Here is a 72,089-nt window from a genome sequence, read left to right on the forward strand (position 1 = left end):
TCCTTCAGGAACAGACTGCTCCAGCGTGGGTCCCCCACAGGGTCACAAGTCCTGCCAGCAAACCTGCTCCAGCGTGGGCTCCTCTCTCTCCATGGATGCACAGGTCCTACCAGGATCCTGCTCCAGCGCAGGCTTCCCACAGGGTAACAGCCTCCTTCGAGCATCCACCTGCTATGGCATGGGGTCCTCCACGGGCTGCACGTGGAAATCTGCTCCACCATGGACCTCCATGGGCTGCAGGGGGACAGCCTGCCTCACCATGGTCTTCACCATGGGCTGCAGGGGAATCTCTGCTCCGGTGCCTGGAGCACCTCCTCCCCCTTCTTCTTCACTGACCTCGGTGTCTGCAAAGTTGTTTCTCTCACATATTCTCACTCCTCTCTCTGGCTGCAGTTTGTTACACACCTTTTTTCCCCTTCTTAAATATGTTATCACAGAGGCACTACCACCGTCGCTGATTGGCTCAGCCTTGGCCGGTGGCAGGTCCAACTTGGAACCGGCTGGCACTGGCTCTATTGGACATGGGGGAAGCTTGTGGCACCTTCTCACAGAAGCCACCCCTGTAGCCCCCCTGCTACCATAACCTTACCATGCAAACCCAATACAAAGAGATTTGCCTTTTTAGAGGAGACCACAATAAGACAGTAAGAGCCAGTAAGGAGAAAATTAGATTTCTACAGTGGTGGTGAAGACTCTCAGAACACTATATGGCTGTAAAAAACTAGTGACAAGACGCATACAGGTTATAGAGCTTTTGAAGCAAAACAACAACAACAACAATGTGAATTCATTACGTGCAAACAGAAAAGAAAGCTCTTGCCTTCCCTGAAGTTTTGCACATAATTTTGAAGTTTTACTTCTGGGAGACAAACATTAAACAAAAGCTACCTCTTTTTGCCACTGCCAGTACAGACAAACCTGACATGGCAGCCTTATAATGCAACACTAGCCAGCACTTTCAGCAGTTTTCACTGCTGTAGAAATTGAAAAATCTCATGGTAAATTCCGCTACTGTGAACACTATGAGTTGCCTTTTGAGAAAAAGGGCTTGAGATATGGACTCTGGTCAAGATTTTGCATCAGCAAATTACAGGCTAGCATTAGGAAGCCACTGAAGTCACCTGGCAATGACTTTGTCAGAGAGCTGTAAGCAAAAATCTAATACCAGACCAGATGTCCAAGATAAATGAAGATACATAATGAGGTGCAAAGGTAAATCAGAAATGTCACTATGAGACAAGATCTCAGGAGCTACTAGTGTTTCTTAAAAATTATCTGTCTACCTGACAGGAACGTTTCACCACAGACATCAGTGATGTTACAAAAGATTGCTTTACCAATAATGGAGTCACTGTGGAAAAAGAAAAGAGGTCACACTCCCTACCTGACTCACTTTCCCACATTGTGGCATGGTTCTGCATAAGAAGTGTGTTTTCCAGTCCATAAGGTATGGAGGGATTCCCTTCATACCAAACAACACTCACAGGTTGATGCAACGGTGTTGTGGTTCAACCCCAGTCAGCAGCCAAGCACCACGCAGCTGCTCCCTCGCTCCCCCCTCCCCCGCCACCACTCCCAGTGGGATGGGGAGGAGAACCGGGAAAGAAGATAGAACTCGTGGGTTGAGATAAGAACAGTTTAATAACTAAAGTAAAATATAATACTAACAATAGTAATAATGAAATATAATAATAATAATAATAATAGTAATGAAAAAGAATGTAACAAAAAAAAAAGAGGAGGGAAGGAAAAAAAAAAGAAAAAAAACCCAGTGATGCACAATGCAATTGCTCACCACCCGCTGACCAATGCCAGAGCCGCAATCTGCGCCTCCTGGCCAACTCCCCCCTGTTTATATACTGGGCATGATTTGAGGAGGCCTTCCTCTCTGGAGCCTGGAATGGAGCCAATGGCCTGCGCATGTCTGCACACTCCTGTAGCACAAAAGACGTCTCTCTCCTGATATTGGCAGGTTCACGCCCCAATGCCAGAAGCTTCCTGCTAAAAAAGTAATTTTTAATTACAAACTATGCCATAAAGCATTCACACAAGGGTTTTTTTTTAAGGTTATGGGGATTCTTTTTCAGGAAGTACTCAGCTTGTGAGTGGTTGACCTTGAAATCTTAATATTTTTGTATGTAATCCATTTTGGATGTTATGTATACACAACAGAGAAACAGAGAAAGATGTAATTATTTGACTCCGTCAAAATGCAAATACTCCTGTGATGAACTTGACTTTAACCTTCGTATCACATTTGCCAGATGCATTCTATAGTTATTCATCATTTTCACACGTCAAGTGCACCTTAGTTCCTTTGTTTTAACACTCTAAAATGTAGTGCAGAGCAGCTGGCCAGATTGTTCATTCTGTTTATCCAGAGGTCAGAGGAAATGTGAACATTTGAAATCTTGTTAATATGCTTAAAAGGTAAGACAATCTCAGCCCTACTTCAGTGTACAGTCTGCTTTTTTAATAAAACATTTTTCATCTTGCTATAAGAGGATTTTTTTTTTAATTGTGACTAGGGAATCAGAATGGATAAAGTTTCATCTCATTTAAAAGTTCATCTGATTCACGCTCAGCATTCATGCTTGCCTTTCTGAAGGCAATAGATGGTGCTTTGTACCTTTTCTCTACCCACACTAGGAAGACTTGATCAACCTCTGTAAATAATACATTGGCACTAATTTCTGTGCTCATGGCCAGAGGCAAGATTGCATGGTGTCTGCTAATGAAAATAATTGTGAGGAGACAGAGGACAAAATAAAGAGACAGTGAGAAATAATATCAAACTTTTAAAAAACCTTTAAATTACAAATCACTGTCTACTGTTCTCTCTTCATTTGTATAGAAAAAGCCAGCTGACTCTAAATTAGAACTCGGTGAATTATTCATAACAAATAATTTATTAATCAAATTTCACTTTTTCTATTTGTGAACTAAGAACAAATTTCTTAAGTATATTTGATATTCAAAACTATTCATGTATTTCTTCATTTAACTTTTTTTTCTTCTACACAGCAATCACAGGCAATATGGTACAAATACCAAGATAGAAAACATTGTGTAAATTGAGCTTGATGTTGGGGCTGGACCAATGACTTCACTGGGTCCAGAATTCCACCTCTTTAAGTGTCACATGCTATTTTGCAAGTCCACAACAGGGTGATGTCTGTCACATAACATAAATTCAGTGTGGAATCTGAATTTTTATTACCTCATTTAAACATATCATTGAGACTGATACTGTGTCAAGAAGACAAACATCTTTTTACTTAAAAACTTCTAGTCAACTCTGGTCACAATGAAAGAATACTGAAAAGCATAGTCATGCCTGAATCAAAGGGGGTTTTGTTTTTTCACTGGCAGTGTATACTTGTGGAAAACCTGGTTTCTGGCTCATCTTATAAATGTTTTTGCAGCTAAACTGTATGTATAACTTAGTATTTATTATGCCTGTCTGGACTGCTTTTTCTTCATATTCTTTCCTCTTTTCAGATTTTCATTCTAACCAAATTGCTTTCACATGTTAATGAGCTCCTAACTAAATCACATTGAATTTCATTGGCCTGGGGCAAGGCTGACAAAAGTTAGGACCCTGTGGAGTGTTTTCACTTCTTTCCTATCTTGTTTTCTCCCCAAAGGTGGAAGAGACAATGCCTTGTGGTTTCACTCCCTGTTGTCATCTCTTCCTGCTTTTTCTAGTGTGCCTTATCTCTTCCATGCTTGACATCGCAGCACAGGGAGTGGAGAAGAGCTGCTGAATAGTAAAGGGCCAGCAGGCTAAAAAGATCCTTCTTCTCTCTCATGCCTCCTCCCCATGCTGCCCCCATTATTTCCAAATTGCTCTAGATGCTTGCAGCTGGAACTGCCAGCTATTTTCTGTTTCCATGATAAGTATGAGGAACCAGGAATAAAAAGGAGTGGCAGGGCATTAGCAAGGACAAGGAGGCAGTGCTGTGAACATAAAAATTCTGTTTGCCCAAGGGCCAAAGAGAGCTCCCAGCCCTATTGCCATCTGATATGAGCAGCCATAGAGGTGGCCTGGTTAGAAGGGGAAAATTGGTGAACAGAAGAAAATGTCTACTGAAAAATACTGACAGAGAAATTGTCTCCCAGCCTGTGACCTGTGAGCTTGGGAACTAGGCTTTGGAATCAGAAACATCCTTGAAAAGTGCAGCTGGCCTCTTTGAAGTACAGCTGCCATACTTAGAAAGCAGAGACATCCTGAGCTACCATGAATAAGCGCAAAACCAAGAAACAGTAACAGCAACTTACCATGCGGAAAAGTGGAAACAGTCTGGAAAAATAAAATGGGTCTGAAAGAACAGAAAACATTATCATCATTGGGTGTTACAGGTGAAAAATAGAAATTAACAGCACCTATTGCCAGTTCGAAGTCGTGGTGTCCTATGCCCTCTTATCTCTATGATATAAAATGGACTTAATATTTATCCAAAATGGAGCCTCTTTCTCTGAGAACTTCCCATGCTGCATGTACTTTTCTTTTCCTGAGTAGGTTGAATCCCACACAAACTTTCTACAAGATCTTGGACTCCTCCCAGGGATGCCTGGCTGGCACTAGACTACTTGACATGACCATTTTTGAGGTGAGAGTCTGTTATCTTATTGGTCTCCCTTTGGATCTACTTTTTGTAAGTCTGTCTTCCCACCTCTGGGATGGCTGGGTCCCCCTCTGGGATCAGGTTGTCCTCCCCTTTGGTATACTTTGTCCCCTTCTGAAATCTATATAATTCACTTGATACTAGTATTACGTATATCCATATAAGTAATTTATCATAAGTTGTGCTGGTTTTGGCTGGGATAGAGTTAATCTTCTTCACAGTAGTTAGTATGGGTCTATGTTTTGGATTTGTGCTGAAAACAGTGTTGATAACACGGAGATGTTTTTATTGTTGCTGAGCAGTGCTTACACAGAGTCAAGGCCTTTTCTGCTTCTCACACCACCCCACCAGCGAGTAGGCTGGGGGTGCACAAGAAGCTGGGAGGGGACACAGCTGGGACAGCTGACCCCAACTGACCAAAGGGATATTCCATACTATATGACGTCCTGCTCAGCATAAAAAGCTGGGGGAAGAAGAATGAAGTGGCGGACCTTTGGAGTGATGGCGTTTGTCTTCCCAAGTAACTATTACGCGTGATGGAGCCCTGCTTTCCTGGAGATGGCTGAACACCTGCCTGCCGATGGGAAGTAGTGAATAAATTCCTTGTTTTGCTTTGCTTGTGTGCACAGCTTTTTCTTTACCTATTAAACTGTCTTTATCTCAATCAATGAATTTTCTCACTTTTACTCTTCTGATTCTCTCCCCCATCCCACTGGGGGAGAGTGAGCGAGCAGCTGTGTGGGGCTTAGTTGCTGGCTGGGGTTAAACGATGACATAAGTATATCTGGTGTCATATCGTTGATAAGTTTGTTCACTGATGATAAATTTGTAGTAACCTGTAATAGTATACACCTACTTGGCTGTTGCTGTTATATTGATTGTTGCTATATGACTGGTTGCTATTATTTACTGCTGCCATACTACTGATTGGTGCTGTATTTATTGATTGCTGATAGTAATTTATAACAACTTTATATATATATGTATACACATTATCAATCATAGGTATACCTGCCAGTGGTGATGTTTGTGGCAGTTTACTTGCTAGTGGTAATTTTTGTGGTATTTGCGGTAATCTGTAATAAAGTAGAGAAATGTAGAGTAAAGCCTCTGTGTCCTTGTGTATTATGGAATCCTACAAACCTACGGTCACGATCTCTACACACCTGCAGGCCAGATAGCCCTTTAGGTCATGACACCATCATTCCACCATCTATCCAACTGACTGTCAGTAACTTGGAGATCCAACAACTCAAGAGTCCTCCTCTCTTTTATTCTACCTTCTCCTTCCCGTCAATGCCTCTTTCTCCTTCCTTTAGTTAATTTGCCAGCAATTCATGCTCTCTCTTCTCCCAGGCTTACCAATCAATTTTCTGGCACATGAACAATTTTCTCCCTCAATCCATCTTCTGTATCTCTGGCCTCCAAATAAATTCTATTACAGGACCCCTAATCACTACTTTAGTCTGTCACCTATTCAGAGCTCCACAGTCAAATATCTCCTCTATTAATTAAATGTTCAAACTATAATTCCTACTATTTTTATTATCATTACTACCAATAATAGAGACAAAAACATTTGGCAAAAATCTTCAAAGTCTTACATAAAATCACTTCATTAGAGCTAGAAAAAATTCTCTGCAGTACAACACTATTTTAAATTCATTTGGCACTTATCACAGGAATGGATTACATGCCCCGGGACTAAATGAATACGTAAGGCATTCAATATATTTTCACATACTTTGGCATTTGGGCATTACATCAACTGGCCTCAGGTATCTGTAGACAGAGACTTGTGTATCCTGCAGCCACAGGAATCATTTGATGAGCCATAGGCCAATAAACCAAGAATTATCTGATGCCATGGACAGTGACAAGAAGTCACTTTCTGTTATCAATTTTTGGCTAAGGAATTATCATCTATTTAGCAGCCCTGTTTATTCTTTTATAATCCTCTGTCAAGGACTGAAAAGAAGCCTGAATAACAGCAATAGAAGATAGTCCTTTTAAGGGTATCTTCCTCAAAAGAAATGTGTGTCGTTGAATTAATAATTTGAGTGTTTGTGTGTGGTTCAGCAAAAACAGCTTTGTACAAATCACAGAGAAAACTTACAGAGGTCACCATTAAAAGCTGCAAATTTTTTTCCTGCAACCAAGTTCCCACTAGAGCAGCATGTGCCTTATTCTTTCAGTTCTATATATTGAGTTTATGAAGAACTGAGGTGGCAGTTCTCAAGCAATCAAACCAATGGGAGACTGGCTGATGAAATATCACTGGGTCTTCTCTTTGCTTCCACTTTTAAAAGACTTATAAAATGGAATTCATGGTATAATTTTTTGTATGACCAATTGCTGCAAACCCCGCAGAGGGATTAATCAGAAAGAGAGTGGTCTACACAATTGTGAATAGGATGAAAGGTGATCTAATATGCAACCTCTCTACTACACTAGCTTTTTTAAGTGTTTGAGAGTTTCTGACATTGGAATTTGGCAAGTACTATATAACATTAGCTAGCTACAAAGGAGAAGGAGGTAATGTTAAGATCAAGTGAAGCAGCCATATATACCCACTTTCTATTTTTGTAGTTTATTACTATATTCTTAGAACTATAAATGGAACCATACAGGCTAAGGTTGAGAAGGATTAAAAATATAAATAAATAGAGCTGAACACATATACTTGACTAAATAAGACTTAAATAAGTATTTTACTGCTTCTCTTATCCACATTTAACAACCTTTTAGGCTTGGGAAAGTAACCTGAATACTTAATCATGTTTCCCCTGAAAACCTTCTTGTCACAGTCCTTTTGCCAACACTCTTGAGTTTATTCCAGCTATATACTTCAGAGCTGGCTGACAGTAGCCATCTTCAGCTTTAACTTATTCTGAAACAACAGCACTCAATATTTTAGAGTCTGATAAATGAATGGCAAGCACCACTAATTTGCTGGATATTCAGGATACTGCAAATGATCTTCAAATGTAATGAGATCTGGGAGCTGTCAATCCAGAGGAAAATTGCTCCTGCATTAAAGAAAATGTCAAAGGTAAGAAACATCTTAGCTGGAAGAAATTTATACATCTTATGATAAATTCAGATACAGACAACAGTATTCCAGTTTACTCCTCAGTTTCAAGTATTCACACCAGCCACTGAAAGAATTGCTAGTTTTATTGAACAGATTGCACATTGTATTATTACTTTATCAATAAGTATATGTTCTTGTGTAAAACACAGGGTAATTTTTTAGGTAGAGAAGTAAAGGAGTAAAGGAGTCTAATTCGAGTTCAGTGGAGGTAAAGGAGTTTAGCTGGAGGCCATAACTAGTGGTGTACCCCACGGCTCAATATTGGGTTGAGTCCTGTTTTAACATCTTCATTAAAGAGGTGGATGATGGGGCAGTCTTCCCTCAGTCTGTCAGCTGATGACACCAAACTAGGAGGAGTGGCTGATAGGCCAGAGGGTCATGCTGCCATCCAGAGGGACCTGGACAGGCTGGAGAAATGGGCTGACAGGAACCTCATGAAGTTCAAAAAGGGGAAGTGCAAAGTCCTGCACCTGGGGAGGAACAACCCCAGCCACCAGTACATGCTGGGGGCCACCCAGCTGGAAAGCAGTTTGGCAGCAAAGGACCTGGGGGTTCTGGTGGACAACAAACTGACCATGAGCCAGCAGTGTGCCCTTGCTGCTAAGAAGGCTAACAGTGTCCTGGGCTGCATTAGGAGACAAGTTACCTGCAGGTCAAGGGAGGTGATCATTCCCTTTTACTCAGCACTGGTGAGGCCACACCTGGAGTACTGTGTCCAGTTCTGGGCTCCCCAGTGTGAGAGACATGGGCATACTAGATACAGTCCAACAAAGGGCCACCAAGATGATGAAGGGACTGGAGCACCTCTCCTATGAGGAAAGGCTGAGAGAGCTGGGACTGTGCAGCCTGGAGAAGAGAAGGCTCAGGGGGATCTCATCAATGTATATAAGTACCTGAAGGGAGGGTGCAAATAGAACAGAGCCAGGCTCTTTTCAGTGGTGCTGAGTGACAGGACAAGAGGCAATGGGCACAAACTGAAACACAGGAGGCTCTGTCTGAACATCAGGAAACACTGTAAGGAAACATTGAACATAAGAAATCAGTGTGAGAGTGATTCTGCTCATCCAGCCTATACTTCAATAGCTTGCCTATGAAGATCTTATGGAAGACAGCGTTGAAAGCCTTCCTGAAGTCAAGATAGACAATGTCTGCTGTTGTCCCCTTGTCATTCCATTGTACAAGGTTATCAGGTTGGTCAAGCGTGACTGCCATACAAAGGTGTTACAGAGGTTTAAACAGTCAAAACAGATGACTAACTGCAAGCTAAAAATTTAGCCTCTCTTCACATCTTCAAGAACATTTGGGGAAAAAAAAGGATGTGTCTTCCCTGAAACTATTTTTCCAGTAAACCAAGCCCTTAATGACTTTTGCATTAATCTGCAGTTTAAACAGAGCCAGACAATCAAGAGTTCCAGAAGAAAAGGGGGTTTTTTTAATTATGTTTAGAACAATTGACAGACAAAATTGTACACACTAGACTACAGTTTCCTGGTTTGTGCTTCATGTAGACACCAACGCTTCTTAAACAAACATGCTTATGCAAGTATTTGTAAAATAAGGATAAATTGTATGATGTCCATCATTTTGAATGCTATTTAGCTACAGAAGCCCCAAGACAGAAGTAAAGGTCAATTATGAAACCTTATTTGGAAGCCATATAAGTTTTAAATTCAGTTTTGGTAGTCAAGTTTTTAATTGCCACCAATATTAAAGCATGAAAATGTGCTCTTTTTTTCCCCAGAAGCTGGAAATTTATGCTAGTCAAAAGTAAAACTGTTAAATCTCTAGTTGTGCTCTATGTGTACATTCAAAGCTTAATTCTCCAAGCCTACTAAATTCTTCTCTTCAGCAAAAAATTTTCATAACCCAAAATCAATTTGGGAGACAGTATTAATTCTCAGCGTATCATAACACCAGAATAAGACATGTGAGGCTGCTCACATTTTTTTCTCAAACTCTTTTCTACAGGCACTCTCCAGTATTTCTAGCTTCTCTTGTGTAGTAGAAATCCTGATGAACAAATCTCTGAAATCAGAGAATGTGAAAAGTCAAAGGCAAATTATATCACTGTCATTTTACATTTTTTACTCTTTCAGTAAGTATCTCTATGTATTTCCTGTTTTCTTAACCAGAAGGAAACCTGCAGGTGTTATTTCATCTTGATTACTGGTCATAATTCTCATGTTACATGCAAATATAGCAGGACCTTATTCTATTATGAAACCAGAATTAAACACATCATGTTCCCATGTGTAATAGTCTAATTGTAATACAAGTGCCTCTTCGGTTTCACTACCTAGAATCCTTAACAGGAAGTAGCATGATTAGTAGCAGCTCACCTCAAGGTCTCCGTCTTCTCTTACAAAAAATTATTCCCTCGTGTGTGTGATACAGCGCACTTGCTGCAATCCTCCTCTGCATCCCAATTTGCTCTTTTTCAATGCATCAAACCTGCTGCTGTCAAAAGCATATTATTTTCTTGCCACACTTACTGAGTTAGTTCCTCTTTTACAGCCAGTACCTGGTTTCTCTTAGCAGGAAAGTTCTAACTTTTCGTCCTCGCTTTTAAGGCTTGTCACAACACTGCTTCTTCCCACCTACAGTTCAGTTCTCGTGTCCTCCTACACACCTAATGAGAAGACAATAGTTATTACAATTTTCCTGGTTTATTGTGCCCCTTCCTTTTTCTCCCTTCCCACCTTGTAAGAACATAAAACTGAATCAGAAAAGGGTCTAACTAGCCCAATATCTGATTTCTGCACTGACAATAGATGTCTGCCTCAGAAAGAGTGAAAACAGTGCACGTGTATATAATTCCCCTCTCAAGTACTCTACCCATTTTGAGCTATTCTCACTCTGGGATTTCCCAACACAGAGAGAGTTTCTGTATTTCATATGCCATACATATTTCTCTTCCAAATAGTTGCCCAGTCTCCCTGGAGAGTCATGTAAAAGTCTAGTATGCACAATCATTTTTTGTCTGTGGCATAGAGGTGCTGTCTCCTTCACAAGGAACTGTCTTCTCTTTTTTTTTTTACACCTGGTTCCTATTGCCTACATTGGGTGCATGCACTTGTACTGGAAGAAAAAGTGAACAAGTAATTTTTGGCCACTCTGTTCGTGTTATTCATAATTTTGTAGACATTTATAGTATCTCCCTTAAGCCATGTTATGCCCAGGCTGAAGTATCAGTTCCTCTTACAAAAGCTATTCCTTACTTTTGATCATCCTTTCTGTCCTTCTCAGAAGCTTTTCCATTTTTGCTGTAGTTACTTTTGGGTGAGAGAACCAGAACTGTGTACAGGTATTCACTGTTCACAACCTTTTCTTTACGTCAACAAAGAGTAAGACACACAATTTGGTGCAGGGCCAGAATCTTGGAGCCAAAGCTTCTTGGAAGTGGCAAAATACACCGTTAATGTGCCCCATGACACCTTGGTTTTCTTCAGCTGCTTCTAAGCTCCTACATCTCAGTTCTAGTCTCAGACAAAGTAAAAGCAAACTGCACTAACCTTAAAGGACTGCCAGTGCTTGTTCTGCATATTCTTCACTGCTATCTGTGTTCTTAGAAACTAGAGACTCCTCCATCTCCATTTTCATTAACTCCTCAGATTCTCCTGAAATCATACGTCTTCCTGCATGTTCTTCTGGGTAGGAATGTGCTGTCAGCATTCCTTCCAACATTGTGCACTCTGGCAGAATTCAATGACCACCAATAATATGGATGTGTAGAGTATTTGGTGTATACTGCACACAGCACACCTTTGGGGATATTAACTGTACATTCAGTTGTTAGAGCCATTTCACTGATTGTATTCCACACTGAGCATTGCAACTCTGAGGAAACCTGCAGAAGAGTTCATTAATAGTTCAGATCAACAGTCAGTGTAACACATGAAAATGTTTTACTCATTGGGAATACTGATCTTTTTTGCTCTGATGATTAAAGCTTAATTTACAGTTTTTAAAGTATTTAGAAGACTTATATTTTAAAACCCTTTTTAGAGTGGCCCCATTTAAGTTGATTGTCCTGCTCTGATATGTTAGCTTTTGTAAGAATGAATTTTTCTGCTGGGTTGCAAATGATTATGTAGACAAAGGAATCTGTGATAAAAATGACCAAGAAAGTATAGAGCTTTCAAGTCCTCAATTAAGACCTGCAACTGTTTCCTCACTTTTTCTGAAATGAAAGGGAATTCCCATGAAAGGAACAAACTTGTCACTTGGTCAAAAAAATGAACAAGAGTGAGAAAGTATGAAGGTAAAAAAAGTAAAAGAAATAAGAGATGAAGAGACAAGGGTTTTCTTAGTTTTGGTGGGCTGAACTAATAGTCACCTTCCTTTTAGTTTATAATTGTCATAATTTGTTTGTAACTTGTACCCAATAATTTAAAAAAAAAAGTGATATAAAACAAAGACATGGAAAAACACTAATATAGGAATTAGTTATGTTAGCATTTGTATACATGATTTTGGATTAAAGCTGAGGAATATTCTTTCACATAAAGCGTGTTCAGAGATGCAGATTTTTCTTTTCCTGAAGTGAAAAAATGTAGATTCAGAATTCACCCAATTATATCCCACAAAACCTACTGAAATGTTTCTGCAAAAAGTGTCTTTCTCTTTCCAATCAGGCATGCTAAAATTAAAATGTTGGCAAAAAGAAGAAAGTTGAAAATGTTTCTTCAGGGAAGTGTAAAGAGTTTTGCCTTCTGCATAACAATTTAGTGTAGTACTACCATTTATTTTCCATTAGCTAGATGTTTATGAAGTAATATAAATATCATTTGAGCCCAAGTAACCATATTTTCTCTTGTGTTCTTGTATATTTAGGGAAATTTGCAGTTTACAGGGGAATACCAAAGTAGTTTTTAATGGCTTAGTTCTCAAGGACAGTACTAGATGCAGTCTTAGAGAATGTATACTATTAACACAATATATTCATATGTTTGACTGATAAAGACAAAGGCTGCAGTCGATTCATATGTTGCACTGATAATCGTAGAGGCTACCATACTGCCATGAGCAGTGACAAATTTTCACTGTTTCAGTACTTAGAGTAAAAAATTATCTAGAACCTTCGATCATCCTGGTAATATGTCTGATGCTGTGGAAGTAGCAATAGTAAGATTCAGAAGAATCTTCTCCAGTTCCATCATAATCTTCAAAATTCCACATACACTTTGCCCATTTTTCCAAATTAAATAAGTATTTTAAAATACTCTGATTTATTATATTTGGCTGCACTTAAAGTGACATGGGCAAGATTTCTGTGGATAAATCTGAGTTGGAGAAATTAGCACATTTTACAGGTCAATGCATTTTACTCCAGCAATAAGCTGCATCCCAATGCAAAAATTAAAAATGGAGGGAAAGAGAATGGGTTCCTTTCATAATAAATTTATTCTATTGAACTAGTTGGTCTAAGGCTGACAAAAGTTGCTTCTGTATAGAAATACAGTATTTCTGCATCCTTGAATCCTCCATGCACAAAGATCTCTGTAAGGTCTTATACACACACATTGTAAAGACACAAAAATCTCTGTTCTACAAACACTCTCAGCATAAAACTGCTTTTTCATAATATTTGTGTTTTCATCTTACTGCTGTTTTCCTCTCTTCCTTTCCCAAACTTGTTCTGATGTGCCCATCTTTTTGTAGGACGAGATAGCTGTAAGACACTAACCCTTTCAAACTCAAAAAACAGGTGTTTAAAAGTAAAGAACTTACTCATGGGTGTTGAAATAGCAGTGCATGGTGGGAAAAAGGAAGCAAATAATAGCAGCTGTGTCCCACAAGCAGAACAGCTGTTAAATGTTTGTGCCTTAACACCTGTTGGAGGCTGGCAAACTCATGTCTACTGTGCTCACTTTATTATGTACTAGTCAGAAGGAAAAACAACTGATGGTGGAATAGAAGGAAAAAGAACATGATTCCTCCGTGAAGTAAAGCTCCTACATTGAACTTACACTTTCTTTACGTTCTTAGTTTTCCATTAAACTCTACTTTGTTTCAGTTTAAAAAAACAGTATTCAGTTCATTATAGCACTATATCAACTAACACATATATGCTTTGATTTTCACTTTGAATTAGATAAAGCAGCAAAGCAGCAGGTCTTTTATCCTCTTTATCCTCCATAAAGAGACTTGTGATACAAGACGCAATGGTTGTCAGTGAGTTTCATCTTTCGTGAATACTTGGATTTAATATGTATTTATGATGTTCAGTCTCTCAGCTCGTAATGTATCTGTGCAGGTCCCCTGCTGATAATTAACAGCTTTGACATAATTTTATGGTAAATTTTGGAATTTCATTAATTTTCCCAAAGAATGAAGTTAGATGGAGGGGGGAGGGTGTGGTAGCAGCTGTGCAGGTGCATTTTTTAAAGGAATGCGTAAGAATTAAATCATGAAACAAAGGAAGTTGCTTACTATAAATGCAACGCTTTTCAGCTTTTTAAGAATAACTTCAGCTCCATCCCTCATATTTTTTTGGTGTTGGTTAATGATTTAGACACCAGGTGCTTTTCGGTAACACCTCCACTAGAATCTGATAGCTGTTTAGCAAGAATATAGCTTTATTCTTGGTGTAGTTTCGTAGAAACGAAAAGTACTATTAATGAATTAAAGAACGGAAGGAAGACCTCTTACAGTATTCTGTAAAAAGAACAGTGATGATAGTGGTAAGGAAGGAAAAAAAGTGATGGAAGGAACTTTTCCAGGCCAATCCAAACATTCCTCATGAAGCACATCCTTCAACAATTTCTCCTAAGCACCATTTGTACCTCAGGATATAACTTTTACTCCTGCCATTTCTAGGTATTGTACGCATTGAATCAGCAAATACAGTATTTAGTCATCATGTATTTCAGTAACCCCCTAATAAACCATAGCTAAGATATTTATTAGAGCATCACAATTGTCACAGGATAGTAGATCAAATGATAAAATAATGAAATGCTTAACAGCTAGAAAGGGCCTGGGTTTTATTGTTATGCCTGTGCTTACATATTTTAGACACGGTTCTGTTTTTAGTAAAGATAGATGGTGAAAAATAGAGATTAGCCTTTTTCTTGTTTATGAAGTTGGTCATAAACAAGCTGTTAATGTATTTCATAACACATAAAATTAACATATGCTGTAAGGACTATGCACAAATGTTAATGACACTAAGCAGGATTATTATTATGTCGTTAATCACAAAACTGTTACTACTACAACAGTAACTAACCCTCTTTTGCTTCATACTGTGAGAAAGCACTCAAATGTCCCTTCCTAACAAGTAGTACATTCTAATACGATGAAGTAAAATTTAAGATTTTAAATACCTTTTTTCGTCTTGCCTCCATGATCATATTCTTTACTATGAGGGGTTTCTGCTCACAGATCAAAGATAGCTATTGCCGAATTAAGGTATAATCAAATATCCCAAATCCTCCCACTTTGCCTTGTCCATGCATGTAGATAGAAACACAACTACAGTTAAGCTTTCCCAGCTTAACAGATGAAGATTACCTTCTTGCCTGTGGCAGTCAGTTCTATGTGCATTTCAAGTGTTCCCTCAGAGTATTAATGTACATAGCTAGTTTACACAGATCAGCTAAAACAGATGCCCTAATCAGACACACAAGGACACTGGAACTGAAATAAGAAAGCAAGTGGCCTCTTGGGAATACAGTCTCAGGATAACTCTCCATTATTATTATCAGTCTTACAATCTGAAAGTCACATTCAGAATATTATTTCTTACACCTTCCTGTGGATTTTAACAGAGTATGCAAAAGGTGAACTGAAAGGCTTGTAACCGACCAAATCCTTGGTTCAAAGTCTTTTTGCCCTTTAACAGCTGAAAATAATTTCTGAAACAGAAACTTCCAAAATTTGGAAGTTTGAATAAAAATTATATATCACTAAGAAGAGCTCTCTATAACCTCTGTTTGCATTTCAAAGGAGTTCCATTGCTATTTTGGGGCAAACTTCTCTCCTTCTCTTTCTCTCTGTTTCTCACACACATGCAGAACTGTGCAGAGAGGGAAGGAGAGAGCCAGAAAGAATGGTGTCTTTTGGATAGCATAATCACCTGATAGATGTCAACCATTATAACAGTTGTTTAAAATTAATTTTCCTGCTAAAGTTGATGGACTAATACAATACCCCACAGAGAAACCAAGTTCCATTCTGCTGTGCTTTCTATAATAACATTGAAAATAACCTGCAGCCAGATCATAAAGACTCAGATGCTTACAGTGGGAACTGAAATACCTGCAAATCAATGATCCTCCTGGCTAACTATAAAGGCCTTGTAAACACCATAGGCAGCTGCATTTTTTTACTTATCTTTCCCAAATGCCTACAGTATCACCTCTTCACATACTCAGAAGTGCCTCTGTCTGGGCAAGATAGTTCCCTCCTGTTGAGGCTCTTCTACCGGGCAGATTTGTCTGCTTCACACTTCAAGGAAGCAGAATTGGCACCCGTCTTCAAGGGTGGATTACTTAGAATGGATGCAGATAGTGGCAGTCATTAACATATACTCAGTATTTCTTATTTGCAATGTCGAGACAGCTCCCTGCTCTGAATGCTAAGTTGTTTTAGAACAGCACGTTAAAGCTTCTAACCATGCATTGGCTAAGAAAGGCATTTAACTTGGCTATTTCACTCTGGGTTGTGGATTCTACTATGAACAGGAAGCATTTAAAAAGTTAAGCATAGAAGTCATCTATGCCATAGTGTCTAAGACATTTTTTGAACTTTGTTCCTATCACCATGTCTTCTGCTAACTAAACCAATTTCACCAGTTAAGGAGATTTGGATTATGGGAATGTTTTTTGCAAGCACTTTCAGCAGCTCTTTATTTTACACTTGCATTTACTACTTTCAGGCCAAAACTGTATTTCAGTGGGGCTGCTGTACTACATATCCTTCCACTATGAAATGTAGTTCCTACTGTTTACACACTCTTAAAATTAACCCTTAGTGTCTATTGCCAGGTTTGGCTGCTCTTCCTATCTCAGGGATACCTTGTTTTCCACTCACAAGAAACCGAAAATATAACATATTTTCAATTTAGCAGCCATCAGATTTGTGTTTTATCTTAAAACCTGAGGTGAGAGCGGGAAAAAAAAGCCTAGACTGGCCTGTAAGGGCAGGCTGGCCATTGCAGGCAAAAGCAGTTCATAATGCCTCTTTGTTGTCACCATCATAATGTCTTCCACTTCAGATTATCATAGAACAAGTCATAGGTCCTTTGGGTTTCTCTAATGATTCATTTTTAACAAAAGACTTGAACTTTGAATAACAACCTTTAATTGAACATTTAAAAAAAAAAAGTCACCCAACTCTTAAAAAAAAGAACATACTTTGTAGTATGCTTAGGTAGTATGTTAAAATAATACGTAGCACAACTGGTATTACTAGAAATTTTAATTTTAATTACATAAGCAATCTCTGATTCCCATTCCCCTCCTTGAAATTAACTGAGAGTGAGCAAATCTAGATTCTATCATCTATTGTCTCAAACAACAGATGGTTCAATATTTCTACATATTTCAAGTTTCCCACTTTGCTTCCAGTGGAGATAATTTACTGAAGAAAAGCAAAGTGCAATCTAAATTAGAAGTCTTGAAGTACTCTGCTTAATTACATACAGATGGATTAAATGTAACCTTAATCTAGCAGATGATGTGGTTTTCAGGTACAGTATGGCCAGCTTTTATATATTTATGGGGTTTTTATTCCCATAAATTCATAATAATTCATAATGTGGAAGTCTAAAGGACAAAATACAAGTCTTAGACATATTATATATTTAGGAACACTTAGCTTTGAAGAATTAATTTTAAGATCAGATTTTTCTGTCATTTTGGCAAAATATGGCTTGTATTCATTAGAACATAGTTCCAAAACTATCTGTTTTACACCCTTGTCAGAAGACATTCATGCAAGACTTCTTTCTGTATATAATGCTTTCCTTACTTACAGTTGAAACTGACCCCAAAAAAACCCTTATATTTACTTTTCCTCTGATCTGAAATTGCTTAAATGGTAGCTTATCTTGCTTTTGGGGCATTTAAATTCATATTAAATACTCTTCTAGAATATGTGTGACAAAAGCAGAGGGAGCTGAATTAATCAGGAATGAGGTTTGTTTTTAAATTACCTCTTTTTCATTTACAAATCATTTTGATTTCTGCATATGTTTCATAATTAGTAAATATATAGTTCATGTAATTAAATTGATAGAACAACTGTAAATAAATTATTTCTGCTACATTCAGATAGTTGTTTGTGATGCTGTAGTCTCAGCTTCTGACAAGTAAAGCTGAAACTTTTTAAGAAGAAGAACTACAAAATAAATAGCTGATGCCAAATATGAAATCTAAAAAGAATAAAAATTTGTGCTGAAAGTTATAAATCTTCAGGCATAAGTAACTACTTTTGCAAATATCCGGTAACTGTCCAAGAGCTTTTGAAAAAAAAAATTAACATAAACTGACAAGCTGGAGTGAATTAAACTCATTGCTTTTCTTCTGAATTTTGTTTTCATTCCAGAAAAAAAAAAAAAGTGGGATTTAGTAAAAGTAAACAGACATAGGCATTCTGTACTAAATAGAAGATTCATTCATGACATTGAGTTAACTATTCTCTGGACATAAATAGATTTTGTAATGTATTTTATTTTAAAATACAATTCAGAAGAAGCAATAAAAAATGCAAGGGAACAAATACACAGAAGTACTCTGAAGAAATAACATGAACAGAGTTAAGCAACAAGTCCATATTGCCAAAACATTTTGCACTCAAACTGTTTAAACAAGCACTGCATGATACATCATGAAACTAGTTTAATCACTGAGTAAATAAATGTTCACTTACAGTAAGTATGATCCCACTATGCTCAGCAAGACTACAATCCAGTTTTAATTCATTTTAGGCCTACTCTTTAAATATTATACTCTTTCTTAACTGTTGAGTCTGCCTTGACATTAAACAGCCTTCCTTAGAAATATGTTAGTCATTTTACACAAAGGAAAGACATCAGATGTCTGACATGGACAGGAAATCTTCCTGAATATTCTGCAGAGCACTCTCTAGTGTTTATTGATTACCTTGTATTCAATGTCTCTTACTTAGTTGTTTCTTCCTTGGCATTCTTACAGATTTAGATTTGTATGTGTATATTAACTGATATTGAGCAAGACAAATATTGATATGGCTGGTGACAAACTGGATGTACACAACCCTAAGTACAGCAACATAAGAATGATTCACCAAAATGACGGGGTAGGTCATCACCAAAAGAGAAAAAAGAAATTGCTTAGAAAAACTGCAAAGAAAAGTTTACATTGATCAATAATCCTGGAAAGGGAGGCAAAAGTTCTCAAAAGCCATATTAACTTCCATCACAGCTCTAGTAGAAATGGAAGACAAACATGGAAATAGTTTCACCATGTCCTGAAGAACAAATGGAAAGCCAAGTACTTTTGATCTTAAACTGAACACAGTACTTATACACAAAAAGATGAAAGCTTGGTCTGGGAAACTTAAAACCACTGTCAGAAAACCAAACAATAAGGCTGGGAAGTAATGGCTGCAAATCTATCCAGAGTAAATAGTCAAGACATCTATGAAATATGAAAGATGCAATTAAGTGCAGGAGAGTGAAGCAGAAAAGAGTTATCTATGCATTGCCTGGAAATGGAATTTAAACATAATGAGTGGAGTAGCCATATTATTCCCTTTTGCCTTCCATCCTGCCATCCTAGGAAATTCCTTTACAGTGTTATCTGAACCAAAATCCCAGTGCCAACAAGAGCAGCTCTTGAGGAGATAGTTTCAGTCTCCGTGTTTATGAGCTACCTTCATATAACATGTCATCACTAAACAAAACAAGTTACCACTCCTCCTGCATTTCATCAGTTTTCAGAAAGCCCTTGATAGCAACAGATACTGGTAATCCTCATTCCTTCATGAAAAAAACCTATATTTTGTAGAACCTTCAAGAAAATATCAAATGTACTGTGAATTCATCAGTTCTGTTTAGTAGGCACTACCGCAGTTAAACGAAGATGTGTCTTCACATCATTGTCCTTATTGTCACTTTTCATTTTCCTATGAAACTTGTGGCCTAGAAATACAAATTGTAAGGATAAGAGGCTGGTTGGAATGCCTGAAGATATTGACTTTGCTGATGGTACCTGCACCTTGTAGTTAATGATAAATGAAACGCAATAAAAGACCTACAGCTTAGTCAGAATTGCTCATGAATTCTGACTTTATGACCAATAAGTCAAAAGTAAAAGTTTAACTACATAAAATGACATCAGATAACCCCCTCTCTAAAAGGCAAAGCACTGCAGAACTATTGCATTTACTTGCCAAGGCAACATAAATCTGGTGGCTACATCTGTAAGTGCTTAAGGCAAGCTCCATTTTTAGAAGCTCACAGTAACAGACAAGTATCAATATTAAGCAATGTTCTCAGCACGCATCTATCTGAATAAATCCGAATCATAGAAAGTCAACAAATCCATCCAACACTTAAATTGTTTTCATTACAGATGCTGGCAACATACATTCAGAGTAAAGTGGCCAGACAGAGTAAGTGTTATTGGAAGAATTACTTAAAATTGCACAAATGGCAGACAGACTTGGATATTTAGCAAAATAAGTTCTGTTTGGGAAAACAAAAGTAAGTTGACTCACGGAGACTTTTTGAGCCACTTAAACTTTCTGAACCAACTTTATAGATTAACAATTTGTGGAAATTAAAGGGATTGACCCAAGATAGCCTTGGTTAGTAAAGACAGAAATTTGCCTCCTACTCCTAGTGACTTATCTTATGAAAATTGCCATGATGGTACCGTATAGCTCTCTCACTCCGCTGAACCACTGAATTAGAACAGGCAAAACATTTGCATTTCATTCTTATGCATACTAAATAATCACACCTATTGGAGAACCGATATTTTTCTATGTAGAAAATTTAAAATATCTACAATACATGGGGTTGTGTTCTCAGCTCTGTAACTGATGATTGCTTCTTGTGTTTCTTAGTACTGAGCAGAACGTACTATTTACTTGTAACCAGACAACCAATACCTTTAACTGTAGTTCTAGTGCAGAGATGACAAGCCATTCTGGTGTAAAAAATGTATGTACGTACATACACCATCACTTGTTTAGGGTTTTTATTCCAAGTAGAGCTGTGCTATACCTCTCCACTGTGAAATGGATAAAATTCTAATGTAACTGTCCATGACCCAGGCAATGAATTTGCAACTTTAGTTCAACCAAACACAGCAAAGTAACGTGGGTCAGCAAGAACTAATTTAAGGTAAGCTGCTTGACCTAACACTGAAAGCCATAATAGAAATCCCAAGGCTAGAACAAAGACAGATAAATATGAATTGGAATTAGAGCACAATCATTTATTTAAACAGTGTAATTAACTGCTGGTAAATGGTAGATTTTCTATCTTCTGTTGTTCAACTGTCATTTTTTCCATCTTTGTTGTTACATGAAGATTGTTTGTTTGTCTGTTTTCATATAAGCTAGATTGTAAGCAATCTAGTTGGAAAAGTATGATATTCAAGGCCTAGGATATACAGCAATCATGATAAATTTCCATGAGTCTTGTCTGAAATTTAGGTTTAAATCATACCTATAAATTTATATTTTCCTATATAGCCACTATGTTGGCCCTGTAGGCAAACTCTATTTGTGCTTTCATATTTTGATTGTTTCTTCCCCAGGATATATGTTATTTTCAATCAGCCAAGTCACTCTGTGCTGCTTGGTTTATGCCTTTCAATGTGATGTTTAGATTTCCTGTTGATCATACTCTCGTCTGTGCTGTGGAATAGCTGGTGTCCCTGTGGTTTATGAAACATGGTCAGGGAAAATAAGAGATTTTTACCATGTTGGTAAAACTAAGCCACCCTGCGTATGAAGAAAACTACTTACAGAAGGACAGAAGTTTGGGTTATTGTTCAATATATGTGTAAAGAAACCAACTATGGTTCTTTCCTCCCACAACATGTGCACAAGCTGAGGATCTAGCCTGATTTTTTTTTTTGTTTTTTCCTCCAGGTACCAATAAAATTTTAGTTTGCTTGCAGGGAAAGCTATCAAATTCTATTTCAAAAAAGCTAGGTCATACATAAAATTCTGAAAGACCTAATGCTATTTCCTTCTTAATGTAACCAACAGGTACGGTATTTGGAAAACAGCTTTAGCCTCATGGCTTTAGCAAATAAAATATATTATCTGCAGTTATGAAATAGAAATTTTGTTCAAATAATTTGCAACATTTCAGTATCAACAACAGTGGTCACAATTAAAAAAAAATGGCTGATTCAGAAACAATACAATCCAATAAATTATCTTCCAAATATCCTTCTTTCCCATGTCTTTTCTTCACTTAACACAAAAAAATATAATGTTAAATTGCATCAGTCTTCCAAATGTGCCCATTAATCAGTTACAAGTTACATCAAAATAAAACAAATTTTTGCTTTGAATGTATTTTGGATTTGCACCACTTGTGCATTTGACTCCTCTAAGAGGTAGCTTTGCACTTGTCATTCAGCTGATGCAACAGCGATGTCCTTAAAATTGGATTCAAGGGATTGCTTCAAAGCTCTCTGTTCTTGTTTAGTACTTTCAACAGGACATTAGCCAGCATAAAATGTCTCTGTAAGGTTGATGCAGCTGATCTGATGATTATACTTGCTGTGCACTGCTCAATATATTTGTCTCTGTTGTTTGAAGTTCTATGTTCTGTCCGTCTATGCTTTCATTTTCCTATCTTCAACATTTACACCCATATACCTGGAAAAATCAAAAATCTTAGGTTCCAAACAATAATCACTCTCACACACACACACACAAACACACACACACACACACTGGAATTGATTAGCTGCTTTTTTCAAAGTTTAATTCTATTTTAGCTCTTTATGGGATACATATTAATATATGTTATTTCTAAGTTAGCATCAAATAATCTAAGAACATTTAGAATAAGATCGTAACATTGGTTTTTAAGTTTCCCCTCTTTCCCCACATCAGTGTATTTCAACCTCTGATTTCATCAGTGCAAACACGGATATTCTGTTGAACATGGGAATACCATTACCTAATGTTCCTCAGTCTTCCAGCTTCTCCCTTTTGATTTTACACTCAGCATAACAGACGTGAAACTGACTAAGAGGAAGTCACCACTTTCCACACCCTCAACTGAGGAGTCCAGAGGTCCTGTCTGTTAAGCTATGTGATAAAAGCTGCTCTGCACACCCACAGACACAGTGGGAGAGCCCAAGTAATACCCTGCCAGACTACTCCCAGGCCTATCACAGGAGCCATCAGCCCATCAAAAGTCCATCTCCACAAGCTGGAACAGGATGGCAGATGGGAAACCAAATCAAGGACTCCCAAGGAACCACCACCTTGTCCAGCCCCCTCCAAGGGCTGTCCCAGCAGTCTCAGCCCTATTGTTCAGGCGTGAAACCCATCACCATGAGTGACTGGGAGCAACCCTCCGGATCACCTTTCAGACTAACAAGGGTGGCTGCCTAGGGGTGGGACACATTATGGGATGCAGCGGAAAGGCTGTTGTGGATCACACAGGACTTATTATGCGATTTTTAGGGGAGGAACCAAAGGTGAGACAAGGGAGATGTTTAGCTGACTTGGGGAGGGATGAGAGTGGGGAAAAAAGAGGGATAAGGAGATAAAAAGGGCTGGTCATGTGTAAATAATGTGCTAGTGGGTATGCCTGTCTGCCCTGTGCCTGGTCAGCACAGTCTGTCCTGCCTTCTTGCTAAATTGCTTTCTAACTCTTTCCTGGGTGAGAGGCTCTGTTCTGTGTGTGCACAGGGTCTGAGTGCAGCCACTGGGGTCAGACCTCAGGCTGGAGGGACCATGTGTCCATGGTGCAGCAACTGGAGCGAGTGCAGCTGTGCAAGTGCGTCCATGAAGATGAAACTGGACCAGCCAGTGAGCAGGAGAAGTGGCCTGGGAGCAAGGGGTTGAGTGGGTCTCTAAGGGCCAGCTCTGGGTGTGAGAGCATCCATGAGTCTCTAGAGGTGAAAGCACAGCAGGGTTGGCTATTGGGACCTGGAAAGTCGTGGCTAGCTCTGTGTCTGTGATGGTCTATACCAGCAACAGGAGTGAGGCTGCAGCCTCAGGGGCTTGTATATCCAGGTGTCAGCAACTGGGGAGACTGGGATCCCAGGGAAGATACTGGGCAGACTGAGTGTCTGACACAGAGTGTCAGAGCCCAGCTGATGGAGGGATCCACAATGTACATAACTACATATATAGAATCATAGAATCATAGAATGGTTTGGGTTGGAAGGGACCTTAAAGATCATCTAGTTCCAACCCCCCTGACATGGGCAGGGATACCTTCCACTAGATCAGGTTGCTCAAAGCCACATCCAACCTGGCCTTGAACACTTCCAGGAAGAGGACATCCACAACTTCTCTGGGCAACCTGTTCCAGTGCCTCACCACCCTCAAAATAAGAATTTACTCCTAATATCTAATCTAAATCTACTCTTTTCCAGTTTAAAACCACTACCCTTTGTCCTATCACTACACTCCCTGATAGAGTCCCTCCCCATCTTTCCTGTAGGCCCCCCTTAAGCAGTGGAAGGCTTTTATAAGGTCTCCCTGGAGCCTTCTCTTTTCCAGACTGAACAATCCTAGCTCTCTCAGCCTTTCTTTGTACAGGAAGTGCTCCAGCCTCCCGATCATTTTTGTGGCCCTCCTCTGGACCTGCTGGAGCCGGTCCATGTCTTTCTTATGCTGGGGGCCCCAGGGCTGGATGCAGTACTCCACGTGCTCTCTCATGAGAGCAGAGTAGAGGGGGAGAATCACCTCCCTCGACCTGCTAGTCACACTTTTGATGCAGCCCAGGACACAGTTGGCTTTCTGGGCTGCAAGCACACATTGCTGTCTCATATTCAGTTTTGCACCCACCAATATCCCCGAAGTCCTTCTCCCCAGGGCTGCTCTCAATCCCTTCATTCCCCAGCCTGTATCCATGTTTGGGATTGCTCCGACCCAGGTGCAGGACCTTGCACTTGGCCTTGTTGAACTTCATGAGGTTTGCACAAGCCCACCTCTCTAGCCTGTCATATGTATTCTTGCTAGTGGACATCTATCCTGCCCAGCCAGAAAGGGGAGCAGGATGAAACCATTGGTGGTGTCTATGTTCACGTGAGTGCTCTGAGTGTCTGTCTGTGATCTGTGTGTCCAGCCATGTATGTATATATGTATGTATGTATGTACGCACGTAGCGTATATGCGTGCTTTATGTGCATGTGCCTGCTGGCAATGCATCTTCAGCCTCACAACCAGTTGACCTGGGGACATTGAGCAGCAGCAGCTTCACCTGTTTCGGGCTGTTGGATCCGGCATGATATATTTTCCTCTAGCACTGTTCTAATCAATAATTCTTCTCAAAGGCTGTAGAACTTTACTTTCGTGTAAGGAGTACCATGTGGTGTTACTATGTAGTACTAGCAAAAGCAAGATGCATTAAGACAGGTATAAATGGGAAGCTGAACCAAAGTTTTGCATTGCTTAACATATACCCATGCATACTTCGGTGAAACAGATGAAGTAACTCAGGTTAGAGGAGAGGGAAAACAAAGATCTCATGAGTGAGTCACTCCTTTGATTTTCCCCAGGAAGGTCAAGGTTCTGCCACTGTGTCAGGACATTCAGTGAGGGGCTTTCTGCCTTCCTAAAACACTCTGGGGTGGTCTTAGGTGCAGCAGACTTCTCACTGGTTCCTGTTTTCCAAACCAGGATAAGATGCTTTTCTCAGTTTCTGTAGCCTTGTTTAACAACTGCGTTCCTCCTCACAACCTGAAAGTTTCCAATGAAACTAGTTTCTTGATTGTCTAACAATGCCCCCTTCTTTGAGTTAAGCTTATTTTTGGTGTTATGAAACATAAGCTAACAGTGCTAGAACAATGAACAGATTTTATTTCTGTAGTATTGGCAACTGAACTGATAGAATGACAGTGAAAAAACTGATAAATTAGGAATACTTATCCAAATATACAGAGATTCCTATCGCTTGCATGTTATTCCTAGTATAAAATCCCAGCTCTACAAAAAAACAACCAGTGAAGAATTTGTCATTTTATAACAGATCTTGTATGTAACAGTAGGATAGTGATTCAGGCAAATTTCTATTCCATTTTGGAGCTTAATTAAAACCATTTCATGATTTTTTTTTTTTTTTTGTGGTCCACAATTAGCAAAGCAGCATTTGGACAAAAGACATATTATGAACAGATATTAGTATGTGTCACCTCACAAATCTTCAACTTGTTCAGCAGAATAGAATAATACATAGTGATGTGAACTGGAATATTTGCTTTTTATCTTTCGTGTGTCCCATTTTTCATGTACATATACCCTGCTTAGCCAGAAATCCAAAAGGGCTTGATCTCATTGATTTTATCCTTTCTTCTACTCTCCAATACCCTCATAGTGTTCTTTGAAATAACTGTATATACAAATTATATATCATTTTTATATAGTTTTTAATATACATAGTTTACATATAGTTATATATATTGCATATATATGAAATATGAATTTAACAGTGAAACAGTAAATTGAGTTTCCCTTTTTTACTGAGTACTAACATGCCTTTGTTGTCCTTTCCACAGGGAAGGTTAAAGGCTCAACCTAATTCTTCATACAGAAGGGTGTTTATAGCTGTTGGTTTGGCTGAAGTCTAGTGGGTCACCAGGGACTTGGCATCTGAATGACTGAATATTGGAGAAAACTGCTCACAGTGGGTCTGAAAAGGAGTCTGACTGGCGGAAAAGCTGATATGCCTTTCCACCTGCAAAAACACATCTTACAGGAACAAGTAGTCATGCAACTCTTGTATCCTTTTTGACCAAACTCTTTCTCCTAATATTTCCTATTACTGTTGCAATTTCACTAATCATAGTGGTACAAGGATGACTTGTATAGTCAGAAAGTCATCGGTCTCTTGTGTTTTCATCTACAGCTTTGCAGGATCTGTGTCTTTTTTAATCTGAAACATGCATACATGCTCAGGAACATGTAAAACAATATAAAAACAAATTTATCTCTGAAGGACTTAACATATGCCTGCTGTAGAAGTGTTACAGACAATGAAAGTGTATGAGATATTGAGTCATCAGAATATACATTTGCTTAATAATTATTTACTTCAATTAAAAATGTTGTGGTCATATGAGAATAGCATCTCAAAGTACTGAATATCATGCTAAAATATGCATTCATCTATGTCATGTAGGTCATGTGATAACTGTGACTGCAAATTCCTTGCATTCTTTGATCTTTAGTCTGCTAAGTCTCATAATATCCTTTAGAAATGATATATTGAGGCCTGGACAAGCTAAACAACTGATCCAAGGTCTCCAAGGTGCCCTGTCTCAAATAAGGTATTGAGACCACTTCTAAAACTCAGGCTAGTGTCCTATCTTAAAGGTTCTTTTTTTGGAGCATAAATGTCCTTCTTACTGCAGTTTCCCTGATCTGTGTGCCAGGTAAGGAGCAAGGGCAGAACACAGACACAGAGGTCATCCTCCAGTAATCAGGAACTGCAGCTGGAGAAAAGTCTATTTAACATTCCTTCACCCCCAAGAAATCAGCTGAGGCATGGAGAAATCTGGACATTAAATTAATGATAAGAAAGAACGTCCGCTTCCTTGTAAGAATAAAAATGTGGAAAGATCAACCTTCATGCTTCAGGCATAGCTTTCCTTGGTAGATATACTTCTGCTAAAGCATTTGGCATTAGCTGCTGTGAGATATAGGAAACTACACTAATTGAAAAACTCACCTGATCTGCAATAGCAATTCCTAGGTCTCTACATTCCTAGCAATGTAACCTCTGATTTTCAAAGATGCTGACTAAGTGTTCCCCACTGGTCTGATAAGAGCCTAAGAGACATGTTTTGGCTTATGAAAGGGTTTGGTTTCCTGATTTCCAGGCCTTTGCATTGAAATGAAAGTCTTGTCTTTTCCACACTGCAGCTTAAAATACAACTTTTATTCACTGTGGTGTATTATAATAACCCGTCAAACAAAAGCAATGTCTCTTTTGACCCTTTGAGTCAAATAGAAGTACTTAAGAGCAAATGTAATCCCTTAATGACCAAACATCACAGTAAGTTCCTACGACTATAAGTAAAATGTAATTGCAGTGGTTCTCAGAAAATCAAGTTTTGTATTCCCAAGTAGTTTACCTTTGTTTTTTACAGCACAGTAATTATAATCCTTGCAAGGTCCATTCACATCCAAAAGCGTCACAGACATAGTCACTAAGGAGAGTAAGTAGTAAGGATTTTACCATATAAACCAGACAAGTCTAGTTCCAAAATTCATTGCCTGCCATTAACTTCTTACCTAAGTTAATATTTCAGTATTGGTCTATACATTAAATTACAGCAACCAGGAGAAAACAGAGCAGGATCTCCAGTAATTAGTGATAAATGACTTGATGTGTGTTTGTGTGCATGCATAGATGTATATATGTTTTATTGTGTTCACTGCAGCCTACCTCATAATTACAAGATAGAAGTGCTCTTTGTAATGAAGCTTTTGTGTGTTTGTTTTTAATACTCTCATAGGTACACACTTGTAAGCATCTACCCCTAAGAATAAGCTGGCAGACTTAAGTTTTCCCATCTTTCACTGTTAATTTTCCTGAGCATCATAGAAAAATGTGCACATTCTTCTTCTAGAGAATGAATGACTATTTTGCACAAGGCACAAACAAACTTACGATTACAGTATTTCTAATAAAAGTGCTCTTTAAAAAGTCCCAGGGTTTTAAAAATTAGTTTCAAAAGTTTTTTATCTGATTTCCCTGTGGAGCTTTTATGCTGAATTCAGGCTGAAGAAGAACCCTTTCTATAGGCATGGAGTATAATGGGTCAGAAAGTGAAGGGGAACAAATACAGGGCAAAAGCAAATACAGATACAACGTAGGAGGTACCAAGAGGTAGACACACGGATGCTAGCTTTTAAAGGTTGTGCAGAAAATTATGTTTCTGCAGTTTCACCTACTTAATTGTAGGAATAAAAAGTAAGCTCACTGAGCAAAAAACAATCAGATCAAACACAGCCTAGATGCAAAGTTTGGAATCGTACTCTATCCAGCTCCAAGGGTGCTTGGAGATTTGACTGTGGCTTGGAAGTGAAACAATTTTTACTTCTGATCTAAAGCTTGTAAGTTTTGGGAAATATATCTTTTCCCCTGCAGTTAACTGTTCTACAGAACAGTCAATCACAGTTGTAAGATTCAGTATTTGCTAGTGTGCTTATTAGGTGATATTTATCCCTAAACCTATGAATATATTTAACAGACTTTTTGTCAAAGAGTAGATTGAAATAACTGTCTTTAGTTGCCTAAATGCAGCCATAATGGCACATTGCTTGGGAGTTTCTCACATAACAGGCTGCAGACAAACTCATACAAAGCTGCTTTCTCTTCATCTAAAAAAAGTATTCAGTACATGGTTTTTTACTTTTCACTTTCTCTTTTTGATTTGTTTTCCAAGTGAGATTTTGACAGCTTAGAAAGTCTGATGTTTGGAAAGGGATTTGGGAAGTGGATTTTTCCCCCAGAAGGTGAGGCCAAGAAATGCATCAGTCACTCTTGTTGCTTTCTGACAGTTCAAGTCACCAAAGGCATTTGATAAACTTTAATTGCTGTCACAACTGTAAAGGTCACACATGGGACTGAAAGCACAAATCAGCTACAACACTGAAACGTAAGTGAGTGAGAGGGAAGAGTGTGTGCATACACACATACATGTGTGCATGTGAGACACTGTATTTCACAAAAACACCATGAAAAAGTAGCAGGTGGTTTTCAGTTTAAGAGTAGTTGGAAAGTATAAAGTTCTTAAATGAAGTGCTCTCATTTTTTTTAAATACGGTAGTTTGCAATTTGCATTGAACTATAGCATAAATGTTTTAAAATGCCATTTGAAAATATAGCAATTGTGTCAAGAAACGTAGAGTTAGTACTTTTTGCACTCCCCTAAATTTAAGAATAACACATATCACACCACTGTTTGTTCATTCTGTCACACTGGAGAATTATTGACTTGAACAGAAAACCCAGCATTTGAATCTATCCCAGTTTTTTAATTATAAACAATTTATAAAAAGATCGGAAATTTTTTTCCCCAGATGTTCAAGGCATTTTAGTCTATTAAAATGGTAAGCTGCTTTAGGATTTGAAGTTTCTGAAAGTTTCCCAAATTCACAAACTACAGTATATTTCTCTGCAAAAACTGTGATATATTTGAACAACTACCAAGGTATGCTGCAAACAGAAAGCTCAGGAAAGATATTCAGTACCAAAGAACCCATGCATGTTAATTTTGTTGTTCCCAAAGAAGGACAAAAGTGTAACTATGAAGACAGTATTCTATTAGTCTTCATGGAGAATGATCTAATGACGTACATAGAGTAAGCAGGGTGAACTTCCTTACCTATTTCATTAGGAAGCTGCACTGCCACTTTCACACACTCACACCCACATGTGTGCGCGCACACACACACACACACACAAAACCTGCCAGATTCAGACCTGCAGCCCATATCGCTGTGCACATATGTTGTAGTTTCCATGACTCCAGGAAAAAACTAAACAAGTCTATCCAGGTGGTATTTTCCTTGTGACATGAAGCAGAAAAGGACAGCACCATGGCTGTATGTACAAATAATCCTTGAAAAGCCAGGCCCAGTATGTCTCCCAACCCTGTTTTGAACAGGAGGCTGGAACAGATAAGATCCTGAGGCCCCTTCCAACCTGATTCCTAGGATCCCATGACCCTATGTCATTGATAATCTTTCTTTTTTATCTATAAGACGAAATTTTATCTATTGTGATTTACTGTTGTTATTATTATTGGAATATTTGTGATATCATATCATGTCAGTACCCTAATCCTGAGGCAGAATCCTCTTGTACTAAGTACTCTACAAGCAGTAAAGTAACACACTGCATAGACAAGAGATGGCAACAGACGGATCTGGAAATTACAAGGAATCAATAAGACAGTAATAGTCAGTATGATAGGCAATACACTGAAGCTAACCTGGAGCAAACTGCTGCCAAATATATGTAAAAGACAGCAATAAACTTCTGAAGTACAGCAAATACTGAACATTCACAAGAAGTTGTCATGCAAAATCATGCACTGTTTTACTTAAACAAATCAGTGTCTACAAATCAGTTTACACTTCCTTTGCAAAACTGTTTCATTCCATTTCTTCAGGAATTATTTAAAGCTATATGTATTAAATCTCAGGTGTTTCTTACACCAAAGTCTCCTTAAAATCTTGGATGCTGAGCAAAAAACGGCTAGCTGTGAGCTACAATGATCTGCAGCTAGTTCTGTTCTTATATCTGATGCAGTTTCTTAGTATGAAAATGCTGTCTTCTATTTCAATAGCTCATTATGAACTGACAGATTTGCTATTATTATTACAAACCCCATCTACAAAACACAAAAAACCAATCCTCAGATCTACTGCACAACAAGAGTATCTTTTTTTCTAAATAAGGTTCTTGAATTCAATACAGTATTTAAATGGCACTGCTACATTCACTGATGCCCAGAGTATATCACAGCTTATTTAGCAGTGTTTTACTGTTTAGGTGTGTATGTTACATGTTATTGTTAAAGATAATATTTAAAATACTTAAGATTTAGTCATAACTTTTTTTTTTCTTATATTCGGTGCTCAGTCAGTAAGTTTTGAAAAGTAAATTAAAATTCTTCATCACTGGACCAAGTGTAACAGCCCTCATGGCCTCCCTTTCACCTGACTTTCAAAAAAAAAATGTTAGCAAATTTATTAATGACTGATAGAGTTTACAATGTTTGCAGAAATCCTAACACAGTTAACAGTGCAGTTCACATAGTACAAGGACAGGCTTTGTAGTGCAATCTACAAGGTTCAAATGGTATCAGAGGGCTGACACTGGATGTAAGTTACCGGCTTTTTCCTTGCCTAGAAGTAGTAAGAAACTTTGCTTAGTACTGCTGCAGGTATGAGTAATTTGGCCTCCAACTTAAAAGAGTCCCTGAGTTCACATGAAGCATATAAGAACTATCTATCACCTCAGGAACTAACCCAGCATATTATTAAAAGACTACTCCATAAATTTAGTGTTTTCCCAATGCAGTTCCTATTTTTCCAAGTAAAATAAAGCTTTCTGAGTGATTCAGCTCACTCCCTTTTCTTCTCTCTCTCTCTCTTAAATATCTCTTAAATACGTTTGGTTTAGCTTAAAAAAGGAATGTGTTTATATGTTATCTAAAGAGAGGTAACCCCCAAAGATGTTAGAATCAGCTGTCACATATTTGCATTCTTTGAGAGAGATCATGATTGAAAACTTATCTGCCCTGTAGTCAGGATCTTTCTCCAAGTTTTTCATTCAGCATCAAATTAATTTCAGCAATGACAATGGTTCAGATCTCTGAAAGCTTGCAAAGATTATACTGGAAGTTCTCCAAGGTAATTTTTTCACTCCTGCTTTCAAATAAGAAGGATAGATATACTAGCCCAGTCATATTTAGATTTTTCAAACAAGAAGTAATACTCCTCAAGGGTCACCAAAAAAATGATGTAGAAATAGCTTTCAAATCTAAGGTCATCAGAGACTATGCGTTCCACATTGATTTAACTAGGGAATCATTTTACAAAGTTTGTTCTTAATTCTTTGGAGTGATTTTCATTGTATGACAGATCACTTGGGAGCCTTAAAATTGTGACAAAACTACTGGGTTTTGCAATATAAAAAAAAGTGGATAAACCCAAATGATCTCATAGTATCAATCAGTGGAAATTTACAGCTGTATCCCACAGTAGTACCAAAAGCCTGTTAAGAGCTGCTTGCTCTTTTTTCTTCAGCCAGCTCATCCGAAGCTTTAACTCTGTCATTCCTAAAGGAAGTATTATATACATCCATCACTTTTTATTGAATTTTTTAAGAATAATGTGAAGAAATGTAATAGTAAACTTTAATGATTACGCAGAATTATACGTTAAATGTTATGGATGGTTTTGTGGAAATCTATTATTAGCAACTAGATGACGATGATAACCTAATACTTTACATGACATTTCAAAGTATTTCATATGCGCAATCCTGTAAATGCACATGTCTTTAGGATTAATGCACTTCATATAGAAAAAGCCACCAAGAAAACAAAGTTAAATGTTTAAAAAATAGATTAAATTAATAACTTTATAACTTCAAGTACTGATTCTCCTCAGCTGGAAGGGAACAAAAGAGGAGGAGGAAGCAGCAATCTAGCTCTGCAAAGGTTCAAGGCATAAACTCCTGAGGCAAAAGATGCCTAGTTCTAATCCTAGCTCAGACAGAGGGTATCAAATGATGTTAGTTTTAAAGGACATATAATTTGAACTAGCGTTTACTTCATAGCTGAATTTAGTTCAAAACACATGGGTTTCCTCCTCTGATGATTCTAATTTTCCGATTACAGCTTCATACGTCGTCCATAAACCCTGCTCCCTGTGGAGCAGCCTTATAAACCTATCTTTCCTCTCTAAGCTTCAAATGTATGAAAAATTCTTCCTATCATTCCTGCCCTGTCCAATCACACTATTCAAGACTCAGCACAGCAACATTATGCCACAAAAATTGTTAAATATTAATTTAAGTAAACCTAAGTAAATTTAATTATTTATTTAATTAAATTTATGTAAAACATTTAGTTCATTTAAGTAAATTTAAGTACAACATTAATAGGGAATCTATTTTTCAGAACTTCAAAAACTGTTCTTAGCTTCCTTGGTTTCAATCCTTACAGCTTAAAGAGAATAGAGGATGTAAATAGGAATCGAGAGCCACAGCTGAGAAATTATACTGCAAACTTGTTTGCAACAAGCGGATCATCACAGTCTCAGAATCATCATACACCTTGAGATCATCCTGACTATCTGGTCAATGGTAAACAGAATTGTCATTAGACATAATCTGAGGTCAGGCAAGTCACCAGACCTTACATTTATTAAGATTTAATGAACTAATGCTCTTTTCCTGGACTGCTGGGCTATCAGGATACTAAGCCTGAACTGAAAAGGGAGTTAAAAGTGAGTCATTACAGTATATGTTTCTGGATACAGGTGAAGAAATACTTTCCATATTTCCATAATCAAAAATGCGTAAATCCTGTATGTCTTTACATAACCATCTAATTTCATTTCATTCCCAGGAGGACTTTCATACTTACCTGGATGACGCTTCAGATATACTTACTCTGGATACGACATACAACTTGGTATTGTTCAAAATTCACTCTAATACTTTCTAAATTCAGTCATTCACACAATGTATCTGTTCTTTTGGTAAAGTACTGCTACCTGAACTGGATGAGCTCTCCTTTTGTTGTTATCTGCCCATCTTCTTTCTCCCTCCTCCTCCTCTATATGGAAACAATAAAAGCTGAATGGACATACATTTTTCCAGAGCTTTGGAATAAAAAATGATTTTATTCAACACCTATGGAGCTCTTTCTCTGATAAAACATTATCAGGATTTATTATTCATTATTTAATTACCAACCCAGGCAATTGCTAATACATTGCCAAATGGATTGCTAAATGGCTCATCATGCCTTTCTGATGAATGAAGATACCTTAACCATGTAATTGGTGCACGGCTGCCCAGAATCTTAACGAGGGAAGCATTAAGGTTTCACAAAGTCCTGAAATGTTTTAAAATAATATTCTTTATCATGCACTCAGAGAATGGATATTTTTTTATAACAGTTGGACAGAGAATTACTAACAAACTTGTGCTTTACTTTTCTAAAGAGCAAGCCATGGCAACTTTAAAACCCCCACAAAAATAAATTAGAATGTAAAGTTTAAACCATGCAACTCAGTTTGGATACATCCATGCAGAAACCAAGGACAATAATCATAAAAGTCCATGCCATTGCATGTGAAATGGGCACTTAATCTACTGTTAAACCTTTCCATCTCTCTAATCCCTCTGTAATTCAGAACTACCCATCACAACAATATGTTAGCACAACATAGTTAAAATTTATACAGAAGACCAAATACTAGGCCCTTTCTTCATGCTACATGTCCTACAGGTAAATACTGCTTCTTTACCTATTCTGTGCCAGGATGTGCCATGATACTATACATGTCCACACGTAGAATGATAAAGTGTGTAGAGGAAGTTAGAACCTTTCATTATTCAGTTCAATTAAAATTAATTAAAATTAGAGTTAAGTGGTATGAAGAATTAATTTTATTATCAATTTTCCCACTGAAATATCTGGAAGAAAACATACAAGTATTTGCACATATGATCCTTTCTTCAAGCAAACAAGCTCTGACCACAATATTTGAATTGGAAAGTTTTAGTGACTGAGAACAAAGAAGACAAAAAGAAATGGAAAAAAAAGAAAGAAAACTGATGAAGATAAAATGAATATATTAGCTGTAGGTGTTCTTTTAAAAAATAAATAAATGTCAACAACCTCCTCTTCTAGCCTTTCAACTAAATTAAATTTTGTAATAAACCGTCCATCTTGGACATACATCCATGTAACTTCCTCCCATCTCTGTTTCTCAACCCACCAACACATTTATAACACAACTGTGGGAAAGGTCTCAATCCCAACGCCATCTCTGATTACAAATGAAGTCATATGTCTTTTTGATTATTATTACTCCTTTCCAGCACCTACCACAAAAGATTTTCTTGTTAAGAAACACAAAACACACACAAACCCAGAAAGACAACACCTTGAAAATTACAAGACTACCCCATAACATGCCCTAGGGGCCTCTATCCTTAGATCTGTATTTAGCCACTCTTCTTATTTGAATTCTTACCCATCAAAGAGAATCTAACTAACCTAGATCATATGTGTGTCTGCAGCCTATAACTTCTTCATAATTTCATGTTCTCCCATACCATTCCAAGAGAATTCTCTCACTGTCTTTCCCTATTTTTGGACTGCAAGAAGTGGGAAGCTTCTGCTTTCTCTTCTTTCTCCTCCTCACTTTCTAGCAGTTGGGAAAAAAGGGATTCATAAAGTCAATTATTATGAGAGGAGATAGCAATTTCAATTAGCACAGCACTTTTCATGTAACATGATGTCCCAAGGCACTTGAAAATAATATATTGTAAAAGGACTGGGTTATTTTTAGTGTAATTTTTAACTGTTGCCACCTACTTTATCAACTCACTTTCCTTCTGCCCACTTGACTTGAAGTATAGATCATGCATAACTCTCTGCAATTAACAAGTCAGAGCAGGAAGACAGAAAGAGCAGCAGTTTTTAATTCATTAGCTTCTCACCTTTGGAGACCTGTGCTTAATGCTTACTTCATGTCTGTCTGCCCCAGGCTTATGTTGATATATCTGCTTCTCTTTCTGAGCCCATGTCATCATTAAATGCAATACTCCAACCATACAGAAAAAAAAAAAAGATGTTCTACAAGAACAGAGGATAACTATTGTCTGGTTTTCTTATGCATGAATGTGTACTGTAGGAGCTAGAAGGCAAAAGCAATATCTTGCACTTCTCACTGAACAGACTTTTCAGTGTTCTTCCCTATTACATCCATTTTAATCTGCCCTTCTTTGGGAGGACGTAATTGGGAAATTACAAGTGGTATTGTATACTGACTCTCTCTTGCTGAACTGACTCCTTTCATTTGTCAGTGTAGGCTAGTAGGTATGTCAGCCGTGGGATCATTCTGTAGCGGCTTTCTCTCTAAATCAGCTCTGAATGATTTAAGGTTCTCTTCCTCATGCCAACACATTCTTGATCATACTCAATTTTGACACCTCTAGCATTGCCAGCATTTGCTGATCTTTCTCAGTTAGGGTCTCCCACATTTTTCAGCCAGAAATTCCAGTGGAAAGTGTGGAGTATGTCCTGGACACTATATTTATACAATCCAGACACAATGCTTATTCTATTTGCCCTGACCAAGTCAAAAAAGGGCACCCAGAGACCCTGGAGTGTATGACAGCCATATATTCTGCAAACTAATTCTATATAAAGTCAATAAACTAATGGAAAATACTATGCATATGAATGGCCTAGCTATCCAACATGATCTCTCGTGGCCCTTTTCAGCCCTGCCTTTCTGTGATTCCAACCAAATGTGGAACTATTAATTTTGCATTTGCAACTTTCTTTTGAAAAGGTAAATAACCAGCTCAGTCTTTCTTTTCCACACCTTCTTAACTTCACAGTCATTAACAGATCTCAACTCCCAATGCCTTTTGAAGGACTATCCCTATTTTAAAGACCAGAAACAGAGACAATTGAGACTGGCCCATACCACACTCACACACACACACACAATTGTGAAAGGCCGCAAAAGCTTTCACATAGGTAAAAGCTATTAATTAGACTCTAGATCTCTGTATCGCCTGGTGCAGAAAGGTGCTGCTGCCTGACGTTGCTGTGCTAAAACATGAATTCACATGTATCATGATGGCAGCCAAACAAAGGCTAGGGAACTCTGCACTGAACAATCTGTCCTTCCTTTGAACACACAAAGTACTATACAGGTAATGACACTGGTAAGTTGTTTGAAGGGCAAACTCTTTAGGCAAATGCTTTGTTTTGTAACCTGTGTTGGTTGTACTACAAGTTTAAATACTTAAAATAACTGTAGCCAACTGTGAGATGCTGGCAAAACAATGGAGTTTACGAAGAACTCTGACCCAGCAAATATTCTAACCATTTTAAAGCCTCTCTTGAGACAGGTTACCCATAGATGTGGAGAATGAATGTTCTCCAAATGCCACAAAGTATTTAACAATTTTAAATAAATTAAAAATGGACATTTTCTGCTTGAAAGCTTGTGTGTTATAAATTATATGTTACTCCCACTGTGATTCTGTTGAATTACCTCTAGCTGTGCAATGTACTGCTGCTTTTCAACTTTGACTACTTCCTCATCCTTTAAAATCAAAACTGCTTTGAGCCTTTCTTTTATTTCCTTAAAAAGAAATCTTCCCATTTCATTCAATTACATGTTAGACAATTAATTTAAACTGATTGCTTCTTGCTACATTTTTGGAAGGCTGCTGCTTTCCACAGCTGTATGTATCATAACATTGTTGTGTGTCCTTTCAAATTATTTACAACACACCTAAATGAATAGTGTCACTGTGAGAAATATAGCCTTGAAGTCTAGAAAAACTATATGTCACATATTTTCCATTCATTGTGTTGTAAAGAACACAGCAGCTTAAGCACTTGCTATCACACCTTCCAGTCTGCCCAAATAGCACTTTAATGGCCTTAATCCTAATTACATGAATGAAAGCATCTTTTACATTCATCAAGTTGCAGAATCTAGGCCATTATACATAAAAGCTGTGCAGACGAAACAACCTCAAAAGACACTCTCCCACCTGAATCTGGTTATCTAGAAGTATCTGTAAATGTCACATGATTTCATCATAAAACCAACTACCTAATCATTTGGAGATCAGTATCATAAGCCCTTTACTTTTCGTCCCTTAGCTGTCTCGACTCATGTCAGAATATATTTCCTATGCATGTGCATGGTTATAATAAATGACATTCAGCAAAGACAACTAAATAAATTTCCCAGAAAAAAACATAAAATAAGAGCCTACAGAATGATCCTGGAACCGCCCCAAGCACATTTACTGTGATATCTTTATTCACTGCAGTTAGGTTCTGCATTCAGTGAACCTGATACCTTGCACCATAACAAGGGTGGGAATGTGACTACAAGACTGAAAGTCTTTCTGATCCTCTCTTGTGTATTTTTAAAGTGTTTTCACTGTCTCAAGTATTTTAAGGAAGAAAGGACCATATTGCTTTCAAAGTACAACTGCTCTCCATATTCTCTCATGTGCTGTCTTTAAAAACAGCTTTAAAAGACACTCTACACTTAAATAACAATGCATTTACACAGATCTATCTTCTGCTACAGATGGCCATTCAGGACAGCGCTCATAGGGATGCTTTTCAATACTTCACCTCACTTGGAAAGTATCATGTGTGTAGACTTAGCATTCGAACATGATATTAATTGTTTCAGGTAGCTCACAAGGATAGCTTTCCATGTGTTTCAGGTTTTAGTCACTAGCTAAGTCTTCAAATCCAATTTAACCAACTCTGTAATTCCACTTAGTCCTATCTCAGGCACTTTGTATTCCCTTCCTTCACCTAGTGGCTATGCAACAATTCAATTACTGAAGTTTCTCATCCAGCAAGTGCACTTGATTTCCTACAATTCTTACTCTGTTTGATTTTTTTTTGTTTTACCAGAGTAACACATGTTTTTGGAGCTGACTGAGTTACAATCATGAAAAACAGCTAGTGTTGTGTACATGTGCCAGCTACAAAGGAAAAGAAAAAGAAGAAGGAAAAAAAAAGAAGAAAAAGGAAAAGGAAAAGAAGGTTAAAAAATACACACTAGAAATAGAAAAAGAAATTCAAGGAGGCATTTGTGGTCATGGGTCATTTTCAGGGAAGGAAGAGAAGGAAAGAGGAAAAGAAGAAAAAAACAATAACAAAACTCAACCAAAGAAAAGAACAATTGGAGATACAATATAAATTCAAAGATGAAAGAAGGAATGAGAATGAGAAAAAAAAAGATGTATATTAGGAGAAAATAGAGTCAAGTGGTATAAAGAGGAAACACAAAAGGGATCAGAAGGTAAAACACCAATTAGTAGATCAAAAGGGTATGAAACAAGTTTTAAGATAAGAAGGTGATAATGGAAGCAGCTTTAAAGGATATTAAAATAGAATGTTAATGAAAGTATGCATTAGAAAATGGAGACAGCTGAAAATCTTAGAGAGTGAAGAAAATCCATGAGGGATAATAAAACAAAAGAAAACCTTTTATATTAAGATCTGTTAATATTTTCTTATAGAAATTACTTGTTCCCTTCTTAGACTCTTTGACTTTTCTTCCTATGATCAAGCTTTTTGCCGTCTACTGTTTTCTTACAATCCTCTTCCTTCCTTGTTCTCCTGTTTTTCAAGAGACTTGAAACTGTAGTAAAAACAAGCCTTTGGTGTCAGATTATGCAAACTTTACCCTGTATTCTAACAGATTTTCTGTTTCTGTTTTGGTAAATCACCTCATGATATGTTTTCTATAAGATCTACCCATCACATTTGTACTTGAATTTGGCAATCACATAAATTAAATATCGGTGTAAATCACCCTAATTTTGTTGCAAAGCCAAATAGAAATGAGGAATGTAGACTTTAAGAGGGTGTTTTTAGGAAGGCACAAAAATATTCTACAAGTACAAATACAGTGGCAATAGCTGCGACAAGTGGACAATATCTCAAGCAAAAAGATGTCAATCTACCCAGGTACGTTTCTGCTTTTTCATTAGAGCTGTATCTTCTGAAGTGTTATGAAAGTTCCCTTCCCTAACTATTATCGATCACTCTTTATAGTATGAAAATGTATTAACTTTGTAAATATATATATTAGTTCACATTATATACAGTAATGTAATGAGTTAGTGGAATTTTACTGGAGACTTTGGTACTGTTCATGCTTAAGTAAAACAAACTGAAAGACAGCCTAGCCCTGGAAATAAGGACTTTGTTTCTTGGAAGCTTAGAACTCTCCATGAAGGACAAAGGATACCCCTGGACAACCGAGATAACACCAGCATCCTTGCCCCTCTAACACACCTTTGAAAGCCTACCAGCGTTGTCTGGCATCATAGATAAGTCACTACAGCAAGACTGATCCCAGGGACATCTGGATCAATAGACAAGCCGCAAGAATGCTGCAGAAATATAGTTGCTTTGCAAAGTTTTACTATGGTTAGTAATCAGTAACGTGGGTGTTAGTGATTAGTCAAATCGTGTTCTACCTGAACGTTTGAAGGGTATAAAAACTCTCTGTAAAACCACATTCGGGATGCCCCAATATGAATGTGACACTTCATGTCCATGAATAAATACTTACTCTTGTAATTCTATACTTTGCATCCTACCTTATCCCCTCAGTTGGCATGGCCAGTTGAGAATTTTCACGACAACAACCCAGCATGGTGACATTCATATATAGGACCACAGATTCTACACTTCATGAGAGAAATAGGATCCAAAATTATTCTGATATTCATAACTACTGAGGCACAATCACAACTTTTCCATGCACACATTTTAGGTACAGAGAAGTTAGTGAAAAGGAGATGTGTATGGAAAAAAAAAATCTGCTTTACTAACTCTGTAATTAGGCTTTTGTTTTTCATTACTAAAAGTTTTCTCTTTAACTTGCTTGTAGAAGGCAGAGAAACACTATTGCCCACAATTTACTGATGGAGAATGAAGGCACAATGAAAGCAACCGTCCAAGAGCAAAACAGGAAGTTCAGAGCATTTCAAGAAATGTGATTCTGCAGACCCAAGTCGCAGGCAAAGCACCCTAAGACATGAGTTCATTTGAACAATCACACAGCTGAAAATCTCCAAAATAAGTGTTCTTCAATAAGAAGCTAACACTGGATAGTTTTATCCAGAGATGTTCACTTTAAGACTCTTCCCAAATACCTTTTAACACAGACCTAAACAAACGGTGAATATTCTGCTGACATCAGGACTGCATAAAGACATGGGTTAGTAGTACCGTCATTTTTCCAATTGTTCTACATACATGAGAACCTGATCAGTTACTTCTGGGAGCCCCATAGGTCATATAAGGCACAAACCAAAGGGAATCTGAGAATATTGCTCTCAATCATTAGAGCAAGCAATTAGTTAAATACATATAGAATGAGCAGATGGTAAAATCTTAGAATACAGAGTCAAGGACATAGCCCAAATGGTGGTGCCAGGCAAAACAGAAACAAGACAGACAGAATAATCCTTCCTCCCCTTCCACTTGCTCTCACCTCAGCCCCTGGTCCTATAAGGGAAAAGGGAAGGGAAGGGAAGGGAAGGGAAGGGAAGGGAAGGGAAGGGAAGGGAAGGGAAGGGAAGGGAAGGGAAGGGAAGGGAAGGGAAGGGAAGGGAAGGGAAGGGGGAGGGAGAAGGGGAGGGGGAGGGAGGGGGGAGGGGGGAGGGGAGGGAGAAGGGGAAGGGAAGGGGAAGGGGAAGGGGAAGGGGAAGGGGAAGGGGAAGGGGAAGGGGAAGGGGAGGCAAGGCAAGGCAAGGCAAGGCAAGGCAAGGCAAGGCAAGGAAAGGAAAGGAAAGGAAAGGAAAAAGGAAAGAACCCAACAGTGATTCCTTTAGCTTTATCCTGTTCCATCCCAAATCCCTGTGTTCCCCACCACTAACACAGAGCTTTTTATGCTGGGAAGCGTCATTGCTTCTACAGCTGAGGGGCCCTTCACACAGGAGAGAGGAAATTGATCTGTCTTCAAAGGATTATCATTTCTGTGTTGTATGTCTCTCAGATGAGATATGAAGAGTTGTGCAACTACATTCTGTAAAATTCCCCTTTTGTTAGTTTATCTCACACCCAGAAGCAAATTCTGTAGATCCCAGATAATCATCTTAACAAGGCCCTACCATGTGTTTCCTGTACTAATATGGGAGAAGAGAGCTTCGATGATAGAATGTGAAATGTTTACCTCTGCAAGCATACATTACATCTCACAGCGGAACTGGGGCAGGGGGGGCAGGGAGGAAAAGACATCTCTGTGAAATGATTTGACTGAAGCAGCTCTGCAAATAAAGCAAATGGTGAACTTCAGAACTCATATCTTTTCAATGGATCACTGAAAATCCCTGTATAAATAGTTCTGATATTCAAGTTCCTGTTGAAAGTAATAGTTGAGCAAATTCTAAACAAATACGAGGCTGCAGAGTAGGAAGGCGCTATCAGCATTTTTTTTTCTTTTCCTTTCAGCAAATGCAGGCAGCCTTTCTGCTGATTTACACTTAACAGCAGCAAGAATCCTAAAGACTACAGAAATGACAAGAAGCTGTCCTGTTCTTAAATGCACTGCTTATTAATACTGTAAAAAGAAAATAAACTGCACAGCCAGGATTCCATGCTGCAGCTTATGCTACCTGTTAAAGACTATCATGAAAGATCTGATTTGGAAAATAAATAAATGAATAAATGCAAGGGCTTGGAATTAATCCCCAAAATGTAAATGAGTAAATTTCTGTCTCCTCAGAGTTTTTAATAAAAGAGAATAGCAAAAGCTAATGCCGTGCCAGGTATTCACCATGGGGATCACACTTTACAGAAATTGAAGAAGGAACTTAATTTTGAATTTATGGGATCATTCCCCTTATCTTCTTTACATGCTCCTTTCATTTTACTCTTGCTTGTTCATGTCACTCTCTCTTTCGTTACTTTGTGGTGTTGTCCCCTGCCAGAAGTGCCACAGTGGGGCTATATCACTGTTGTTCATCATTACATTAGCACAAGATGTGTTTAACTTTCTCTTCATGCTTTTTTCTTTCCCTCCTTGTCAAGGCACAGCCAGAAGCAGTAATAAAAGGATCCATAGGATAACTGACATTGCTCTGTCTACTTGTAGTCTCACCAATGAATCAAATTAGAACATTAAAACATAGCTAAAGGTAAAGGAGGAAAAAGGCCCAAAACAATGCCATAGCAATATTTTAATCTCCTTAATAGAAACTATTGCATCTTTGCAACATGAAAATACTTTGAAGGTCATGCAACTAAGAACAACGCTTGTATATTTAAAGAGAAAATTAAGAATTTAAATGGTGGACCCCTTGCAGGTTTGAAGCTGAATTAAAAGGGAAAGAATTGAAGTAAATCTGTTGAGAAAAAGCAGAAACTCCTCAAATTCTTACTGAGAATTTTATTTTTCCTCTTCAGTTGAAACATTCCAATGTGCTTCTGAAAGAATTCTGTATTTCATTTCCAAAGAGCTCTGAGCTCTCTATGCCCCTCAGGTTCAGAAACAGAAGTGCTTCTTGCAGCATTTCTGCTTCATGCTAACAAAGGTTATAAAACTAACAAGAAAAAAAATTCTATTATGGTTTTCAACACATATAGGCATCATGCAGGCTTGATTTCTATCTTGCATCTTTGTAAATAAGGAATAATTCAAGGAGGTCAATGAAGTTAAACTGGAATAAAGCTGTTCTGGGTGAGAAAAGAATGATGGTGAAGACATTAGACAATTCAGAAAAGTCCTAGGAAAGCACCTCGACTGAAACTCTGAATCTTTCAAGATTCCTCAGTCACAACTGGTGATTTTTACTTCCTGCTGGAGCAACAACTCACTACAGAGATGACATTTTCATTTGCTTGAGGAACTGAGGACAATTTTTTCTATTTGACTTCCTCATTGATTGTGAAAACAGAGTAAGGATAGCTGCATGTGAAAAGCAGAAAACATCACCACAGAATAAAGGTCACAAAAGAGTCATTGAAAAGTTCATGATCATACATAAGATGTGAGAAGTGATACATGCATACTAGTCTCCTGACTTATACAGGAAAGAGATCATTCTTTTTGAAGAGAGAACACATTCTGAAAAAGGATCAGTCTCTGAAGGGACAATGAATTTCATCCAGTTGCTGTCTGGAATAACACAAGCTTTAAAAGCAAAGGCAGGGAGGGAGAGAACATCTATAAGCAGAAGAAGTGTCACCAATAGCTCTAATCTGTCTGACCTTCCATTTTACAGAGGGAAACTGTCTAAAAACTTTGGAAGGATAGGCACAAATGCACAAATGATAGGAAGTTGTGTGTTACAGTTATAATGTTTTCCAGGAAACTGTACACAGACATTTACTACCTTTGGCAAAAAATAGTTTGGAAGAAAACAGAAACAGGCCAGACAGACCTTAGCACACTTCCAAAAGTGGAAGACTGAAAAAGCATTTGAGGTTGCCTTGGTTATTTTGTCATCTTCATACACTTTCAAAAGCAGTAACTTCACCCCTATAGCTCTCCATTACAATTAGGCAACTCTCCAATAGCCCTGTTAGGATCTTTCTTCCTCCTGCCAGTATGCATAACTGGGTGCCTGAAGATCCTCAGTTAGGCATGCAGATGTGAGGCAAAGCAACCAACCTCTTTTCTGACCACTGATTCTCAAACTATGCTTTGTTTCCAGCAGCAGAGATGACACAATTGTGAGACAAGCATTTGTGATCTCTGTCTTCATGGTTGCCAGTAGCATACAGAAAGAACTAGAGTTACATTTTGCTGCATAAAACAAGCAGTTTCAACAGACATTTCTAAAAATCCATGGTTTTGGGATAATAATTAGCTACTATCTCCGTTTTCCAGCTACATCTCTGTGGACAAGATTAAGGAAACGATGTTACTGGAAGATTATAAACTATTATTGCTAACTCATTCTCCTCACTTTATGCTGTCGTTTGAGTCGCTACTACCAAAAAATGAGATGTGCTTGGAGGTCCTCCAGGTTGAAAGACTATAAAATGGAAACGATCACACTATTATTTTAATTATTATGATAAAGAGACTTGGAAAGCAAACATTTTAACATAAAATCATTTCAGTCTGCAGACTTGCTAAGCATGAAATGTAAGTTAAACGAAGAGCTCTGAATAGATGTAAAATTATGTTGATAAAGCAAATTATTTCAGTGACCTTTCTTGTATTTCAGAAAAGTGCAATTACTTTCTAATTCAAGAGATATGGACAGGTATTTGAGAATCAGATGCCTTCATCCTACTGACAAACAGCTAAAGAAGCAAGTGCAAAAGCAAATAATTGGGTTAACATTTGTTTAATTTTTATTTTAAAAACTCTGCAAAATTAAATGAAGCCTGGATTCATAATATAAACAACCCAGAGAATATCTTTTGCTGAGACAAATCAGCATAATTCCCCTGAAGTCAACAGATGTACACCAGTTCAGAATCTGTTGTACTGTATGCAGTCAAGTGCAATTGGGTGAGAACTTTACTTGACGTTGCAGTGATGTGAAGAATTAATAAAACACAAGTTGGAAGACATGTTAATTTGTATTCATTTTTATCCTTGAGAAGACATGTATAATCTTTGATAATAATTTGCTTAAGCAACATAGATAATCGCATCTTTAATATGTTTTTTCTTTTAACGTGTTAACCCATGAAATCTATCATTACTACCATGACCAGGCCATGAAATTTGCAACGATTTTTTTTTTCTGATTAACATAGGTCCTCAGGGAATATGTTTTTTAACTTGTCTGAATACCTTTTGAAAGCAAAAGGTCCTCAAACTGATTTGTTCTTCCTGCTATAGACAGCTGCTTCTCCCAAATATTTCAATATGTAGCCAGATGTTCCAGGTCTTTCCAAATGTCAGAGACGAGAAAGAAAGCTCTTCTAATTTTGCATCATGCTTCAAATCTTATTTTTTCATGGTTTTATTTCGTCTTCCTATATATGAACTCGTTAATGAATATATCTCAAAATCTGTCACTCTTACTTTTACAAATCCTACAAAACGTTTAAATTAACACAGGGTGTGTCTATACAGTACCTTCCCTCTGATTGTCAACTTTGTTTGGAGTTCAGTACGGATTACTTTAGCTGCAGGTAATAGGTTAAATTAATCCTTGCTGTGCACCAAACTGCAGTAACAAAACTGCTATTGCTTTCTGAGTTGACTAGTTTACTTTTGGTCCACTTGTTTTTACATTTCACTGCAGCATAACTCTAATGTAGATACACTTCAGAATATAAAATGGAAGAAGTGCAGAAATTAACTGAATTCTTTCCTTTCAAATATAACTGTTTTAATACACAGAAAGCAACAGGTTTCCCATCACATTAAAGTGACTCGTTTTTAAACTAAAACAACAAGGAAAAAGAACCAAAATAGGGACACTGAAAGAAAGCAGAGTTAGGGTATCATCTATTACAGGAACTTAGAAAAAGCCCTACAAAAGCTAATTGATTGGCTAGACAGACCAGAATCTTCTCTTTAAATGGGAATATCAGAAGTTGCAGGAACTCTTCTATATGCAGACATGAAGAAGTCCTCAATACTAGATTCCTCTTTGCCTGCAGTAGGTAGAGAATTGCATCAGAATTCAATTAGCATACACGTAGTATAACTCTGGATATTCTTATAACACAAACATAAACATATAGGAAATATCTCTTACCTTTTTATCAGGTTATCAGGTTTTGAATGTCATCAATTCATGTGCCAATGAATTCTACAGATTAATATAAGCACCAAGTTCAATGTAATTAAAAGTGAGAAGTTAAAAACCATTCTAGAAATCATGTGCTTTATGTATTTGATTTTAAATGTTCCTCTGTTTAATTGCACTGTCCCCTTGTTCTTCCGTTAAAAGCTGCAAATATGGAGCCAGAGTTGGTGAATTTTGTATAGAAAGAGAAATCTAGCAATACTCAGAGAACAAATATACAAAATCTGTTAGATCTGACTATTCCATCCTGATTTAAGACTCATTTTACAACATTTCCACTCTTTTGAAGTTATTTACTTTGATATCTTTGAGGTCAGATTCTTTCTGTATTGTAATATCACAGATCTTTGAAATGTAATGGTTGGACCAATCTCTCTGTGGTGGAACCTGCTAGAAAAACAACTGACTAAAAAATTCAACAATCATCTCCTGATTTTATGCTTGAAACTTTCCAAAATATTTGTTAGATTAGACCATATCTGGGGCAAAATCCTGGCCGTATTGAATTCAGTGGTACCAGATCTGACCCTTCCTTACCTCTGACCCTGCCAGTAACTTGGTAAAAATAGACTCATGAACCTGTATATTTAGTATAGCCACTATCTGCACAATTTAGAGACAAGAAGTTTTGGAAATGTTTCTTGTTTGCTCTGTTTCTTTTTAACCAGTTAAAAAATCAGCCTGAGCTCTGGAAATGAAACTATTCTTTCCATATTGACTATCATCACCTGAAACAAATCTGCAGGCCAAGAGTCTCACATCGGTTATTCCCTTGTAAGTCCACTTTTTAAGTCTCTTGAGTGCTGTTATATTTTAAATTAACTATTGTCATTGTACATTCTTGAGAGTTTCACTTCCTGCTCCCAACAATAGCTATATTGCCCTACTGAATTTTCAAAATAAAAAAAATTTCAAAATTTTCTCAAATGTTTAGAAACATTTAATTCTTCGTAACAGGAGTGAAAGTTTTATTCATTTTTAATGGATCTGACTCTCCCCTTCCTATTCATCTTTACATGGGACTTAGCAGCTCACTGACTGAGGCCTAGACTGCTTGTCGGTATTTTACTACAGATGAAAACAAGACATTGTTATGTACAAGAATAGAGACTGGTGGTTTTCACATGTAGTTACTGGACTCAGTTTTAAAAGAATGCTTCAGGCAAGTTTGTTTTAGGGGAGGGTGTTAGTTTTATTACCATGTAATGTACCGCCTATGATGGGTTTCTATTCTCTATACATTTTTTTTGCATTATGTCTTTGTCCAGCATCATGGAAATAGGTGACAAGTGATCACAAGACCTTAGATCCTCATCCCATCTGACATATGGTACTACCACCTGTAGATAATTCAATTGTAAACAAAGACTCACTGTTAACAACTACAGGAAAAAGGATTAACAACTCATGATCTCAAGGTAAGCCTATTTCATTTTGTCCAGCAAATAGAAGGATTAAGGATGTATGAATCAGCTTTTATGACTTCCCAGACCTGAAAATACGAGGAAAGACTTTTTGACTGCTCAAATCAAGGAAGAACATATAAACAAACAGGGAATAAATTGATGTGGCAAAGCTGATATGCAGTCTCAGCACTTTCCATCAGTCTGCTGTACTAACTGTTTTGGAAATAATGCCTTCTTTAGCTCTAATTCATTTGGTCAATACCTCTTTTGAAAAGTATCAAGTTCTCAGCTTCTGGTGTGGAGATGATGAACACTAGAGACAAAGTGAAGAAGACATGGATAAGGGCTCAAATATTGATTTGAAATTGATACATTTAATACAAACCTATTTAACTTGCTAGGGGTTGGGTCTTTGAAAAAAAAAAGGAAAAAATCAAATCACGATGTACATCTAGTGCAATAAAGAGATGTCTGTCTGAACTTGAGAAGACCCTGGAAAAATACCGATAAGAAATTTATAGGCATTGAACATAGAGCTGACTGAAATAAAAATAATGCTCCTATGAAAGTACCTATAAATGTTAACTATTTAGATGCTCAAGAAAACTTGTACAAAAATAAAGTGTTTTCAGAAAAATGAGCCTTTCTGCTTCTTGTAATGTTACGTAAGAGAAATGGCCTGAAAGATTAATAACAATGCGCAGAAAGGGACTGGGACAAAACCTAGATTATCATTTAGTTAGTTGTCAAGCAGCTCACAGAAGTACCAAAAGAACTAAAAAGATCTTAAATCATCTCCAAGATTAAGGGAAGAAATGAAGAAGATGAAAAGTAAACAGTAAAAAGATGTTCACGGTATCCTGTTGTGGACATCGGCAAAAACCCGTGACTTTCCATCTCTGATATCCCATCCCTTTGTGCAAGTGAAACCAGAATAATATGACTGTCTCTAGCTCAGAAGATGGGAAAGAAATGTCAGCAGAAGAATTAACCTTGTAGGGTAACATGACATTTTCATATCCAGATACAAAAACAGCAGTAGGAAGGGCCGTGTCACCCCTTGTCCAGGAGCATATCTGCACAGTTAGTCAAGAAAACATCGTGCATAGTCAATTGGCTGTGGCCTGGCCCATTCTGGAGCAGAAGTACCCAAATGAAAGAGGTTTAGTCCAGAGAGGAGGAAGTGAAAGAACAAGGGACAGTGACAGACAAGATGGAAGGTGTAAAGACAAAGAAGAATAGGGAAGGTCATATCACAAAACCGAAACAGTCTTCCTTTCTCTATGACCGTTACATTTCAGAAAACCAGAACAAGGATTATGCTCTACTGATTTCTCCTAAAGGGAAAACCAGAGGTCTGAGAAGTCTTCACTCATACTTTTCCTGAGGGTTTTAACTTTGCCATAAACCTTCCACATACTCTATAGTGAGTAGGACCCTGTTCTTACTTCCTTTTTCTCACTGCTTGTCACTTCTTGGATCCAGGTTTTTACACCAATGGCTAAAAGTTTTTAAAGGACTAAAATCCTGCAAATATAATTAGCTAACCTACACTGCTTCAGCTAAGACATTCATCTCCTGTGTAGAGTTTGTCTAAGCTCTGGAAGAATACAGATAACCAGCAGAATATATTTAATGTCTATTTCCTGTAAAACGTTGTCAAGTATTTGCTAATGTATCCTGACAGCTCCTGTATAAAGATTACACAAATCTATAGATCTGTGTATCAAGTTGCAATTTTTTTTTAATTCCAAAAAATAAATAAGAAAAAGTATTTTAATGATCCCTACCTTTTCTTGCTCGAACAAAATTGTGCACTAATGAAGGTCAATGTTATGAAGTTTCTTAAGATTAGGAAACCACAAGAAATATATCAGTTAATAGCAGTTGTTAAGATTTGTACAGTAAAGCAAACCAGGCAGAGAATGAGCTAATTGCTAGACCTCAGATGGAAAATATAGTTATTCTTAGCCCTGTGTAGTGCATAAGGTCAGACAGGCTATCCATCATCTTAGAGGCTGCTTTGCAAGGATATCAGTGGCTCCTCTCTATCCCTACCAGATTCCAAAAAAATTTGAAATTGCAAATGAAAAATTTCCAGCACTGTCTTTGACCCAGATATCCCAAAGGAGTCTAGGATTACTGTGGCATTTAGAATACACCTGAAAGAAACTGCAACTTATGCTCATAATTCAATCCATCTTTTTTCTTCCTCATATAAATACTACACAAATCAGGTAGGTAGTCACTTTTAAATCAGTTCAATTTCAGACACCATCACTGCATCGATACTGTTGAAAGGCAAAATAAAACTGTCAGAAAAATCAGAGCCTAAATATAAACATATTCCTGAATTCTTAATCCTTTTAAATGAGAGAGCACTCTAGACTTCAGTTGTGCATACTTTTTCTCTGTTTGAAATGTTGCCTTATACAGCCAGTCTTAGGAATTTCTCTTTACATGATCAAATCACTCATTTTTCATAATGCCATTTTAAAATTATGCTTACTGTTTATATAAAAGAGCACTATTATGTGTTTACATGCCTTTAGACTGTGTCATTATAAATGTATTCTACTTTTTTCCCTATTGTAAACTAGGTCTCAGGCTCCTGAGTAGCTAACACTGAAATGTTTTACCACTTACCCACCTACAAAATTAGCAACCCCACCCCCAAAACCTTCCTAAATGAGCAATTTTAACAGGAAAATCAGGAAAGGGTTAGTTTTTGTGGGTTTTTTCCTATCAACAGAATAAATTGAGCAATTATCCACTAAACCTTCTTATCTACTGAAGAGCTGGGCAGTAAGTCACTAACAGACAGATAAAAAACATGTTATTCTGTAGAGAAAATACAACAGTGATATGCTAGCATTGCAACTTTCCAGACATGCTGGGTAACATTTTATCCTATTGTATCTTCCAGCTGTATATCAAAATACATTTCCCTATGGTAATAATGTCTAACACTTAAGTTTTCTTCCAGCTGCAGCTATGTCATATTCTCTCCTGCAAATTTGGGAATATCTGACGCCCGTGGCTGATATTAAATTGCAAAATGTTACCTTGCAACAACAACAAAAGAGAACAGACTGGAATCTGAGGAAGGTTTATGGCCAGAGATTCAGAAAATTTTGGTTAACAAAGTACCTCAATGTATAATAAAGGATGAGAAAGAAGTAGGAGAGAACCTTTAAAAATTCCAAGTTTGAGTTAATTTTTAATAAAAATGTTTCTTCCTCTCTTTGCTACTTTTTCAGATAGCTGCTTTTCCTCAGTACTTTTCAACGGAAATTCACTTGAAATACATTTTACTTTTTAAGGAAGAGAGAGGTACAGAGAAAATCCACTTTCTAGGAGGACTTTTGTTTTGCACTAGCAAGCTCTCAATCTTTCTGAATCCCAGCAAGAAAGATTTTATTAATCTCCAAGAAAAACTGATAGCATGTTATAAAATTTTACATCTCTTCTGATGTTGGGAACCCTGAGATGATACAGCATTGGATGGACCTCTGGTAAGGACACAGCATGCTGCACAGATTTACTATCCATGGTGAGGTTTGCTGGCATCATGGCTGAGTTTTTATAGAATTTTCTTAGATGTAAGCAACTCTATTCATCTTTTCTGCTATTGAGCAAAAGGATGTTTATATGAAAACACTTTGCTTCACTTCATGATAAAGACATGCCACTGGCATCACTATCAGTGCCAAGTGGGTGCCACCTACAGAGTCTTCCATTATGATTAGCCAGCTAAGCTTATCCACATCAAGAAATATGTGTGGCATAGTGCAGTCCTGAAGGCCAAGTAATGTGTGCAGCACAGCATGGCACCATACACAACAGTGTAGACCTGTGTCTGCTCAGGTGGATCACTAATGCCTGGATGTACAATAGTCCTCCAGTTAGGACCACTACAAAATTCTTAACATCAAGGTGCCTAAAGAGGATGTTTTCCACGAACAAGAGCCCACATACACATTTGTTTCTCTTGTGGAAGTATAAGAATTTCAGACTCAGCATTATCACCAAGATCTCGAACCCACTTCTTGAAGATACTGGAAAGATAACAACTGCTGAGCTTCTTAAAAAATAAGTTACTCCAGAGTAAGAAAAAAATCTCAGACTTGTATGCATGAAGCAAGTCTTGCACAGAGCTGGACTTCTGGGGGGGGCCTGAAGAGGGAGAAACTGCAAGTAGAAGGTCAAGAGCTAATGCTCCCTCTCCTAGTGGCACCTCTAAAGCTTGTTAGCTGGTAAGGATCTCAACAGAAAATTTTGTAGTACACCTGCACATATGTACATGTACATGCATATAATGGCATGAAAGTTTAAGAGAAAAAAAATTTAAAAAATTAAAAACAAAAAAGCTTTTCATTATCAGGATAATACTAACAAGACAAGAATATTTATTTGTTAAATATAGCCAAAGACATGAAATGACCACTCCTTTCCAAACTGTACAACTGCCTCCTTTGTGGCCCTTTTCACTCAACCTGAGTTGCTCATCCATGCTAGTTTTGGAATAGGTAGAATAATCCCCACTGATAGCTACTGCACAAGCTAACAAAAGCACAAGAACGCTGTAATGCCCTTAAGAGTAGTTAAAAAAAATCAGTTAAAATTGATTTAAAAATTAGTTAGTTAAAACACAAGAACAAATTCTAGCTTTTTACATGTTGTGACAAGTTTGTACAAGGTACAAAGCTACCATGGTTGCACCCTGCTGCCACTGCATATCACCTTTAAGACAGAAGGAAAAAGATTTTAGAGAGGTTTGTAAAGTTCTAGTGGGGATGGTGCAATCTATCTCCATCATCCTTCTGCTCTCTCATTTAGAAAGAAATAAAATCTCTTTGGATAAGCATACATTTCTTTTCATTTTCCACTTTCTACAGATAGACTATGCCTACTTCACAATGCTAGGGTGTCCAATCAGCAGTTTCTGTCAGCTGAATCCAAGAGCAAGGACAATGATGCAAAAGAAACTTTGGCCTGCTGTATTTGCTAGCTAACAATGTCTAACAATGTTAGACAAACACATGGAAAGAAAACAAAGGAAATCTGTTTCTAATATTTTAAAAAGACAGACCACAGCAGGATCACATCTAACAATCTCTGTATAATAGCCAGACATAGGAAGAGAGTTGAATTAGAAGTTTTATAATCTGAGCTGGCCAGTAAAATGAAAAACAAAACAAAAAATCCACAGTATCTTCTTACCAGTAGTAGCCAAGTGAACAAAAAAAAAAAAAAAAAAAGAAGGGTCTTTCCAGACCCAGCTTTCACAGTTGAATTTTTACAGTGGTGATGTCTTGCCATCAAGTAATGTGTACACAACCAGCTGTATCTATTCTAAACTAAATAGCAACTAAACAAGACCTTGAATTCAAGCAAAACATTTCAATAGATGGCATTTGATGGATTTCCAAATGCAATTGAAAAGTCAGTATCCTCCATCTTAAACTTTGTCTTGCAGTCCATGCTTTGTTTATTAGTAATGGCTATTGTGAGCCTTTCTGCTAGTTCTGTAATACTAGCTCCATCTCCTATTTCCTTTAAGCAGTGGTGTCATTTAATTTAAAATATATAGTTTGCTGGATGAATCAAAGAAAAATGTGGAGTATATATACACCTGGATTGCCTAATTTTAGATGAACTATAATGCAGAAATGTATATTAGAATAAAATGGCTATAAATCAAAACCTATTTCATTTTCTATGGTCATGTAAAAGGCAGAGCTGTTTGAATCCATAATTCAGCTGTCATAATCTCTTAGAGATATCATTGACCTTCCTTGGAAACCTCTGTCACATAGAGAAGAATAGTTCTGAAGGAATCACATTAAATCATACTGCATTACTGACAGCCAGTTACTTGAAGATAATTTAGCTCACTTTAACAAGTACTTAACAATGAATTGTACTTTTCTATATTCTTATTCTTCACATCTTAATGTAGCAAAGCTGGCATCTCTGTGCAATATATGTGTATAAAAATCAATGCAAAAATGCATGTCCCACCATGTTTCACTGAGTGTAATCTCCCAAGAGAACTATTAAGATTCTTTTATGGAGCTTCAGATACATACTTTCAACCAGTACTGAACTGGAGAAACTAATGTTTCCAAGGAACATTAGAATAACTTAGATCTATATTTTTTTACTGACACATCTTTGGAATTATTTATGAATACAAATTTCCTTTTAAAATAATAATTGTTAATAAATAATGAAAAATCGCTTAGCCAGCTACCACTCTAAAATGAATTATTCTTATAAAGTGGTGCATTTTAGCGTTGGAATCGGAATGAAGAGTGGCACAGGTTCTAAATACCCAATAGGTATTGACAGAGGTGGGAAAGGAATACCAAAAATTTTGCCACTAAAAAGGCTAGTTACCCCAATTTGGACATTTAGAACACAGTAAATACTTTAAAAAGGATGTCCACCTATCTAAATATTGTCTCATTGATCATATCTGACAAACGATGGAGGAAAACAGCAAAAACAGAGGAAATCAGAATGTATACCTCCTCCTTTCTTCCCTCAGAAAACGTTATGTTGAGCCCTGCAGATGCATAAGCAATAGTCCATGTATAGAGAGTAACCTCTAGCACCTGAAATTTTATTTTATAGCTACAGCCAGAATCAGAGCTGCCAGACTGGTAGGAGATGGATAATGTTCTTACAGTTTTTCATAGTTATAGAGAATAATCTCCTTTGTAGAACTACTTTTCATTGCTCTTCACCAAACCATCATTGGTTTTCCCCATTAATTGAGACATTTCCATATTGTTTCGTAAATTATGATGAAAAAAGGGAGTCAAGTAATGCATTTACGATGCATTTTGATTTGTCTCTGGTTTTTATCATCTATTACAGATACTTAGTCTCCCACAGGGTTTTATTTAGCAACTCAGAACAGAAGAAACTCAAAATATTTAGGAGCTTTCTGGGAAAAGCACATGAAATTCCTATTTATTTATTTAGATTTCTAAGAAAAACAAACACACAGCTACTGTATTTTGAACTTCATTTAGATTCCGTGAATCATTCTGGACTATGACAAGCGGAAATTCTTACAAAATTAGGCCACTTCACTTTCATCTTTTTTTTTGGTAATTAAAATATCCCTTTATGACAATGACATCAATAAAATGTCACTTGATCAAAGCAGGACATGGTATAGAAACACAAATATTGCACACACTGCAGGACAAATAAAAATTTTATTTTAACAATGTTATATGACTGCACTGTGACTAGTTCTTCTGGGCTTGAGGACACAGCTTTTAATGCATTTAGGCCTGATAGATGCAGATTATTTGGATTCTAGTTAAACCTCTTAACGTCTAATTTTCCAGGTTTCCCTTGCATATTTTTGGGAAAGCTGGACTGTCAATGCTAGCACTTGCTGAAGTAATAATTCGCTGGCTGAAGCTGAGTTCAACAAATGATGCAAGGTTCAAGGAAAGGTCAAGGATAACTGTTTTTTATCCTGCTGATTAAAGAGCTTTCCGGAGAAGTGAGGACCGTTGAACCAATATGATTACTGAAGCTGCAGGGGGGAAAATGGAAGACCATTAAGAGTAAGCTATGGAAAGTGTGGAGTGAAAAAAGAAAATGCCACTCATATGGCAGTTAAATGAGATTTTCTTTCAAAACAAGGGTTTTTTTAATTGATTTTTAAAATCCTTTGAAAAGCTTCTCTGTTGCTCTTTAATTCATTTTTTGCAAAGTTCAAGTAAAAGGTGAATTAAATTTTGTCTTTGGTATCATTCACCGTAGTTAAATAAGCATCATTCACCACAATAGCTTTGTAGTGTACTTGATGCTCTGAGAATAAATAAAAACAGAGGAGAAAAGAACCCTTCAAAATGCAAACATTTTAAAGTCCTTTGTCATTTAAAAGATAATATCAAAGGAACTTCTACAAAAGAAAATGGAAAGTGATTTAGGCAAAAATTGTTTGAAGAATAGTTTTTCACATTTACCTAGCACTTTCGATATATACAGACTTTCGTGCACACAATGTAATTTATCCCACAGCAACCTCAAATAGATATTACCTCCTTATACGAAAATCATGAAGGTAACCTATTTACTCTGCTTATTCTTAAGAATGGGTTGTAGCAAAGAGGTAGACACAAAAAAAAATTGAAATTAAGAAAAAAGATGTTTTCATATTAATAATTTTAGGCCACTTTGTACTGGCTGACTACACTGAAATTGTTAGGCTAAAGTATCTACATAACCAAGGTTTTCTAAACATCTCAGTATCTATTACTATGCCCAGGCCTTTGGTATAGTCCAACTCACATCCAGAACCACATAAAATTTTATCAACAAAAGCATACAGCCTCAGCATAATTCCAGTTTAAGTACCTAGATCTTCATACAATGCCTAGAGAGGTCTTGGCGTCTCAGAAAAGGATTTACAAGCATCAGAAAACTGAGTCATTTTATTTCCACATAACAGATGACAGAGCAGGCCTATTTCTCTTCTTACAGAAATGGCAACATCTATATCACTTTTTTTTGATGTTGCATTTCTTCCCCATACCATTTTTGTTTCATTTTTACGGAGTTATGAGCCCTTCAGGATATATTTATGTTGTATCTAGAAGTAACCCCATTTTGTAAAAATTCTTATTTTGTAGCAATGAGTGGGAGCAAGCCTTTCGCCTTGTCATTTCATATTTTCATTAATGTTTAAATAATAATCACTACCTACAGATAAAACCCCAAATACCAGAGGATTCCTGCCAACATCTCTTCAGGATAGTCACTTCTTCTGTGATTTTCTAATGTCAAGTGAATTGCATGAGAACAGCATTTTTTTCAACAACAAGGCTAAAACTAGGTTGTGTTATTAAAACTCCATTTTTATTTAAAAAAAAAAAAGTTTTCTCTGTGACTTGAAACATGTAGTGTGAGAACTGCAAAAAAAGCCTACTTCTTATTTCATTTACCATGTTTTATCCAACCATAGTAACCAGAGGACTTCATTTTAGGCTGTGACAAGCTATGATTGTCAAGGTTGTTTGACTTATATGAAATCATCTTTGGCACAGTTCAAATCCCTGGAAACCTGTCTATGGCCAATTCAAACAAATAAACATCGAAATAAAAAAAAAAAAAGAAGTAGGATCAAGTCCTGCTGGCTTGCATTTCTCTCAATAGTTGTTCCCTAATGGATTCTAGAAGAGTTTTTGACAGGACAGTCTGTATTTTTCGATGATGTCAAAATGTCAATTGAAAATCCATCTGTTTTAGTAGAAAAGTAATACTTTTTCAAAAATGCAACATAGCAGCCAGCATTCTGCCTGGTATCCAGAGGCCTGAGAGCAAATCCTTTGTTGTCCTAACTTGGAATTCGTTATTATTTATGGAGTCTAAGCCTGGGGGATGGGGGGGAGGAAGGAACAAACAAAACAAACACAAGAAAACAAACTGATATTCCTGTTGTCTTATTCTGTGGAATATCATCCTTTTTCCTCCCTAATAATGCCTAAAACAGATCTGAGTAAAACTGGGTATTATTATTCTTCATTAATTCCAAATTGCCATTTTAAACTTGTCACCTTAAAAAAAAGGCTCCTGATGATTTATATTATTTCTTTTCACCATTCTGTACCAGGAAACTTTTGAAAACTACAAGATACCAAGAAAAATATTAAGTTGTACTTCCATGGTGTTGTAAATGTATTTCATGCAAACCTGGTGTGAATATTCCCTTTTCTTTTTATGTTCTCCAGATCCTTAGACTACGAGTATATATCAACTCTTAGATAGCCAAACCAGAGCCAATTTACTGCAATTTTGGGATGTGTAATCTTGTATTGTAGAATACAAGACAAGACTATTCTCATTTACTTTGCAACGTCTGTATTTATTACACTGGAGTGTAGTTGGTTTTATTGCTTTGCTGTTTCAAATGGCATAAACATCTTCTCTGGAATACAATGTAGTTTGCTAGCTAAATGGGAAAAAAGGTTCTGGTTTTGTGGCTATCTGTTGGAAAACACTCTTTCTTTCAGAGTGCACAGGATTAGAAGCCATCCAGGGAGATACATTTGCTTCATCAAAGTACAATAATTATAAGGGCCCATCTAAGATTCGGTGATGATGGTGTACATAGTATGAAAGATTCTACAAGATTAGACGTCTCAAAAAAAAAATTTGCAGATGACAAAAGACACAGCATATATTCGTTTTCCTCTCATCCCAATTCAAACAACTCTGTTCCCAAAACCAGCCTTGTTACATGTGTGACAGTCAAAAGGGCACAAGAAAGATCGTTTTTCTGGAACTTAAGGTTATTATAATCCCCCTGCACTGACGTTTTTGTCATTGCTCCCAGTTTAACTTTGTTTCTGTTCTTTACAATGCAACCTATGTCTCTTCCTGCTTTATACTGTTTTATCTTACTTTACTGAAGGAGGCAAGGGATGGGGAATGGTGACAGCCTTGACAACCTATCTCTCTGTTTCTTCAGAAAGCACCTCCATACTTCCTTTTGATGGGGTCACATATGTCAGCTTCCTTCCTGAGCTGGTGCACATGGCCGTTACGTCCTCTGCAGCTTGAAAATACATTTCTACAGAAGTGATCCAAAATAAATACTCATAATTTATTATGATATGTGTCATTTCCTAAAATGGTCTGTTTATCTTTTGATTCCATATTATCAGGAGGTGGATGATCACCATTTGCTTGGAGACATACCCTTTATTTATTAGCTTTCCTGTTTATTTTTCCTGTTTGAGGTCTTTGGGGTTGCTCCTCAGGATGTATCTTCTGTGCTTTCAGAGTGCCCATCACCATGCAGATGCTACCAAAATTAAACCACTGAAAGAGCTGAATGTTCCAAGCCAAATCCAAAGAAAACTCTGAATCACAATTTTTTTATTATTATTAACTGCAGCGTTAATTTTGCACTCTTTTTTTTTACTAGAACTCTCACTGAAGCCAGCAAGGACTTTTCTCATGGAACTATGACAGGATTGTATCTTTAATTACTCTGGAAAAATTAAATAATTGAAAAGCAGTTTTTCTGCCAGAGATTCTAACTTTAAATACAAATATGCTTGCTGTAGAATCCAGTAAGAGTTTTACCTCACAAAAAAGAGTGGAATTTAGTGCCATAAGCAGGAAAGAGCTTTGTAAATCCAAAAAAATAACAGAATTTTTTATTTCCCAGGGAAACTATTTGTAGATTTCTTTAAGGACAGAATTTATTAAGGAAGTCCCTAGGCTCAAACTAAGATGTTCTGAATCAGACTTACTGTAGCAGAGGTAACAGTTCTTTCAGTATCCTGATCTTTTAACTTGTGTATACTTCTGAACTGTTTCCACTTTCCAGAGTAATTTTCACACTGCAGTTCAGTTGAACAATGTTTCAACTTTATATGAAATCAGGGACAATTTCTCCAACTGTATTACTTCAGAGTACCATTTTACTTTTGCCCTGTTTAAAACAGCCCTTCCCAAAATCTCACCATGCCTGACTCTGCTTTTGATTCTAAATCTCACAGATTCTAATTCAAATTAATAATACTTGGTATAGATTTGCATGTATCTAATTATATTGATGACTAGGAGTACTTTTGCCACGTGAAGAAATTAAAACTCCATTCCTCTCTTGGATAAACTGTGATTTAGGGAGGTTAAGTGACCTCCAGACTCATACACTGAAATTTGTAGCAGAATCAGAAGAAAATACATGCTCTAAGTCTTAATCATACCCGTATCATTTCTCATCTGTAACTCCATTCTTCCTCCACTAAAACCAAGAAGATCTACTAAAAGTATTTTAAGGTATTTCATGGGGAAGTTCTTAAGTTGCCAAGCTAAAGAACCTGTTATTTTGTGAATTATTTCACTGATAGGAGTAATGTAGAATTATAAATCAGTTTCTCAGAAGATACTGAATGAGAACAGCTTGCTGGATACAGTGAAGGGGAATGAATTCCCCTAACTAGTCTCAGAGACCTCAATTCTCTTATTTCCTGTGTAAAATAAGAAATATCTAAACAATAAAAAATTGTTTAGAGTATTCTGTTATTACATATGTTACTAACAGGGCAAACTAGTTATATGACAGGAATTGCGAGTCACTGGAAGGAAAGTCTAGCAAAAACAGCTAAGCCCATTTCTTGTTTCTAACTTGCCAAAGTAAGCTTACAAAGATCACAGTAGCTCCTATCATCAAAGTCTTTGAAAAAAGCAGAGGAAAGTTGTTCCAACTCCTTTGATTGTAGTAAGGGCTTTGAAAATATAGCATTACATTTTAATCGCATGATTACTGCCAACAGACCAAAGTATCCATAGCCCAGAATGGCTCCTCATTATCTTATAGCCAGTTAGGACTAAATCTAGTGTACACTAAAACCACAGTTTATTTTGGACCTATGCCCAAAGAAGCACAAAGGCAGTATACCCAGCACATCTTCTAGGATCTGTCTTGATTTTTCTCTTTTACGAACTACTGCTGGCACTCCAGGGACCTAGTCCCAATATTGATAGCCCAGAAATATATCTGCACATACCTGGCTGGCCCTAAACCTGTTTTAGACATGACCCTTCTAAATACCAAAATAATCCACAATTACTCTGTATTCTACTTAGTGCTGCACGGTAAAAAGCAACACTGATATACCAACAGCTTGTACAGAGCATACAGCTGTCCAGCAGCTGAAGACCAGTAAATAAACTCCAGTTCCTTTCATACATCTCACTGTTTCTTACAATATACCAAGTATTATTCAACTGATTATCACCCCTCTATCATGCTTCCACCACATGTTGTCTAAGTCGTTAATAATCTCATTTGCACAAAAAGGACATAGACTCTATCACTGTTGAAGTCACATGCTCAATACATTTCACTAAACCATGTGTTTGTGAATGTCTGATGTGCACATTTCCCAATGGGTGCATCCCATAGTACAGGACCCTTTCTGTGGCTGACATAACTCCTGTTTTGATTAACTGTACTTAGCTTCCCTTACGTTCAATTAATTCTTCCAATCTAAGACGTAAAGATATTATTTTAATCAATTACAAGCAGCTAACCATTTAGGCAATGTAGCTTTTTCCCTTCTATACCATGAACTCAAAAAACAGAATCCATTATGTCATGTGAGATGACAGCTGAGATAGGCTTCCTGTTCTTCAAACCTAAAAAGATAATTCAAAGTTTCTCTTCTGCACAGCATTTCCCTCTACCAATTTCCTCATTAGCTATTTCAAGGTCCTCTGATGCACAGAATTATCAACAGAATCAGGCAGATTCAGCCCCAAGTCACGGACGCCTGAGGCAGACAGCATTTCAGTACATTCTTAAGGCAACTCAGAAAAGTTAGGTAGCTGACTAATTTTCTCATATGATTGTCTGCTCTGTCCACATAGCACAGAGCAGACATGCATGTACAGGGTATACTTTTAGATAACTCTCTCAACAGAATTTCCCTCCAACATATTCTAGTAATGTCTTTTGTTCATACCACAAATCTTCGTCTTTCATTTTGTGAGCTGATTGTAACAGTAGTATTATCAATTTAATTTTTTTTAATCTTCATGCAGAATCTACAGTCTTTTTCAAGATCCTTAAGTTTTCTACCAATCGATCACATAAGTCCAACTCTATATCCAATAGGTGCAGTTTGCAAATTAGGAAAATCTCTTAGTTGTTTTGCTGTCAGACTTGTACCCTGAAGATTTGCTTTGCCACTTCTTTCTCTGCACATCAGTATCAATACACTAAATACTTTGCTGATTGTTTCTAAGTATAGACAAATCTTGTTCTCCACATGAATGTAGTCATTCTGAAATACATATGTTCCTAAAGAATATGTAGAGATTCTTTTAATTGTGGTTCTCACTAAAATACAGTTTGTTTCATTCAACAATTTCCTAATTTTATTTCCAGAATTTTCCCATAATTTGTCATGCAAAGGGAATAGTATACCTAGTATGTAAAAAATTTCACTGGCAGACATTCTAAACTTTCTTAGGCAATTTTTCTAACATTTGGATTAGTTTTATATAACCTTGCTACAATTTATATTTATTTAATAGACTTTTTTTTAAAGTCCACCATATTTCATATAATGAGTTTCCAAAATATTTTTAGGGCCACCTTATTCCCTCATTATTGTTGTGCTTATGTTGGGTAAACCAAATTTCTTCAACCCTGACTTTATTTACTTGGTACTGTCCATTTTGCAAACAGCTGCTTAAACCAAGGCAGCTATATTATTACCTTACTCTTTCAGTAGCACTTCTTATACTTCTAAAATAATGGTAAGATGAACTTTTTCAAGCTTGCAGCCGATACTAAGCAACAAATAGTATTTCATACTGCATTTAGAAGTTATATTTGTTCTTTTGGCTCCAACTAAGCAAACATATAGCACTTTGTGTACTCCTGGAAGGGATAAATAGCATGTTAGGTCTCTTTTAGGCTAGTCTCTTAAAGGTTCTTGTCATAACTATTAGTTCTGCAAATTAGCCTAAGAATGAAAAATATTTTGTTCTCACTTTTTTCCCTCTTGGAGAATACACTGTTTAATCTAAATTTGTTTTGAATATACTGTACTCCTAGTATAAGGACTTATTTTTTCTTTTACAGAAACAAAGTGAAAAAGATGCAATCACTTGTTTGTTATGCTCTTATATTTAACTAAGTTGAGACAAAAAGCTTCAGAAGACAGTTGTCACTCCTTTAAAAACAGGATAATTAGTTTAAATATAATTCTGTTTAAACACAGTTGTACCTGAAAGTGCCTGATCATTTCAGACTTGTTTCATACTACTTCAAAGAAAAACACTATGTGTTTTAATTGTTTCTCTTCTTGGGATTGGGGGTGGCGTATCAGATGAAATAGAATGGAAAAAAAACATCCTTAGACTGTTGTGATTAGTTTCAATTTGAGTTTTACAAGACATTTGTTAAAGGATTTTATAAATTATTTTCTCTGTGAAATTAAAACCTGGTTGCATTTGTTTATAACTGGAACAACAATTGCAAGTGTTGCAACATTTTTTATCTCCTTCCTTACATATTCTAAAAATTACATTAGAGCAGATTCCCTTCACATTTTTGAAATTTTTTCACTGAAGTGAATTTAACTGGATTCTATTGACATTAAGCTAGAGCTGCCCACAAAACTATTTATTCAGATGTAGATCTCTGAGAGGAAGGTAAGTTAAGGTAAGGTAAGGCCTTTTTTTATAAAATACTCATAAAGTATTTTTGTGATGAAAGGACAACTGTAGAAGATTAAAAACTGTGCTGAGCTTTTCTTTGCTGCTCATTAATTTTAAGGCAGGAGTATTTTTTTGTTGTTTGATTGTTTGTTTGTTTTGCTATTCTTGATTCTGTTATTTAAATTACACCACTACTATTTCCTGTGCATTTAAAACTTCACACCTATGTATCCAGCCACACATTTTAGACGCCTCATTGCTCCCTCACTGCAGAATCCTTTTGAATTCTGCAGTTATGCTTTTCTTGAATTTATACAAAAGTGTCTTTTTCTCTCATATCTATTAATTTTTTAAAATGTTTTTCAGTAGATTTTTTAATTACCTATAGGACTAACAGTAGGACAGCATGCTTCCTTTCTTTCTGCTCAGAAATTCTGACCCTTCCATCTTCTTTTTTTTTAACCTGTTTTGATGGATGAAAAGGCATCTGGATCTCGTGTATGTTGGATCCTTTACAATTTGCTCTTGTAAATCAGGTACACATGAAAAGTTCCCTTTCAGTCACTTAAATTTGTCCTTTTTTATCTTGAAATAATTGTGAGTGCCACAGTTGCCAGTGGGTGTCATTGCTCTCGGCAGACACTTTTGCCTTGGCAAGGGTCACTGCCACACCAAACAACATTCCCTCATTTCATCCAAACAAGTAGTTCAGAACTGTAACACCAAAACACAGTGGCTGCTGCTTCCAGAGCTACTGGCATGCCAGTGTGTGAATGTTCATCAATCAGCTACGTTTGATTACTCCAGAAAATGCTTCTGATCCCAAATTTTCAAGAGACTTGATTCACCCAGATATGCTTAGCCCCAATGCTCAATTCACCATTAGATTAACTACTCAGGTATTTTCATAAAGGAGGATGGCACACAGCAAGAATACCCATATACTGAAAATCAAATGCCACATACATGTGCAATCAATAATGCTTTTATACTGTTTAAACTGTATCATATTTAAATCCATTTTTCCTTATATGCATTTGTTGCTTCCTAAATCATATCATGTTTAATCTTATCAGGTATCAGTTTTCTATTGTGCATCCAGCTTGCACTATCTACCTGGTTAATTAACTCCTTTAAGCATGCTCTCAGTCTCCAACCATTATTAATAGCCTGCATTCAAGTGCATGCGTATGGCAATGTACTCAGAAGGCCTTTTCTGCATGTTCCGTAGTCTTTACAACCTCACATCCTGCTGTCCTCTCCATGGCTAATGTACCTCACACCACAGGTACTCTGTTTTGATTAACTCGCATTCAGCTACCTGCTATAGTCATTGCCTCACATATGCATCACTCAATCATTCATATCGAGAGCAGGTCAGCTTTTTCAGATGCATGCTTCACATATCGCTACTAGATAGCAGCTGAGGTAAACTTCCTGCTTTTCAAATCTGCCTGGCCCACAAAATAAACATACTGCAATTTGATAAAGGCTGGCATGATTCAAACACACAGGAGTGTATGAGTCTCCATCCTTTCTTTCTCCCCAGCCCCGACTCCCAATTTCATCAGGTCAGCAGCAATTCTAAGAAAGCCAGTCCCTTGACAGGTACAGCGGGGGAGCTAATAGGAGAAGCTAGTCTGTCTGACTCCTCTGAATGTAGTTGACTAATGGGAAATCTTATTCCTGATGTCTGCTCCTACCCACAAAAGAGCAGGCGTGCAGGAGAGAATGAGAGAAACAGTCTGGCTACACACACACACACAGTGGTGTGCATCGCTGTTCCTAGGCTTGGGCACAGCAGCAGCAGCAAAGCAAACTCCTGTGTAATTGACCGAGCATCACTGCAGAATCAGACATTTAAACACAGGAGACGGTCCACAGTTCCACAAATTTTCAAAATAAGGATTGGCTGCAGCCAATGGAAAAGATGGTGTCTTAATACATGGAAAACAAAAACACAGTCCAGAACTTACTGGTGCCTTATGGCTCTTGTATCTCTACTTGAATTAACTATTCAGTGAAACTTTGTCTTTTTCATGTTAATACAATTGCAAATGTAGAGTGTATCCTGGATGATTTTCTGTCTCCTTAAAGGCTACTACTCAAAAAACAGATAACGCAACACACATTTCAAAAAAATCAATATAGGTTATAAAAATGGCTTGTTTCAAGTCATTTCCCCTTTCTCCTTGAAATCTTCTGCTCCTGTAGACATGCTTACAATACACATAAAGAGCAAGAAATTGTACCATTCCGGCTAGATGCTTTTGTCTTGTTTTATTAGAGGAGTGGAAAAGATTTTAGCACTTACGAGTCACCTGTTGTTGCAAGGGGATTTATTTATTTATTTTTCACTCATGCAGATAAAGATGCTCAGTCATGTTCCATTTATGTTGTCATTAAGAAACCTTAAGCCACTTTCCAGTGTCTCTTGTTAAAAAGAGCTACCTGTCACATTTTGAATCCCACTTGACAGCTGTAAAAATTGCCAGATTACATAGGAGATTTTGCTGGAGAGATTCAAGCACAAATCTCTCATCTTCAGTTGTTTTAATCCTGTTTAATTTTTTGTTTAGTTGTCATAATCAGATAATATATCAAATATTCATCAATTCTGTTTAATATTAGCATCAGAAGTCATCCAAAAAAAGTAAAGACAGCCTGTATCTTACGTTCTAGTGTCTCATCTGCACATCTCTCCAGCTGTCGGGAATATTTTTTTTCCTTATTGCTGTCACATGTCATTGACTAAAATATGGGGCAGAGGCCACTACTCAAGCATGAATGAACAAACTGATAGTCCAGTAAGCAGGTAAGGCAATTTCAAAGTTCCTGATATAAGTCATCTTAGAAGTAACTTTTCCATTGCAAGAGTTTACTGATAAAATATTGGTTCAGTTAAATGTGTTAATATGGATTTTTGGGTTTATTATTTTTCTTCAATAAAATCTCCTTTCTGACAATTATTTTCAAAAAAACATTTACCTGAAACATTCTTCAAAATGCAGGCTCTGCTGGACTGTAGCCATACCATGTGTTTTACAGCATCAGGTGATCACCTCTCACTAACTACGGAAATACGGAAAACAGCCTGATTTCTGGAAATATTTTTAATTGTAATGCATTTTTGAAACACACTTTTTTTTTTTGCTAAAGCTGTTGTATTTATATAAATCTCAGAATCTTATTGTTATGAATCTATTAATTACCTGAAGGAGGTCACTGGTACCACAGTGACCAGACAAACACAGCAGTGTATCATTTAATATTGATGTTTGACAAGCTCTTCTGTCATTGCTGCGGGCATGGAATTCTGTCAAGGGGCAGATGATAATACAATTTGAATTTCAAGTCATGAAAAAGAGCACCAAAAGAATTTTTAATAAGGCTTCATTAATAAACTCTGAACAACACAATATCTACAAATTATTTTTTGCACATAACTCACATGAGAAAGGATGATCTTTTAATATAAGTCGTTTGAAGTTCTGACAGCTGAACACTGAAATGATAATGCATGTTCTTTAAAGGTTGCCATGGTCATAGGTATTTAACGATTGCCACATTCAGAAATTATTTACCTTTGGCAGACCAATTTGACTTGATATTTCACTACTTTCCTTATTTTCCAAAACAATTGTTGGGGGTTTTATTTTTGTTTGTTAACACTAGGGTCTTCTATCTATGTACAATGGTATCATATTTGTCCTTACGATATTTCTCCTAATTACATTTGTCTTAAGCAGTCAAGCCTGAAAGCTGTTGTTAAGAGAAATGGGAAAGTGAAGTTAACTGATGTCTCAGTTGGGAAGTTTTTTGCCTGCTTTATGGTGCTTTTTTAATTACGGATTGACCCAGCTCTCAGATCAGTAGGCTAGCATTGTCACCAATTCTCTAACATGACTACATGCACAATCACAGTCAAAGACCAGACAAACTATTGGCATGACACTAGTATTTGCTGTGCTTTAAACAAAGAAATGAAATGAAGTCATCATAAAATACATCCAAACTTAACAGACTAGTCTCTCTTGAAGCACTACTCTTTGTTACTGAATGTAGAATATATTTAAGATTTATTTACTAGTTTAGAGATCATCAGTGAGGAGCATATTCTCAGATAAATCTGGGCACCTTGAACTCCCACATGACATTAACAGAAGATAGGGAGCCTCTCTCTCTTTGCAGATCATCTACAATCCATTTCTCACTAATTGTTCATTAGACCCTCATTGTCACCTAATCTACAAATATTTTTATGCACTATTTAGCTTGTAAGCACAGTATGATTTCTGTTCTTTCTCTAGATGAGTCTAACCTTATTGAAAAGGAGTATTACTTGAAGAAATCATTAAGGCATTGAATCTGTCCAAACGATGACAGCAGAGCAGTGTAAGGAGAAGGAGAAATGACCTGGAAATGTTATCACATTAAAGATCTTTTTACAATTCCTTCTATAGATGCAAAAAATACACTTGTTAGTGGGGATGTTTTGCTGGATTTTTAAGATCCTTACACATTGGGGGTTTGATACACAGCTGGCTTTCTTAAATCATATTACCACGATTAAAAAAAAACAATAGCCAAAATTAGAACTGAAGCTACAGTTTAGGAAACCTCTTAAATATGTGCTTAACTTTAAACATAAATCCTACCAATTTCAGTCAAACCAATAATCTACTGATATTTGCCTGAATGGGGATGCTGTTCTTAATGAATCAGAGCCTGAGGGAAAAGATAGACAAAGGTTTAATTAGCTTCTACCTAAGCTCTATGTTTAATTTTTTCTTGACCTGGTGGCATTGCTACAAAGGATTATGTCTGCAGCCCATCTCATTTAGTAACCTGAGGTCAACAGTGGCTAGCTACAAAAAAGAAAGTACAGGAAAATATTTTAACAGACATCTGTGTATTATAATAACTAAGGACTGTGTAAAATTCTGAAGCACAAGATTCTATCTTCCATCCCATAAGAGAATCATAGAATCATAGAATGGTTTCGGTTGGAAGGGACCTTCAAAGGTCATCTAGTCCAACCCCCCTGCAATGAGCAAGGACATCTTCCACTAGATCAGGTTGCTCTAAGCCCCATCCAACCTGACCTTGAATGTTTCCAGGGATGGGGCATCTACCAACTCTCTGAGCAACCTGTTCCAGTGTTTCGCCACACTCATCATAAAAAATTTCTTCCTTGTATCTAGTCTGAATCTACTTTCTTTTAGTTTAAAACCATTACTCCTTGTCCTATTGCAACAGACCTTATTAAAAAGTCTGTCTCCATCTTTCTTATAAGCCCCCTTTAAGTATTGAAAGGATGCAATAAGGTCTCCCCAGAGCCTTCTCTTCTCCAGGCTAAACAATGCTAACTCTCTCAGCCTGTCCTCACAGGGGAGGTACTCCATCCCTCTGATCGTTTTTGTGGCCCTCCTCTGGACCCAGTACAACAGGTCCATGTCTTTCTTAAACTGGGGACCCCAGAGCTGGATGCAGTACTCCAGGTGGGGTCTCACCAGAGCAGAGCAGAGGGGCAGAATCACCTCCCCCGACCTGCTGGCCACGCTTCTTTTTAGGCAGCCCAGGATACAATTGGCTTTCTGGGCTGCAAGCGCACATTGTCGGAGCATGTCCAGCTTTTCATCCACCAGTACCCCCAAGTCCTTCTCCACACAGCTGCTCTCAATCCCTTCATCTCCCAGCCTGTATTGATACCAGAGGTTGCCCCAACCCAGGTGCAGGACCTTGCACTTGGCCTTGTTGAATGTCATGGGGTTCACATGGGCCCACTTCTTGAGCTTGTCCAGGTCCATCTGAATGGTATCCCATCCCTCAGGTGTGTCAACTGCACCACTCAGCTTGGTGTCATCTGCAAATTTGCTGAGGGTGCACTCAATCCCACTGTCTATATCATTGATGAAGATACTAAACAGTACTGGTCCCAATATAATTTTGTGTCATCTACAAGACCACATTATAAGTCCAGTTATTCTACTTATCTGTATATACAGATAAAACTTCACTCACTGTGAAAAGGTAGACTAGAAATTCTGATCTACCCATTTTGGATAATTTATTTTTTCCTGTACTTTTATCATGTCCCTTATATTACTTAACACTATATTTTCTACGGTAATCAGTTGTACAAATAGACACTTTTCCTCTTCATAAAAAACACTTTAATGCCTAAATGGGCACTTGTAACTTTAACAGGTCTGCATCTGTAATCAGACCAACATTTGCATAACTCATGTTCTTTTGGAATTTTCTCTAGCCTGCCTCCCAGTCATTGTTTTTCTCCCAAGCTGATTCTGAAAATTCCTAAAAATATATTGGCATTTACCATTTGCTGAGATGCTTCTTCCCCTGCAAAATCAGGTTTGATAAAGATGATTAAATTTTGCATCATACAGAATACAGGTGGGTTTACCAAATGAAACTCTCTACTTGCCTGCATATTTATTCATCACTGGCAAGGCCTTTGGATACTTACTGTACTAGAGCTATGCACAGCCTATGTAGTGGTTGGAAGGTATGGTGATATTCAGGAAGCCCACAGTAATCTCCACCTTCAGAGCTAGTTGGCTTCCAGATTCATCACTCTGGAGTAATTTGTCAAGGCAAGCTGCCAAGGAGACAGAAAACCCAGGGCTTCCAGACTGTTCGACCACCAGCAAGCTGGTAGCTGTCTCAGAGACAGGGACTTAGCCTCCTGACTGCCATGCCAGCTGCCTGTCTTTAGAGGTAGCTGACTCCTGAGGCAATCCATTTTACAGGAGTTGGTGAGCTGGTCTGGAAGTCCAGGCTCTTCTTGAGCTTTTGGACTCCCAGCTTCCCAGAAAACCTCCAGGACTACTATAAAGCCAGCGATTCAGGAATTTTACCTTTATGTCAAAAGGAGACAAAGTTTCCTATCTGTTCATTGAGTCTCAAATACTGGGAAGCAGTTTGCCCTATCGATATGTTTTTATTTCCTTAAGTGACTTTATCTTCCAAATTGCAGTTATTGGGAGTTTCAGTCTCTCGTGGTTTTGCTCCGCATTGAATTTAAACCAAGTTTGGAAATCCCCAAATTCCTCAAAATACAGAATCCCACTGTCCACCCACTTGTCTCTTATTTCCTCTTCTTTCCCCTTTCATATACCACTTCTTGGCTGCAGGTTGATGAACCTCTATTAAAGCTTTTGTTTGCCAGCACATCTTTTTTACTATATGGTACATCATCATGACTCTGTCTGGACTTACATCTATGCCCATCAAAGTGTCATTCTGATAGCTTAAATACTGTATGGAAACAATATTAATTCTTTTCAATAAGGAGTTTCTAGAGATGCTCTATCAAAACACAATTTGGACTAAAGGAAAATGGGAAGCTTTACATCATACAGACTTATTTTCTCCTGCAAAATATAATAAAACCTTGAGGGGGGGTGTGGGAAGGGGATCTAAAATGTTAAAGCAGGTTAAATAGTAAAGTTACTTCTTAATCTGGAATAAACATTACACATTGATGCTCTTTTCAGTTACAAGCTGCCTACATTCAAAATAAAGAAGGTACATCCCTGAAAAAAACATTAAGCTTATAAGATAACAAAATGGTTGTAGGCTGCCTAACACTTTAACAGTGATAATTATGTCATCTTAATGCAGACCAGATAAATAGCTAATCCATTCCCTCTTCATAAAAATGCATACCACCAATGTCTACATTAGGCATCATCTTTTTTTTCTTTCCTAGTATGCATCTCTACAAATAAGTCGCATTTAAGTTAAAAACATTGCCTTTTTTCTCATTGTAGCGATATTATTGAAAATTGTTGTCCTGAGAACTTCATGCTACCTCTGGAAAGAAAAGACATAGAAAAATCACACTGTGGAAGTATATATAATACATGTTTTCTTGTCATGATCTACACACTATTGTTTCTGAGGTGACAGAGACCAAAAAAATATGTAATTTGAAGGAAATGTTTTCAAATGCAGGTGTTGGTATAGGTAATGATAGATGAGAACTTTGAATTTGAGAAGCAGGCATCAGTATTGACCCAGGTGTTTTTCCAAGCTAATGTTGTTCTACTTAAAAACAACCTAATATAAAGGTGCTGTTTACAGCATTCTTGGTACTGAGAAACTGGTGAGCTTTTCAATGATTAAATCACATTTCAGGAGTCTAGCCAGTCTCTTGTAACAGTTTTTCTTTTCTCCTTTTAAATTTAGTGGAGGGTTTCACCTCTAAAACACTCCTTTCAAGCTGTAGAAATGCTTCTTCCTCTAACTCCTCCTAAATGACTTTTGTAAAGAATGTATTTATATGCACAGCTCTCTTCTCTGCTTCTTTGCTTTTCTCAGAAGCATGGCTGTGCTTTTTGTTATTGAACCAGCCATGGAGCTAAGTGGAACATTTGACACCTGGGCATCAGGAGGAGAGGTTCTGAATAGGGCAAGGGATACAAAATGGTTGACTACATATGCTACATGACTAGACATGAGAAAGTACTGAAAGCACTCTCTACAGAAATTTGGACTTCTGTGTTAAAAAACCAACAACACCCTCC

Source organism: Gymnogyps californianus, chromosome Z, assembly GCF_018139145.2.
Source record: "Gymnogyps californianus isolate 813 chromosome Z, ASM1813914v2, whole genome shotgun sequence".
Classification (NCBI taxonomy): domain Eukaryota; kingdom Metazoa; phylum Chordata; class Aves; order Accipitriformes; family Cathartidae; genus Gymnogyps; species Gymnogyps californianus.